Source organism: Oncorhynchus masou, chromosome 28 (genome assembly GCF_036934945.1).
Source record: "Oncorhynchus masou masou isolate Uvic2021 chromosome 28, UVic_Omas_1.1, whole genome shotgun sequence".
Classification (NCBI taxonomy): Eukaryota; Metazoa; Chordata; class Actinopteri; order Salmoniformes; family Salmonidae; genus Oncorhynchus; species Oncorhynchus masou.
The window spans coordinates 69,564,579-69,628,759 of NC_088239.1; the positions used below are offsets into that span (position 1 = coordinate 69,564,579).

A 64,181-nucleotide genomic window follows, 5' to 3' on the forward strand; every position below is an offset into this window, starting at 1 on the left:
GCACAACACCTCTCCCCTATTTGACCTAGATCATTTACGTGTCTGTATTGATATGAAGGTTATGTGTGCCTTTTGTAAAAAAATATATAAAAAAAGAAGTAATGTTTCATGTGGAACCCAGGAAGAGTAGCTGTTCCTTTTGCAACAGCGAATAGGGATCCTAATAAAATATACCAAATGCCCATGCCTAGCCTAATGCCCAGTAGTGACAGATAGCGAATGGTTTCTTCAGTCTGGTCTTCTCAAGGCTTCTCCTCCTGCTGTTACAACAGCCCCACAGCACCACTCTCTGGACACAGTGTGTAAATAATCTACAAACAGACTGACCGAAGTCCTGTGATACATCTGGTAATAGTGCCATACTTGTTTTGCTATTAACTTAATTTAAAGACTATACAAATTCCTTTGTTAAGTTGTGACAGAAACAACAATCGTCCTGCTAGCTGAGTTATCAAGGCGAAGTGGTTTGAACACTCTTCTTCAATTGTATGAAGACAAAACAAAAAAATACTGCCTCAATAAGTACTGCAAAGCCTGATGTCTTTGGAAGGGGACAAAAAGCTATTGCTCATCGTTCCTCTATTTAAGTCTCAGGTAATGACATGTTGATGTGGGGGTTAATGGATGGGGTAGGAAGGAGCAAGTACATCTTGTAATATACAGGATTTCTAGATTAGCTCTGTCAGAAGTCAGTGATGTCATCCTGAGTTGGAGTGCTGATAAGGAAATTGCCGGTTTGTGGCTGGCCACGTCATGTTGATCTGTGAACACGCACACACACACACATCAGTGAGCGTGGGTGGTGTTATGTTGCATGGGAGAGGAACGTACAGTTTATTTAACGTCCTGTCATTCAACAGGATGTTCTCAGCGGGGTCACTGTGTTCTAAAGAGATGGAACCTGTAGAAAGTGGGAAAGGTAACAATGACTAAACTTTTGCTTAGTCAATTAACTGAATAGTGACGTGTCTGTCTGTGTTTTCGTGTCTGCGGAGTATGAAGTAGACGGAGATACACTTACTTTTGAGGCTCTTTGGTCCACTTTAGAATACTAAAAAACAAATATAAGTTACAGTATTTATTTATATGTGTGTAGCTGTATGTTTGTTGTGTGAAAATATGTTGTATTTACGGTGCAAAATAAATGGACCCTTAACACCACCAGAGGATGTTATCACTCAGGTTGTTAAATTTGATTTGATTTAGAAAAGCCCCTGGACCTCTCTCTCTATCATTTAAAAGCCCTTCCTCTCATTCAGCTTATTATTAAAAGAGGACATCATTTTGCCTCTGATTGTGATTTCACAGCATCTCTTTTCCTCATTGGTCGTAATGAGAGACGCACACAAACACTGATTATTATGGGATGGAATGAAGCAGTCAGGGCTTCGGGTTCGGGTTCGGGGCTCAGCTCTACCTCCCTAAATCAGGTCTGCGAACTCATGGATACAATTTTTATGTGTCTGTGTCCAGTATGAAGGAAGTTAGAGGTAGTGTCGCAAGCCAATGCTAACTAGACTAGAGCAATGTGCTAGCAGATACACATAGACTTCCTGTCATCTGACCATGAGGAAGTAGATAAAGGGCATCATTGCCAAAATCCCTTTAAGCAGCGTAAGAGCTCCAGTGCTGTGTCTATAGAGGCTATTGACTTTTCAGGGAAAGAGAGAGAGACCGCCATACCACCCTGAGCCTGCCAAGTTTCCTTTCCTCAGCATCACTGTTATATCCTGTCCTCTAAACTAATAACTAATGACATCTCCATCCCGATCTGTAATGAAAACTGGGATTTTTTAAAACTGAAAACAGTGGCTGTTAGTGGTCGCCATAGTTGGTGGAAAGATGCTATAGGCTACCTCACCTGTCAACATATATAAAGTTCAATGAAGGTAATAATTGACGGGAAAGGAAATGGTTGTGTTTTGAGACATTCAAATGTCATGGCTTACATAAGTAGAGAACATAAAAGAGTCATAGATATCGTAGCTCTGAGGGTATAGCTGTGCTCTGTCTTTTTCCAGAGTCAGTGTCAGCTGAGGTTAGAGAACTAGAACAACCTCCCAGCCCAGTCAGCCCATCTCTGCCCATACCCCCGCCAGCCCAGTCAGCCCATCTCTGCCCATACCCCCGCCAGCCCAGTCAGTCCATCTCTGCCCATACCCCCGCCAGCCCAGTCAGCCCATCTCTGCCAGCCCAGTCAGTCCACCCCCGCCAGCCCAGTCAGTCCATCTCTGCCCATACCCCCAGCCCAGTCAGTCCAGCCCAGTCAGTCCATCTCTGCCCATACCCCCGCCAGCCCAGTCAGTCCATCTCTGCCCATAAGCCCAGTCAGCCCATCTCTGCCCATACCCCCGCCAGCCCAGTCAGTCCATCTCTGCCCATACCCCCGCCAGCCCAGTCAGCCCATCTCTGCCCATACCCCCGCCAGCCCAGTCAGTCCATCTCTGCCCATACCCCCGCCAGCCCAGTCAGCCCATCTCTGCCCATACCCCCGCCAGCCCAGTCAGTCCATCTCTGCCCATACCCCCGCTAGCCCAGTCAGCCCATCTCTGCACATTCAGCCCAGTCAGCCCATCTCTGACAGCCCATCTCTGCCCATACCCCCACCAGCCCAGTCAGTCCACCCTAAAATAGCTCTGTCTAATGGAAACATGTCTACAGCACAGAGCTGCAGACACAACACTGAGTTCAGCAGGAGGGAAGACAGTCAAAGAGGGGATGCCTTCAACACACGCGTGCATCCCACGCACACACACACTGAAGGGCATGCATAGCGCGGTGCATGTGACTAATGCCCTAATAAAACAGCTCTGACAGTGTTTGTCTGCCTATACACTCTTAAAAATAAAGCTTAAAGTTGGAACCAAATAAGGTTCTTCATAGTGAGGCCATAGGGGAACCATTTTAGGTTCTCTGAAGAACCTTAAATGGGATGGTTCTTTCTTCTTTGAAGAACAATACACACAACATATTATTAGCATATTTCCCAGGGTGCCTTTCAAGTGGATTTTAGAGTTACCAGTACCACCCATGACTGTGTTTGCTAGTGACAGAGACATTGACGTTCCATTCATACATTTTCAGTTGTGTGTCCTTTATCAATTGAGATCCTAAGTGAATGTGTTATCATTCTAAATAAATTATTCAAGACAAATCACTACATATTTCACAAGGCCTTATTTGGAGGGCCTAGTTTTACCCTATTACAGTGGCCTGAAACTCATGGTTTACAGGCCACATCAGGCCGGAAAGTCACAATATGCTGGCTTGCAAAGTGATCTGAAATTCCTATTGGAATCCAGCCAGAGCGAGGATATCCAACATTTTCTGTTTTTATTCACCTGGCAGACATTCAGAATGATGCCAGGGTAGGGAAGACTAAGATATGAGACTTCCTAAAGCATCTCAACTGGAACAACCATTTCAGTAACGGGTAAATTAAGTCCAAGTAACAGATTGGTTTAGTTTAAAAATCTTATTTTATTCTAGTAGCATAACATCAATTTATCAATCAATGTACATGAAAAAGAAACTGATATTGAAGCAAACATGAAAAAAAAACTACCTGGAATAGAGCATGCTGAAAGATATGAAATTGATGTGTGTAGTTTTGGTTCAACCCCGGTTTATATACACCAAACATAGGGTTATTTTATACCACTGACTGTTAATTGAACTATTTACTGTGTTTTAAATGCCCAGTGCAATCAAAAATAGATTTTCATTTGTTTAATTTTTATTTCCACACTATAAGGCACTTTCAGTGAAGGAGCTTTTTGAAAAGACCTGCCTGAAATTTCAGCCTGTTTTGATGGCCTGCTTGGTGACATTAGGTTTGGAACTCTTTCTTATTGGTCTATTAATTAATTTACCCCACCTGGTGATGAAAAGGTTCTCCAAGGAACCTTAAGAGCTGAGGAAGAACCATTTAAGAACTTTCCTTTTTTTGTGTAGGTCACAGTCTGCATAGCTTACCGTTTATTGTGAGGTAGGTCGGCACAAACCAGTGGTGGAAAGTACTTATGTAAAAATACTTTAAAGTACTTAAGTCGTTTTTGGGGAACAAATTACATTTATGTTTTTGACAACTTTTCCAATTCATGCACTTATCAAGAGAACATTCCTGGTCATCCCTACAGCCTCTGACCTGGCGGACTCACTAAACACAAATGCTTCCTTTGTAAATTATGTCTGTGTGTTGGAGTGAGCCCCTGGCTATCCGTAAAACAAGAAAATTGTGCTGTCTGGTTTGCTAAATATAAGGAATGTGAAATGATTTATACTTTTACTTTTGATACTTATGTATATTTAAGCAATTACATTTACTTTTGATACCTAAGTACTGTATATATAACTCAAGTATAATTTTACTGGGTGACTTTCACTTTTACTTCAGTCATTTTCTATTAATAAGGTATCTTTACTTTAACTCAAGTATGACAATTCTGTACTTTTCCCACAACTGGCATAAACTAATGTACTGTATAATTCTTTGGCCCTGTAAAGAGATGACCACTAACTACAACTTTCTTTGATCATTTGTTTTTGTCTTTAGAGACCTTGGGTTGACAAGCCATGTTTTCCTTCTAACCACACGCACTCAGTCTCTATCCTCATATGAACTATACAGATAGAGACAAGTAGCTAGCCTCCCCATCCTTAACCTCCCCCCTCCGCTCCATCGCTTGGAAGACACATCCGTTTTGTCAGCTCCATGGGGGCGCAGGCGGGCACTCTTTGCTGTGCTGCTGTGACCCACATCGTGCGCAGGGAGATGCCAGTATCAGGAAGATGGGCGTCCCATGTACCATTCATGCCCAGTCCCTCAGCCCACACTGCCTGCTTTAGTGCTTTCATCTTAGAGCTAGTTTTATCTCTATCCTAAAGTCTGATTCAGGACTGATTCACGTTGGGTGCTCTCCTACAGTGCTGCAGTGCTTTAAGTACAGTGGCAAGAAAAGTATGTGAACCCTTTGGAAATACCTGGATTTCTGCATAAATTGGTCATAAAATTTGGTCAGATCTTCATCTAGGTCACAACAATAGACAAACACAGTCTGCGTAATAAACTAATAACACACAAACAATTATACATTTTCATGTATTTATTGAACACACTTTGTAAACATTCACAGTGCAGGGTGGAAAAAGTATGTGAACCTTTGGATTTAATAACTGGTTGACCCTCCTTTGGCAGCAATAACCTCAACCAAACATATTCTGTAGTTGCGGATCAGACCTGCACAACTGTCAGAAGGAATTTTGGACCATTCCTCTTTACAAAACTGTTCAGTTCAGCAATATTCTTGGGATGTCTGGTGTGAACCACTCTCTTGAGGTCATGCCACAGCATCTCAATTGGGTTGAGGTCATGACACTGACTGGGCCAGTTCAGAAGGCGTATTGTCTTCTGTTGAAGCCATTCTGTTGTTGATTTACTTCTGTGTTTTGGGTCGTTGTCCTGTTGCATCACCCAACTTCTGTTGAGCTTCAATTGGCGGACAGATAGCCTAACATTCTCCTACAAAATATCTTGATTAACTTGGGAATTCTTTTTTCCGTCAGTGCCTGGACAGTACCTGGACAGCAAACTGTCCAGGTCCTGAGGCAGCAAAGCAGCCCCAAACCATGATGCTCCCTCCACCATACTTTATATTTTATGAAGGGTTTATGATGTTGGTGTGCTGTGCCTTTTTTTCTCCACACATAGTGTTGTGTTCCTTCCAAACAACTCAACTGTAGTTTCATCTGTCCACAGAATATTTGCCACTATGCCACTAGCGCTGTGGAACATCCAGGTGCACTTTTGCAAAATTTGGACGTGCAGCAATGTTTTTTTTTGGACTGCAGTCGCTACTTCTGTGGTGTCCTCCCATGAACACCATTCTTGTTTAGTGTTTTACATATCGTAGAATCGTCAACAGAGATGTTAGCATGTTCCAGAGATTTTTGTAAGTATTTATCTGACACTCTAGGATTCTTCTTAACCTCAATGAGCATTTTGCACTGTGCTCTTGCAGTCATCTTTGCAGGAAGGCCACTTCTAGGGAAAGTAGCAACAACAATAAACAAAATCACTTTCTCTAAGCAATTGTATTAACAATTGTAACTGTGTTGTTGTATGTGTCAAACTGCTTTGCTTTATTCTTGGCCAGGTTGCAGTTGTAAACGAGAACATGTTCTCAACTAGCCAACCTGGTTAAATAAAGGTGGAAAAAAATATATAGTATAAAATTGTATACTTTTGTGGAACATACAATATAATTATTTATTTTATACAGTATTTTTTGCTCATCTTTATCAAGGGTGTGAATCATTTCAGACCCCACTGCATATCTACTCCTCTACACTGCACAGTCCTTGTGCTATGTGAGCTACAGTGGCAAGAAAAAGTATGTGAACTCTGGAATTACCTGGATATCTGCATAAATTGGTCATCAAATTTGATCTGATCTTCATGTAAGTCACAACAGTAGACAAACATAGTATACTTAAACTAATAACACACAAATTATTGTATTTTTCTTATCTATATTGAATACATCATTTAAACAGTCACAGAGTAGGTTGGAAAAAGTATGTGAACCCCTAGGCTAATGGCTTCTCCAAAAGCTAACTGGAGTCAGGAGTCAGCTAACCTGGAGTCCAATCAATGAGACGAGATTGAAGATGTTGGTTAGAGCTGTCTTGCTCTATAAACAACACTCTCAAAATGTGAGTTTGCTATTCACAAGAAGCATTGCCTGATGTGAACCATGCCTCGAACAAAAGAGATCTCAGAAGACCAAAGATTAAGAATTGTTGACTTGCATAAACGCTTCGAACACACCGACTACATCATTGCATCACTGCTGCATAATATTTTGCACAGCTGGGCAACTATACTGATGCAGATATCTTTTGCAGATGGTCACATGCGGCTGGACACATGGAGAAGAGAATAATTTTGCAGTATCCTCAAAACCGTGTCCTTTTGACACAACTGCTGACAACTACAGGGATATAAACACAAAAAATGCTGCTTGGAGACAAGTGTCCACGATAGTAGTGTTGTCAGTTCAATTTAGTAGTGAGCTTGTGCTAGATGTGGCTAGTTAGCTAACCTAGCCAATGAGGTGTGTGTGTGTGTGTGTGTGTGTGTGTGTGTGTGTGTGTGTGTGTGTGTGTGTGTGTGTGTGTGTGTGTGTGTGTGTGTGTGTGTGTGTGTGTGTGTGTGTGTGTGTGTGTGTGTGTGTGTGTGTGTTTTATTTATTTATTTCACCTTTATTTAACAAGGTAGGCAAGTTGAGAACAAGTTCTCATTTACAATTGCGACCTGGCCAAGATAAAGCAAAGCAGTTCGACACATACAACGACACAGAGTTACACATGGAGCAAAACAAACATACAGTATAAACAAGTCTATATACGATGTGAGCAAATGAGGTGAGATAAGGGAGGTAAAGGCAAAAAAAGGCCATGGTGGCAAAGTAAATACAATATAGCAAGTAAAACACTGGAATGGTAGATTTGCAATGGAAGAATGTGCAAAGTAGAAATAAAAACAATGGGGTGCAAAGGAGCAAAATAAATAAATTAAATACAGTAGGGAAAGAGGTAGTTGTTTGGGCTAAAATATAGGTGGGCTATGTACAGGTGCAGTAATCTGTGAGCTGCTCTGACAGTTGGTGCTTAAAGCTAGTGAGGGAGATAAGTGTTTCCAGTTTCAGTGCTTTTTGTAGTTCGTTCCAGTCATTGGCAGCAGAGAACTGGAAGGAGAGGCGGCCAAAGAAAGAATTGGTTTTGGGGGTGACTAGAGAGATATACCTGCTGGAGCGTGTGCTACAGGTGGGAGATGCTATGGTGACCAGCGAGCTGAGATAAGGGGGGACTTTACCTAGCAGGGTCTTGTAGATGACATGGAGCCAGTGGGTTTGGCGACGAGTATGAAGCGAGGGCCAGCCAACGAGAGCGTACAGGTCGCAATGGTGGGTAGTATATGGGGCTTTGGTGACAAAACGGATTGCACTGTGATAGACTGCATCCAATTTGTTGAGTAGGGTATTGGAGGCTATTTTGTAAATGACATCGCCAAAGTCGAGGATTGGTAGGATGGTCAGTTTTACAAGGGTATGTTTGGCAGCATGAGTGAAGGATGCTTTGTTGCGAAATAGGAAGCCAATTCTAGATTTAACTTTGGATTGGAGATATTTGATATGGGTCTGGAAGGAGAGTTTACAGTCTAACCAGACACCTAAGTATTTGTAGTTGTCCACGTATTCTAAGTCAGAGCCGTCCAGAGTAGTGATGTTGGACAGGCAGGCAGGTGCGGGTAGCGATCTGTTGAAGAGCATGCATTTAGTTTTACTTGTATTTAAGAGCAATTGGAGGCCACGGAAGGAGAGTTGTATGGCATTGAAGCTTGCCTGGAGGGTTGTTAACACAGTGTCCAAAGAAGGGCCAGAAGTATACAGAATGGTGTCGTCTGCGTAGAGGTGGATCAGAGACTCACCAGCAGCAAGAGCGATCTCATTGATGTATACAGAGAAGAGAGTCGGTCCAAGAATTGAACCCTGTGGCACCACCAATAGAGACTGCCAGAGATCCGGACAGCAGACCCTCCGATTTGACACACTGAACTCTATCAGAGAAGTAGTTGGTGAACCAGGCGAGGCAATCATTTGAGAAACCAAGGATGTCGAGTCTGCCGATGAGGATGTGGTGATTGACAGAGTCGAAAGATCAATGAACACGGCTGCACAGTAATGTTTCTTATCGATGGCGGTTAAGATATCGTTTAGGACCTTGAGTGTGGCTGAGGTGCACCCATGACCAGCTCTGAAACCAGATTGCATAGCAGAGAAGGTATGGTGAGATTCGAAATGGTCGGTAATCTGTTTGTTGACTTGGCTTTCGAAGACCTTAGAAAGGCATGGTAGGATAGATATAGGTCGGAAGCAGTTTGGGCCAAGAGTGTCCCCCCCTTTGAAGAGGGGGATGACCGCAGCTGCTTTCCAATCTTTGGGGATCTCAGACGACACGAAAGAGAGGTTGAACAGGCTAGTAATAGGGGTGGCAACAATTTCGGCAGATATTTTAGAAAGAAAGGGTCCAGATTGTCTAGCCCGGCTGATTTGTAGGGGTCCAGATTTTGCAGCTCTTTCAGAACATCAGCTGAACGGATTTGGGAGAAGGAGAAATGGGAAAGGCTTGGGCGAGTTGCTGTGGGGGGTGCAGTGCTGTTGACCGGGGTAGGAGTAGCCAGGTGGAAAGCATGGCCAGCCGTAGAAAAATGCTTATTGAAATTCTCAATTATGGTGGATTTATCAGTGGTGACAGTGTTTCCTATCTTCAGTGCAGTGGGCAGCTGGGAGGAGGTGTTCTTATTCTCCATTGACTTTACTGTGTCCCAGAACTTTTTTGAGTTAGTGTTGCAGGAAGCAAATTTCTGCTTGAAAAAGCTAGCCTTGGCTTTTCTAACTGCCTGTGTATAATGGTTTCTAGCTTCCCTGAACAGCTGCATATCACGGGGGCTGTTCGATGCCAATGCAGAACGCCATAGGATGTTTTTGTGTTGGTTAAGGGCAGTCAGGTCTGGGGAGAACCAAGGGCTATATCTGTTCCTGGTTCTAAATTTCTTGAATGGGGCATGTTTATTTAAGATGGTTAGGAAGGCATTTAAAAAAATATCCAGGCATCCTCTACTGACGGGATGAGATCAATATCCTTCCAGGATACCCCGGCCAGGTCGATTAGAAAGGCCTGCTCGCTGAAGTGTTTCAGGGAGCGTTTTACAGTGATGAGTGGGGGCCGCTGACCCATTACGGATGCAGGCAATGAGGCAGTGATCGCTGAGATCTTGGTTGAAGACAGCAGAGGTGTATTTAGAGGGCAAGTTGGTTAGGATGATATCTATGAGGGTGCCCGTGTTTAAGGCTTTGGGGAGGTACCTGGTAGGTTCATTGATAATTTGTGTGAGATTGAGGGCATCAAGTTTAGATTGTAGGATGGCTGGGGTGTTAAGCATGTTCCAGTTTAGGTCGCCTAGCAGCACGAGCTCTGAAGATAGATGGGGGGCAATCAGTTCACATATGGTGTCCAGAGCACAACTGGGGGCAGAGGGTGGTCTATAGCAGACTGCAACGGTGAGAGACTTGTTTTTAGAGAGGTGGATTTTTAAAAGTAGAAGTTCAAATTGTTTGGGTACAGACCTGGATAGTAGGACAGAACTCTGCAGGCTATCTTTGCAGTAGATTGCAACACCGCCCCTTTGGCAGTTCTATCTTGTCTGAAAAGGTTGTAGTTTGGAATTAAAATTTCAGAATTTTTGGTAGTCTTCCTAAGCCAGGATTCAGACACAGCTAGAACATCCGGGTTGGCAGAGTGTGCTAAAGCAGTGAATAGAACAAACTTAGGGAGGAGGCTTCTAATGTTAACATGCATGAAACCAAGGTTATTACGGTTACAGAAGTCGTCAAAAGAGAGCGCCTGGGGAATAGGAGTGGAGCAAGGCACTGTAGGGCCTGGATTCACCTCTACATCGCCAGAGGAACAGAGGAGGAGTAGAATAAGGCTGCGGCTGAAAGCAATAAGAATTGGTCGTCTAGAACGTCTGGAACAGAGAGTAAAAGAAGGTTTCTGGGGGCGATAAAATAGCATCAAGGTATAATGTACAGACAAAGGTATGGTAGGATGTGAATACAGTGGAGGTAAACCTAGGTATTGAGTGATGAAGAGAGAGATATTGTCTCTAGAAACATCACTGAAACCAGGAGATGTCATTGCATGTGTGGGTGGTGGAACTAATAGGTTGGATAAGGTATGGTGAGCAGGACTAGAGGCTCTACAGTGAAATAAGCCAATAAACACTAACCAGAACAGCAATGGACAAGGCATATTGACATTAAGGAGAGGCATGCTTAGTCGAGTGATCAAAAGGGTCCAGAGTGGAGAGGTTGGTTGGGGGTCACGGCGATCCAGACAGCCAGCCAGGCCATCGGTAGCAAGCTAGCATAGGATGGACGTCTGTTATTAGCCACCTCTTGCGCTCCGTCAGTAGATTAGTGGGGTTCCGTGTGGTAGAGGGGACCAATCCAAATCACACAACAACAACAAAAATAAAAACAATAGATATAGCTAGAGGCCCAGAAGAAGAAAAAAATAACAATAACAATAAAAATAAATAAATAAATTGTCCGATTATCTATTCAGATAGCAGCCGATAAGACAGCTAATGGCTAGCAGGCTGCAGATGGGCGCCCAGGCAACGTCGCGACGGAGGAACCAGACGGATAACTCCCTCGGGTAGACAACGTCGACAGTTCAGCCGTGAAGGCCCGGCGGGGCTCCGCGCAGGCAGCAAAACGGGTCCGTACAGGTGACCGCAGCCCAGGAGCGATTGATGGAACTCCTCAGCTGGCTAGCTCCGGAACAACCGATGCTCGCTACGGAATCGACGAAAACTCCAACTAGCTTCCGATTAGCTTCTGGATTAGCTTCTGGCTAGCTCCTGGCTAGTTTCTGGTCAGTTTCCGGCCAGCTCCTGACCCAGCTCCTGGCTAGCTTCTGGCTAGCTCCTGGCTAGCTTCTGGCTAGTTTCTGGCTAGCTTCTTGGATGATTTCAGACTTGAGGTAAATAATACTTTTTTATACTTTTTTTATAAATATAAATTGGTGAGGCGGGTTGTAGGAGAGTGTTTTGAGGATGAGTTCATGGAAAATTAAAATAAAAAAATGTATGAAAAAAGTAAATATATATATATACGGGACACGACAACACGAGGACAAATTACGTCTGAACTGCTATGCCATCTTGGTAAGAAAAGTGTGTGTGTGTGTGTGTGTGTGTGTGTGTGTGTGTGTGTGTGTGTGTGTGTGTGTGTGTGTGTGTGTGTGTGTGTGTGTGTGTGTGTGTGTGTGTGTGTGAGAAATAGTCATACAGTGGGGCAAAAAAGTATTTAGTCAGCCACCAATTGTGCAAGTTCTCCCACTTAAAAAGACGAGAGAGGCCTGTAATTTTCATCATAGGTACACTTCAACTATAACAGAAAAAAATCCAGATAATCACATTGTAGGATTTTTAATGAATTTATTTGTAAATTATAGTGGAAAATAAGTATTTGGTCAATAACAAACAAGCAAGATTTCTGGCTCTCACAGACCTGTAACTTCTTCTTTAAGAGGCTCCTCTGTCCTCCACTCGTTACCTGTATTAATGGCACCTGTTTGAACTTGTTATCAGTATAAAAGACACCTGTCCACAACCTCAAACAGTCACACTCCAAACTCCACTATGGCCAAGACCAAAGAGCTGACAAAGGACACCAGAAACAAAATTGTAGACCTGCACCAGGCTGGGAAGACTGAATCTGCAATAGGTAAGCGGCTTGGTTTGAAGAAATCAACTGTGGGAGCAATTATTAGGAAATGGAAGACATACAAGACCACTGATAATCTCCCTTGATCTGGGGCTCCACGCAAGATCTCACCACGTGGGGTCAAAATGACCACAAGAACGGTGAGCAAAAATCCCAGAACCACACGGGGGGACCTAGTAATTTACCTGCAGAGAGCTGGGACCAAAGTAACAAAGCCTACCATCAGTAACACACTACGCCGCCAGGGACTCAAATCCTGCAGTGCCAGACGTGTCCCCCTGCTTAAGCCAGTACATGTCCAGGCCCATCTGAAGTTTGCTAGAGAGCATTTGGATGATCCAGAAGATGATTGGGAGAATGTCATATGGTCAGATGAAACCAAAATAGAACTTTTTGGTAAAAACTCAACTCGTCGTGTTTGGAGGATAAAGAATGCTGCGTTGCATCCAAAGAACACCATACCTACTGTGAAGCATGGTGGTGGAAACATCATGCTTTGGGGCTGTTTTTCTGCAAAGGGACCAGGACGACTGATCCGTGTAAAGGAAAGAATGAATGGGGCCATGTATCGTAAGATTTTGAGTGAAAACCTCCTTCCATCAGCAAGGGCATTGAAGATGAAACGTGGCAGGGTCTTTCAGCATGACAATGATCCCAAACACACTGCCCGGGCAACAAAGGAGTGGCTTCGTAAGAAGCATTTCAAGGCCCTGGAGTGGCCTAGCCAGTCTCCAGATCTCAATCCCATAGAAAATCTTTGGAGGGAGTTGAAAGTCTGTGTTGCCCAGCATCAGCCCCAAAACATCACTGCTCTAGAGGAGATCTGCATGGAGGAATGGGCCAAAATACCATCAACAGTGTGTGAAAACCTTGTGAAGACTTACAGAAAATGTTTGACCTCTGGCATTGCCAACAAAGGGTATATAACAAAGTATTGAGATAAACTTTTGTTATTGACCAAATACTTATTTTCCACCATAATTTGCAAATAAATTCATAAAAAATCCTACAATGTGATTTTCTGGATTTTTTTTCTCTCATTTTGTCTGTCATAGTTGATGTGTACCTATTATGAAAATTACAGGGCTCTCTCATCTTTTTAAGTGGGAGAAGTTGCACAATTGGTGGCTGACTAAATACTTTTTTTGCCCCACTGTATAAGTGATGTTAGTTAATACCTCTGAAAACGTTCCCAAATAATCATGTTTGAAAGAGCTTGAGTGTGTATGTCAGGTAAATAGTAATAGAAATGGTAGATACTACTGTACCCCTTGATAATTTGGTCAGATAACCGTGTGTGTGTGTGTGTGTGTCTATGTGTACAGTAGGTGACATGTCCATGATAGCTATCTAATAACTATAGTTATGCTAGGTAATGGTTTGGCTTATCATGTTCATGTCTATGTAGAAGAAGACTGTAGGAGGAAGTGGAGAGAACTCAGGGACAGGTATCAGAGAGAGAGAAGGGCAGAGAAAGAGAATAAGAAGTCCAGGTCAGCAGCTTCAGGCCAGCAGCCTTGGAGCTTCTGCCACATTCTTCCTTTTCTGGATCCATTTATTGTGCCTAGGACAACGACTGGCAATTTTACAGCCAGACCCTCTACTACTTCATCCACAAGTGTTGTCGCCACTGGTGCATCAAGACCCTTAACTTCATCTACAAGTGCGACCATCACCTCCACCGGTGCATCGAGACCCTCTACAACGTCTACATCATCCACAAGTATGACCACCACCGGTGCAGCCATGGAAGATGATGAAATGGAGGAAGCACCTCTGAATCTAGGACCACCTGAGATAATTATGAACCTCACGGAAGTGACCACTGAGGACTTCGTTGAACAGGATGTGGCCGTGGAGACAAACGAGGAGAGAAACAGAGAGAGAAACGAAGAGGAACAACGTCACACCAGGCGTCATCGGAGGTACCAGCCCCCAGATCCACTCAATTAATTTCAACAGAGGCTCCTCCAAGCCGTCGAGAGGGATGCAGCCCAACCTGATGCTCACGGTAAGGAGGATGAGACCCTCTTTGCCATGAGCCTGGTGCCAACACTGAAGAGGCTGCCTCAGCAAAGAAAAGCAGCAGTCAAGGTCAGCGTATCAGCTGCTTTTCAAAGCCGAGTTCAATGGTACGTTTTTTTCTCTCTCCGTATCACAGGTAGTGTCATAAGTTTTGCGACAGTGAAGTAACGTGGGTCATTTTTACAGTATACTCATGTAGGCTAATTGGTATTTCAGATCAAAGAATTAATATGAGGCAAATGTATAGCTGTTTTTTCTGGGTTAGAAAATATCCTAAAACAACAGTTTGCTGTCTAAATATTTGACTGTCATATTCATCTTTTGATCTGAAATTCCATGAGTAAACAGCAAGTATTGCCAACTTTACCACACTGTTCCAATATTTATGCCACTAACTACACTATACAAGCAGTATTTAGTTAACATAAATCTCACCTTTTATGGTGTTATAATATGTAATTCTTGTATGTGTTGTTTTTCTCTTCCCTTCCAGAGATGGAGTCCATTTAGCCAACCAGCTCACAGGAAGGACAGGAAGAGGAGGAGTTGTCTGGTTGTTGTTTTGACCTCCCTCATTGTACCTTTCTTTTCACACACGTCAGATCCCTTTAAATTCAGTCAATTCATAAAGTCATTTGTTTATAAAGTCTTAGGATAGCATTCATTATTAGTGTTACATAGATTTCTGAATTGACATAATTGAAACTCATACACCAGAGAATTTACAGATGCTCTTGTTGGTCTCTTACAAGACTAATGGTGAATATATTTCATTCATTTAAAACCACTTGAAAACCAGGGTGTTGAAACTGTTTGTGAAGTTATGTTCCATCGACTGGTCCATGACGTCCAGGGGCCATTTGTTTGTTTAGCTGTGTTTTGTCTACACATGATCTTCTGTTTTCAGAGACAGAGTCACACAGACACACCTCTTATCCACTCCTCTCTGTCCCTCAGATCTCCAGTGCCCTGCCCTCTCTCTCTTTATGGCCATGTCTGAAGTTCCCCTACTATGTCTAGGCTTTATGAGGTGTCCCTGTATCTGTCTGCAGTTGTGCCAAAAATACATGCTCTTGTTGTTCTCTTACAGATTACAGGCTACACATTCATTTATTTTTATTTTTACACACACACACACACACACACACACACACACACACACACACACACACACACACACACACACACACACACACACACACACACACACACCTCTTTCAATAGTTGTATTTTTTAAACATTTTTACAACACACATATCTTTCATGTTATTTCCTGTACTTGAATACTTATTAAATTATACTGTTTCATAGTCAGTTGTTACATTTGTTTATTAATATCTAATTTAGACATAATCTGTTTATTTCTTCCATACACCTTTGCAGACTAAGACAAGATGAAAGTAAAAACACATTCTCTTCCTAATTAGTTATTTCTACCTTGTATTTTGTCAGGCCAGTGAACATGGTGGTAAACTGTACTATTTGTATGGACCCTGGGTTACCTAGGTTACCCTTTCCCTTTGTTATCATACTAACTGTATGTCGTATAACCTTAATTAGTGCTCCCGCTCACCTGATGCACCATGCCAGGTGTGTATAATACTGACGTTAATGGGAGAGGGAAGGGGTTAAGGTGTGGTCTTTACTCCCACATTTCACTTAAATATAACTTCCAAATGAAGAGAGACAATGATACATAGAGTAATATGGGGAAAAAATGCAATTTTATTGACAAGGTGGATGGTTCTTAAAATAACCTTTGTTTTTAGGGGTCTCTTAAAAGAGCTGTTTCACTCCACGGCATGTGGCCATGGGACTTCACCTGCTGGCATTGAGAAGTAGGGGGTCAGCTTCTCCCTCACCTGGAGTGCCTGTCTGGGGGCGTGGTTGGCACCTGCCCTGGTGACATCAGGTAGGTGACCATTTGGCGTGCCCATCTCCATCCGGAGCGGCTCCTGGAATGACCTCCGCAGGTAGTTGTAGAGAACACACGTGGCCTTCACGCAGGCATCGACATTTGAGGGGCTGAGACCAAGCACTCTCCGATACATTCTCCACCGGCCTGCCAGAATCCCAAAGGCGCATTCAACTACTAACTTTTTCCTGGACAGTTGTTTGTTAAAGATCCTTACAGGCTTTGGCAATGGCAGCTGGCGTCCCGCGTAGGGCCTCATGAGGTTGGGTCTTAAAGGGAAGGCCTTGTTACCGACGAAGACGTGAGGAACAGGTCCCAGATCTTCAGCTCCAGGGAGCGATGCAGGTGGTGGAATCTCCAGGGTGACATCCTGAAGTGCCTGGCCGAAGGCAGAGTCCCGGAGGGTCCCGCCATCACTTCCCTTGCCGTAAGCACCAACATCGACAACACGGAAACAGTAGATGGCATCTACTACAGCCAAGAGTACAACTGAATATGTACCCTTGTAGTTGTAGAACTGCGAACCTGAGCACAGTGGAGCCTGGATTACTACATGTTTCCTGTCAATGGAGCCAAGACAGTTGGGGAAATTCCTCTCCAGGAACTCGGCAGCGATGGCCCTCCAGTCTTCCTCCTTGGGGACAGGCATGTATTCCCCAACCAGACAGTCCCAAATGGCTTGTGCCACAGAGGGGACAATGCCTGCCACCGTGGACCATCCAACTCGGAAGCTGAATCCGATGGTCCTGTAGGAGTCCCCTGTCGCCAAGAATCTGAAATATAAATCAAAATAATTATCAATATTGTGTGTAACTTGAATTCCACCCACATATTATATGTACTCATATATCTACCTCATTACTGTTTATTATGCTCTACTAATTATATTGTAATAATCATCAACCATCATTAACAATGCCTTGAAACAGTACAATTCAGTCTATGACTATATCAATAAACTGTAGCCCAGGCCAACTCTACTCTTAGAAAGAATGGTACTATCTACTTAAAAGGGTTCTCTGGCTGTCCCCATAGTAGAACCTTTTGAAGAACCATTTTTGGTTCCAGGTTTACCCTTTTTAGTTCCAGGTAGAACACTATTGGGTTCCATGTATAACCTTTTCAACAAAGGGTTATACCTGGAACCAAAAATGGTTTTCCTATGGGGAAAGCAGAATGATGGAACCTTTTTCACGGAGTGTATGTGAGTCCAATAAGAATGTAATGAATGACTGTAACTATATTGAACAACAATGGGTCCTGGAGAAGACTAGCCTACCTTCATCAGGGCAGAAGGCACCTCAATATTTTTTTCATTTGGTAACATTGCATAATTAAAAAATGATTATAAACCAACTTTAGTTTATTAACCAACTTTAACATTCTGTAAAAGTACATCTGATGTCAAATAGGGACTATTATCTAGAGAGCCCTTTAGCTAGCTAGGTTGCACATAAAAACAATGTATAAAATATCAATCAATTATGGTATCAAAGGCTTTAACAATTAACTAGAATGTAGCTTACCGGAGACAAATCGCCAGGTGTTCAACTGGACTGATGGACTCCCAGTAGTTGGTATCCATCCGGGTGATTCTGGCTCCAACCATCTGTTGCAGGTGATCCAACTGGCTTAGGTCCAGACGAAAGTCACTTCGGAATTCCTCTCCACACAGTCGAAGCTCTTGAATTAGATGGTGGAACTCCCCTGCCTGCTTTCGGGACTTTAACCATCTCTGGACCCACACAGACCTGCGCTCTCGGCGGGGCTGGTCCGGGTCCAACAGCACGATCAAGACCACCTTCCTCAACGTTGGTCTCATTGTTGAAAGAGCCTACTCTGCTATCTTGACTATTTATTATTGCATTTCGGCTCTGCATTTTTTAGGGAAATTATATTATAGGCTCTTACAATTAATTTGTGGATGTCATCGAATAAATAATATACTTGGCAAATAAATGAATAAAAATGTAAAGAAATTCTCCAGTCAAACAGTTTCTATTATGTTGTCCCACATTTTTTTACTGGATATGTGTGTAACGACTTTCTTCTGATGAAGGAGGAGCGGACCAAAATGCAGCGTGGTGGTTACTCATGTTGAATGATGGAAAATGACTTGACATGAAAATACCAAAATGTACAAAAAGAACAGACGGAAACGTGAAAAAACTATACAGCCTATCTAGTGAAACTAAACACAGAGACAGGAACAATCACCCACGAAACACTCAAAGAATATGGCTGCCTAAATATGGTTCCCAATCAGAGACAACGATAATCACCTGACTCTGATTGAGAACCGCCTCAGGCAGCCATAGACTACGTTAGACACCCCACAAAACCCCAAGACAAAAACACACCACAATAACCCATGTCACACCCTGGCCTGACTGAATAAATGAAGAATAAACATAATATATTTCGACCAGGGCGTGACAATGTGTGCAGCAAAAATTCAACATTAGCATTTATCTCCTTTCTGTCAAGTTTACGCATGCAATTTGATGCATACATTCCATAAATCCAAGGTATGCACCACACAGAACACACTGCAACTGCCCCTGCAACGCAATGCTGCAAGGCAAACACAGCGTTCCATTGGAAATGAATGTACTTCTGGTGTATCAAAACGCAATGACGGAGTCGGTGTGTTCAAAGCATTAGTCCGTTCCTCCATACAGAATCCTTCCAGATCCTTGATATCATTACTCTGCACTTATTGACTGCCCTCTTCAATTCAAACCACAGGTTTAGGTGAAAGTCCGGAGACTGAGATGGTCATTGCATAATGTTGTTTTTGCTGCCAATTAACCAAATTATTTGTGGATTTTGATGTGTGCTTGGGGTTATTGTCTTTCTGGAAGATCCACTTGCGGATTTTAGTATAAAATTATTTAATTTCCCAATTTTTTGGTGCATACAATACAGCTCAAACAAGTACACAAATAATAATAGAAAATCTAGAAATGTCAGAACCGATCCAATTAACAACCCAAATAACACTGTATCAGTAATCCAAATGCAATCTATGTGAATATTGAATATACTGTATAATAGACTATCTTACATGAGTATACTTACTGGCCTACTGTGTCTTGCCTGAACCTTATGTAACAGACTCATATCCTACTCAACATTAATCACAGCGGGATACTGTTCAGTTCTTCTCTCTTTTCCATCACTGAACACCAGCACTTTAGAGATAGCTCCGAGAGCACTACTACCCACAAACCCTCCTCTCTCTCTCTAATGGTCCTGCAGTGTGAGATGAAGTCTTAATCTCTGACCCCATGCTGACGCAGGGCAGATGGCCGCCATCCCGCCAACAAACCATGGAAACGACCACTCTAATGTCAGATATGTCATTCAAAGTACAGTAGACACTGAAGAAATGTACAGCACACAGGAAGGTAAGGTACTGGAAGATGCATGCATGCTGCTCTGCATAGATCCTTCTTCTGCAGTGCACAGCACTCTCCCTGTGTAACTGAGGCAATAAGGGGGTGCAGCCAGACAAGGAATTCCCCAAAGATCTGCCCTTTGATTCACTGATAAAGGTATGCTTACCTATAGTATATGATGGACGCTTCCCAACTCATCATGTGATTTTTTTCTCATGGGCAGCCAGCTATCTTTCTGAATTACAGCAGAACAATTGACTTGCTCCCTCCCAGGCCCTTGTCTTAAGACTACCGTTTACTTATTAAAGTCCTGGCCTGCCACCCACCCACCACCCACCACCCACCTCTCATCTCAACACTCTCTCTCTCTCACACACACACACACACACACACACACACACACACACACACACACACACACACACACACACACACACACACACACACACACACACACACACACACACACACACACACACACACACACACACACACACACACACACACACACACACACACACACACACGCATACTGCCAATCTCCATCCCTTCTCCTCCTGTCTGTCTCTGGGAGACCAGGAGACTATGGGGGAAGGAGACTGACAGTGACAGACTACTGCATATTTAATGTGTTCATACTTGCCCAGCTGTGGGCGATGAATGTTTGATGTGCTCTATCATCCCAGTGGCCTTAAGACAATGTTTCCCAAACTCTGTCCTTGGGACCCCAAGGTGTGCACGTTTTGGTTTTTGCCGTAGCACTACACAGCTGATTCAAATAATCAACTAATCACCAAGCTTTGATCATTTGAATAAGCTGTGTAGTGTTCGGGCAAAAACCAAAACATGCAATACTTGGGGTTCCGAGGACCGAGTTTGGGAAATGTTGTCTCAAGACAACATGACCATGCCCAGCCCATGGCCTGTATTCACAAGTATTAGAGTGCGTGTTAGAAATGAATGAAGTAGCGTTACTAGCACACGAAACCGTTCTCCCTCAAGTGTCTTAGACGATTGTCTCACCTCAAAAGCTAGCTAATGAAGCAACGCAACAGGATACATAAAGCTGAGGAGTACATTTCATACATCTCCATGTGCTGCATTCACCCCTCACCCCAGCGCAACTGTAGATCCGGGGAACGGCAACCACTGGAAAGAACGTCACGCTGCATGTTTAGTGAGTACCACTTCCCCCTGATTCGGCTCAAACTGAGGCTCAAACTCAGGACCTCTGCTTTGCTAGCACGTGACCACCCTCCTGAAGCGTCTTAACAGTCAGCGCCTTGCAAAAGGCTAGCTAGTCGCTGGAGCAAGTGGGGACACTTCAGGGTGAGGAGTATGTTTTACACATCCCTATGTGCAACACATGCATTAGCCAAACATCAATGGTTTGATATTTGAGAGTCATTATTTCAAAGATGAATAGAGCCTACACTTTCTAGTGCTGTTTTGAGCTTCTAACACGGTAGGGATAACAAAGAACGTAGTGGTTTGTGACTCACAGGAGCAGCAGCTCACGATAGGCAATTCATACACACCCAACACCGCCAAAACACAACCAACGCTGGTTAAAGCTCAATCTGATTGAATCTAGGCCCTAGTCTCTTTTCATTCCCAAAAGCTGTCTGGCTTTCATGTCCTTGCCGTTTCAATATTATTTTAATGTCAAAAGCTTTTTGTTTTCCGTGACAAAATCAACAAACTGTCAAAGACAGTTTCTGTCCTAATAAAGAAGAACAGATCTGTTTATGGTGATGTATGAGGGAAGCTGGATAATTACATTAAGGGAACACTAGTGCAGCCATGTTATTATCTGTGTGTATATATATACAGTACCAGTCAAAAGTTTGGACACACCTACTGTACTCATTCAAGGGTTTTTCTTTATTTGTACTATTTTCTACATTGTAGAATAATAGTGAAGACATCAAAGCGATGAAATAACACATGTAGTAACCAAAAAGTGTTAAACAAATCAAAATATATTTTATATTTATATTTGAGAGTAGCCACCCTTTGTCTTGATGACAGCGTTGTACACTCTTGGCCTTCTCTCAACCAGCTTCATGATGTAGTCAATTGGAATGCATTTCAATTAACAGTGTGCCTTGTTAAAAGTTCATTTGTAGAAATTCTTTCCTTCTTAATGCATTTAAGACAATCAGTTGTGTTGTGATATGGTAGGGGTGGTATATACAGAAGACAGCCCTATTTGGTAAATTATGGCAAGAACAGCTCAAATAAGCAATGACAAATGACAGTGCATCGTTACTTTAAGACATGAAGGTCAGTCATGGAAAATGTCAAGAACTTGGAAAGTTTCTTCAAGTAACGCTGCAAAAACCATCAAGCGCTATGATGAACATATTTTATGTACACTCTGCTATTTCCTAGTTTTGCCTTCTTGCCAGGTCGCCCTTGCAAATAGGTTTTTAACCTCAATGGCTATTACCTGGTTAAATTAACATTCAATAAATGAAAATTAAACTGGCTCTCATGAGGACCACCACAGGAAAGGAAGACCCAGAGTTACCTCTGCTGCAGAGGATAAGTTCATTAGAGTTAACTGCACCTACGATTGCAGCCCAAATAACTGCTTTACAGAGTTCAAGTAACACACATCTCAACATCAACTGTTCAGAGGAGACTGCGTGAATCAGGCCTTCATGGTTGAATTGCTGCAAAGAAACCACTACTAAAGGACACAAATAATAATAAGAGACTTGTATGTGCCAAGAAACAAAACCAATGGACATTAGACCAGTGGAACTCTGTCCTTTGGTCTAATTAGTCAAAATTTGAGATTTTTGGTACCAACCGCCGTGTCTTTGTAGGTGAACGGATGATCTCCGCATGTGTGGTTCCCACCGTGAAGCATGGAGGTGTGATGGTGCTTTGCTGGTGACACTGTCAGTGATTTATTTCGAATTCAAGGCACACTTAACCAGTATAGCTACCACAGCATTCTGCAGCAATACGCCATCCCATCTGGGTTGGGCTTCGTGGGACTAACATTTGTTTTTCAACAGGACAATGACCCATAACACACCTCCAGACTGTGTAAGGATTATTTGACCAAGAAGGAGAGTGATGGTGCTGCATCAGATGGCCTGGCCTCCACAATCACTGAACCTCAACCCAATTAAGATGGTTTGGGACGAGTTGATGTGCAGAGTGAAGAAAAAGGAGACAACAAGTGCTAAGCATATGGTGGGAAGCTGGTTGAGAGAATGCCAAGAGCGTGAAAAGCTGTCATCAAGGCAAAGGGTGGCTACTTTCAAGAACCTAAAATCTGAAATATATTTTGAGTTGGTAAACATTTTTTTGGTACTACATGATTCCATATGTGTTATTTCATAGTTTTGATGTCTTCACTATTATTCTACAATGTAGAAAATATAAAAAATAAAGAAACCCCTTGAATGAGTAGGTGTGTCCAAACATTTGACGGGTACTGTATATGACATATCACTTATCAATTCCGTAGTAAACTTGCACAGAAATGAAAGTAAAGGGCAGAAGGTGCTGATAGAGGAGAGCTTAGTTGTGAGGGGAACGGCACCGCAGTACCTCCAGGCTCTGATCAGGCCCTACACCCAATCAAGGGCACTGCGTTCATCCACCTCTGGCCTGCTCGCCTCCCTACCACTGAGGAAGTACAGTTCCCGCTCAGCCCAGTCAAAACTGTTCGCTGCTCTGGCCCCCCAATGGTGGAACAAACTCCCTCACGACGCCAGGACAGCGGAGTCAATCACCACCTTCCGGAGACACCTGAAACCCCACCTCTTTAAGGAATACCTAGGATAGGATAAAGTAATCCTTCTCACCCCCCCCTTAAATGATTTAGATGCACTATTGTAAAGTGGCTGTTCCACTGGATGTCATAAGGTGAATTCACCAATTTGTAAGTCGCTCTGGATAAGAGCATCTGCCAAATGACTTAAATGTAAATGTAGTTTACCGACTCATCATCCTGGTATTTGTGGGAATGACAGGTTCTGTGACAGCAGCCAGTATCAGGGCAGTGACAGCGCAGACAGAGACAAGCACAGTACTTGAGGCAGAACCAATGGACCATACCTGAGATGATAAGAGCTTCTACATACGACTGCCATGACACACACACACACATACACAGAGCCAGAGAAAGAGAGGGAGATGGAGAGAGACAAAGAAAAAGAGAGAGAAAATAGTACAATTAAGATATTACACTTATATCCTTTCTAAAACATTGGTAGGCCAATATCAATAGGCCAACACCTGCATTAACAAATCTTCAAACATATACAATAGTCATGGCACTTACCAAGATGAGAGGGGTACAAAATTTGATTATAGAAAATTAGGCCTACACCAAAACATTTAGGGGATTCATCAATCTCCCGCTAATCAGCTTCCGGGGAGTTTGATTCGCTGCGGATGACGTCAGCTGTTAGCCCTCTCCTCCCCTGGTTACTGATCATGGCACAATGTCTGTGAGTATAAAACGCAGGACCACTCCTTTCACGGCGTCTGGTGACTTCCTCTCATTTCCGTAGCTGGACAGGGGTGTGTGTTGCCCTGTGTAAGCAAGGATGGCGACGCTTGTGGAATCTGCAGACATTGAGACTTTAAGCAGTTCGAGCAACGTTATGGCATCCCCAATGTCCGCGAGTCTCTCGCACCGTTTTGACGACAACAAATTTTACCTGCTTGTGGTTATTGGAGAAATAGTCACGGAGGATCACTTGAAGTGTGCCATTGCGGATATAGAAAAAGGTAAGAAGACAGAGGGAGGCTACAGCCTTGCCCGGTGTTGAGGAGGTGGTGTAGGCTATCCACAGCCTAGGTGGTAGCAGCACAAGCATCACTTTATGTGTCGAATGTTTTGTCATACAACTATAGCCGACTTTCTATTCTTATTTGGAATATTGTGAAAATAACCACATCATGCGCCAAGTCTGGATGTCATGTTTTGTAACCTTGAACTTACTTTATGTATAACACAATCTAATTTTGGATACATCGACCTCCATAGGCATTAGGCTATAAAGCAATATGCCACCTGAATGGAAAACTTAATGATTTTGTTGTTGTTGAAGTGATGTGATATTGCTGGTTGCGCGCACAGCCCCTCCCAGGTGGTATCTGCAAATCTGTGGGAAGCGCAAATCAAACAGATGGCATCCGTCGACACCCCAACAACCTTTCCCCGCACCTCTTCTCCCTGTCTCCATACACATTCTATATAAGGACTGCAGGCTATACCTTTCCAAAACACAAACTATTCTGCAGTGTTACTTTAAATCAGCCACACGTGGTAAAGATGCCGAGAATGATTCAGCATTCTTATTGTGCGTCAATAAGACATTATTTTTCTTGGGATGTGATGCGCACCAGTGAGAGGGTATCGACCACCTAGCTTCTGCTTGTTGTTGTGTGGTGCATCCGTTATTTCGTTGTCAGAAATGTATACATAGGCCTATTGTTATAAAGGGGTCCAACCCTATTGTCCCTTCTACCCATGCGTAAATCATAAAAAAACAAACATATTTTCGGTGTTAAACAGCCTCGTCTACACAGTGCATTCTCAATTACTGAGACAGCTATTCTTCCACTGTGTCCATTTACAGAACAACAAAGAAAGGTGGAGGCTACTTATTGGCAGGTGTGGGCACTCCAATAGTACCGTATTTTGAACACGGTGTTGCTTTGTCTACGTGCGTGAAAACCCCCCTCTTGGTGCTGCATCTTAAATCACCCACCGTGCCCGCCCCAGCGGGACCCATCCCATCCCCATCCCTGCTTTCTTGTTTCCGCATCCAGCTCTCTCTCATCCGACACCGGCATGTAGGCGTGGCCCACTCCGCAATGCGGTCCCTACGGAAAGTCGTAGGGAGCGCTATTCAAACACCAAGGGCGTTTCTGATTGACAGGCTACTGGGGAAAGAGGTTGGTATGACAAGAAGAAACTATGGCGGAAGAACGATATTCGTGGGCGGAAGAACAAAATGTGTGGGCGGATTACGGCACCATGTTTCATAAAATGTTGGAACAAAGGATTAAAAACCTGCTGAGGCCTAATTCAAAGGAATGATGTCTTTGAAAATTCATGCTATGGTTTTCCTACTGTACTTTTTGTTTACAGTATAAACACACTATTTATAAAACTTTCATAATTTAGTCCATGTGAAACATTCAATTACCCGCTATGTTTATTAGATCGGACAAAGTAGGTTTTCAGGCATATAGGCTAATTGTTATTATGGCAAATATGATCATATACGTACTACGCAAAGAATGAATGATTTTTTAAAGGAAAAACTCAACTTTTGTTTTGAAACATTATTATTGTTATAATAATTATTGTGTTTGGTAGCTTATTATTACTATTAAATATCTGTGATTTGAATGGGTTGATGCTACTAGTGCCATGACCTCATGTCAAATATCAATCAGGAATTGTACACAACTGCAACAGTTCCAGTAATCCTTCGTCATCTTCCAGGAAGGCATTGTTTCTCCTGTTGAATCATGTTCCACCTTATTATTTTCCTAAATACTATTTTTTAACTGCACTGTTGGATCACTGTTCTTAATGTCTTGTATTATATTGACTCTTTTTATATATATAGGCACTTCAGAAACTATTTTGTATTGCCCATCTACACACAATACCCCATTATGACAAAGTAAAAACATGTTTTTAGAAATGTTAAAATTGATTGAAAATGAAATATAACAATATCTAATGTACATAAGTATTCACAGCCCTGAGTCAATACTTTGTAGAATTATCTTTGGCAGCGATTACAGCTGTGAGTCTTTCTGAGTAAGTCTCTAAGAGCTTTCCACACATTGATTGTGCAACATTTGCCTGTTATTTTTTTCCAAAAATCTTCAAAAAAATACACTGTCTTCTTGGTAAGCAACTCCAGTGTAGATTTGGCCTTGCGTTTTAGGTTATTGTCCTGCTGAAAGGTGAATTAATCTCCCAGTGTCTGGTGGAAAGCAGACTGAACCAGGTTCTCCTCTAGGATTTTGCCTGTGCTTAGCTCCATTATGTTAATATTTTATATATATCCTGAAAAACTCCCCAGTCCTTAATCATACAAGGATATCATAACATAATGCAGCCATCACTATGCTTGAAAATATGGAGAGTGGTACTCTCCATATTGGTGTATTGGATTTTCCCCAAACATAACACTTTGTATTCAGGACAAAAAGTTAATTGCTTTGCCATTTTTTTCCAGTCTTACTTTAGTGCCTTGTTGCAAACAGGATGCATGTTTTGGAATCTTTTTATTCTGTTTTAAAGTCACCATTGGCCTCATGGTGAAATCCCTGAGCGGTTTCCTTCCTCTCTGGCAACTGAGTTAGGAACGACACATGTATCCTTGTTGTGACTGGATGTATTGATACACCATCCTAGTGTAATTAGCAACTTCACCATGCTCAAATGGATATTCAATGTCTGTTGTCCCCCCTCCCTCCACAATTTAGATTTTTTTTGTTGTAAAACATAATTCCACTTTGATATTGTGTGTAGACCAGTGACAAAAAAATCTAAATGTCGTCCATTTGAATTCAGGCTGTAACACATGTGAATACATTCTAAAGGCACTGTATATATATGATATGTTGATTTTATCTGCAATATGTTATGAATTGAATTGGGTCAAGTTATTAGCCTTGCATTGGTGTGGCTTTGCAATTGTAATTTCGCAACACAGGAAATGTTCCTATTTTCCAATAAAGTTCATCAGAGTTTAAACACACCCAGTTTCATTACAGTAAGTAACAGTGTCATGTACAGAGGATAGATGAGGATAGATGTACAGAGGATAGATGACAACAGAACCCAGGTTAGGACTCAGCCTTGGCGAGCAGCACCACCCGCAGCCCCTGGCAAACTAAAGCTAAAGCACTTTATAGATATTTCCTATTATAGATTTCCTCTCTCATGCCAAATGGTACATGTTCATTACAGACCCAATGAAATGGAAGAGTGAGACCAACTTTGAATAGATGCCGGTGACATTGAGACTCATGAATTGAAAAAATCTGGACCTTTTGCCAGCCACAAGCCAAAGCCAAGGCCCTTGATGCAAAATCTATGGGGAATATTGATTGTGTGCCAGCCTCTGCCAGGTTAGCCTAGTGATGGATGAAGTGGGTTCTGCACTCATGTCATTCTTTCCATTGACTGTTTTGTTTTCTGTGCAGGGATTCGCTCATGGGACACCAACCTCATTGACTGTAACCTGGATCAGGAACTAAAGCTCTTTGTCTCCAGACATTCAGCCCGTTTCTCTGCAGATGTACGAGGTAAGGTCAAGCACAAAAATGTGAAGAAGTGACAATGCAATCTTGCATGTTTACCAAAGGATATTCACCTGTACATCACTTCTTTACAATTTCAAAGAACATCTCTCTCTCCTCCCCCTCTCTCTCTCACACTACCTCTCTCTCTCTCTCTCACTCCCTCTCTTTCACTCCTCCCTCATTCACATCCCCTCTCTCTCTCTCTCACTCTCTCTCTTTCACTCCTCTCTCATTCACACCCTCTCTCTTTCTCTCTCTCTCTCTCTCTCTCTCTCTCTCTCTCTCTCAATTCAATTCAATTTCAATTCAAGGGGCTTTATTGGCATGGGAAACATGTGTTAACATTGCCAAAGCAAGTAAGGTATATAATATATAAAGTGAAATAAACAATAAAAATTAACAGTAGACATCACACATACAGAAGTTTCAAAACAATAAAGACATTACAAATGTCATATTATATATATATATATATATATACAGTGTTTTTACAATGTGCAAATGGTAAAGGACACAAGATAAAATAAATAAGCATAGATATGTGTTGTATTTACAATGGTGCGTGTTCTTCACTGGTTGCCCTTTTCTCGTGGCAACAGGTCACAAATCTTGCTGCTCTGATGGCACACTGTGGAATTTCACCCAGTAGATATGGGAGTTTTTCAAAATTGGATTTGTTTTCAAATTCTTTGTGGATCTGTGTAATCTGAGGGAAATATGTCTCTCTAATATGGTCATACATTGGGCAGGAGGTTAGGAAGTGCAGCTCAGTTTCCACCTCATTTTGTGGGCAGTGAGCACATAGCCTGTCTTCTCTTGAGAGCCATGTCTGCCTACGTCGACCTTTCTCAATAGCAAGGCTATGCTCGCTGAGTCTGTACATAGTCAAAGCTTTCCTTAATTTTGGGTCAGTCACAGTGGTCAGGTATTCTGCCGCTGTGTACTCTCTGTATAGGGCCAAATAGCATTCTAGTTTGCTCTGTTTTTTTGTTAATTCTTTCCAGTGTGTCAAGTAATTATCTTTTTGTTTTCTCATGATTTGGTTGGGTCTAATTGTGCTGCTGTCATGGGGCTCTGTAGGGTGTGTTTGTGAACAGAGCCCCAGGACCAGCTTGCTTAGGGACTCTTCTCCAGGTTCATCTCTCTGTAGGTGATGGCTTTGTTGTGGAAGGTTTGGGAATCGCTTCCTTTTAGGTGGTTATAGAATTTAACTGCTCTTTTCTGGATTTTGATAATTAGTGGGTATCGGCCTAATTCTGCTCTGCATGCATTATTTGGTGTTCTACGTTGTACACTGAGGATATTTTTGCAGAATTCTGCGTGCAGAGTCTCAATTTGGTGTTTGTCCCATTTTGTGAAGTCTTGGTTGGTGAGCGGACCCCAGACCTCACAACCATAAAGGGCAATGGGCTCTATGACTGATTCAAGTATTTTTAGCCAAATCCTAATTGGTATGTTGAAATTTATGTTCCTTTTGATGGCATAGAATGCCCTTCTTGCCTTGTCTCTCAGATCGTTCACAGCTTTGTGGAAGTTACCTGTGGCGCTGATGTTTAGGCCAAGGTATGTATAGTTTTTTGTGTGCTCTAGGGCAACAGTGTCTAGATGGAATTTGTATTTGTGGTCCTGGTGACTGGACCTTTTTGGAACACCATTATTTTGGTCTTACTGAGATTTACTGTCAGGGCCCAGGTCTGACAGAATCTGTGCATAAGATCTAGGTGCTGCTGTAGGCCCTCCTTGGTTGGTGACAGAAGCACCAGATCATCAGCAAACAGCAGACATTTGACTTCAGATTCTAGTAGGGTGAGGCCGGGTGCTGCAGACTTTTCTAGTGCCCGCGCCAGTTCGTTGATATATATGTTGAAGAGGGTGGGGCTTAAGCTGCATCCCTGTCTAACCCCACGACCCTGTGTGAAGAAATGTGTGTGTTTTTTGCCAATTTTAACCGCACACTTGTTGTTTGTGTACATGGATTTTATGATGTCGTATGTTTTACCCCCAACACCACTTTCCATCAGTTTGTATAGCAGACCCTCAAGCCAAATTGAGTCGAAGGCTTTTTTGAAATCAACAAAGCATGAGAAGACTTTGCCTTTGTTTTGGTTTGTTTGGTTGTCAATTAGGGTGTGCAGGGTGAATACATGGTCTGTTGTACGGTAATTTGGTAAAAAGCCAATTTGACATTTGCTCAGTACATTGTTTTCATTGAGGAAGTGTACGAGTCTGCTGTTAATGATAATGCAGAGGATTTTCCCAAGGTTACTGTTGACGCATATTCCACGGTAGTTATTGGGGTCAAATTTGTCTCCATTTTTGTCTCCATTTTCTTCTCCAGGTTCATCTCTCTGTGGGTGATGGCTTTGTTATGGAAGGTTTGGGAATCGCTTCCTTTTAGGTGGTTGTAGAATTTAATTTCATTTAAATTTCTGGATTTTGATCATTAGCGGGTATTGGCCTAATTCTGCTCTGCATGCATTATTTGGTGTTCTACGTTGTACACGGAGGATATTTTTGCAGGATTCTGCATGCAGTCTCAATTTGGTGTTTGTCCCATTTTCTCTCCTCTCTGTCTCGCTCTCGCTCCCTCTGTCTCACTCTCTTTCTCACTCCCTCTAGCTCTCTCTCTCTCTCTGTACTGTGGTTAGTTACGAGGTGCAGTAACCCCCAGCAGTGTACAGTGTGTGATCTCTGAGCTGCCTGAGATTGTATTATGAATCCCTGGATCTGCAGTGTCAGTGGTGAGCTTTGCCATGTCCCTATAGTGTGGGCAGTGAAGGAGTAGTCCTAATGGACTAATGAGTCTATAGCTAGCAGGACATCTGGTGGGCAGGGTGCCCTTGACTGGGAACAGACAAGAGGTCCCATTTTTTTAACCTTATGCCATACTAATAACCTACATGTTATTTCATTGTAATTACACTGTGAACATTGCTTTTATTAGTATGTAATATTGTCTCTATTGCACAGTACGACCCACAGTACGCCTCTCTCCTAAGAGAGATCTCACTGAGAGAGGTGTTGAGCTCTGTGTAGGAGGAGAGAGGCGTTGATCTCAGTGTAGGAGAGAGATAGGAGAGAGGTGTTGATCTCTGTGTAGGAGAGAGGTAGGAGAGAGGTGTTGATCTCTGTGTAGGAGAGAGGTGTTGATCTCTGTGTAGGAGAGAGGTGTTGATCTTAGTGTAGAAGAGAGGTAGGAGAGGTGTTGATCTCTGTGTAGGAGAGAGGTGTTGATCTTAGTGTAGAAGAGAGGTAGGAGAGGTGTTGATCTCTGTGTAGGAGAGAGGTAGGAGAGAGGTGTTGATCTCAGTGTAGAAGAGAGGTAGGAGAGAGGTGTTGATCTCTGTGTAGGAGAGAGGTGTTGATCTCTGTGTAGGAGAGAGGTGTTGATCTCTGTGTAGGAGAGAGGTAGGAGAGGTGTTGATCTCTGTGTAGGAGAGAGGTAGGAGAGAGGTGTTGATCTCAGTGTAGGAGAGGGGTGTTGATCTCAATGTAGGGCTGTCTGTCTTTTGGCTGAGGAGGTGAGGGCACACTCCCGCTGAGTCCTTTGAAGACGTTAGTGCCAATGGGCTGCGTGTGTGTGTGTGTGTGTGTGTGTGTGTGTGTGTGTGTGTGTGTGTGTGTGTGTGTGTGTGTGTGTGTGTGTGTGTGTGTGTGTGTGTGCCTGTACGAGCTCACCTCTCTGACCATGGGCTGTGTCATTGTCAACCGACAGCTGGTGAATCAGCAGTTTGTATATTTACATACCTAGAGGTTTGCATATTTGATTTGATTTGATCACCCATGTCAAGCAAATGGTGTTGTGATGTCAGTTACGTGGGAGTGTCCTAAGTAGATGCAGTGGATTGCATTGAATATTCTCCACATCTATGGGATATTTTTCATTTCATAATAAGAAACTGTAGATTATAAATAAACCTCACATATGATACATACAGATGTAAACCCTAAACCAGTGGGCTGTCTTTTTACAGGGTCTAGCCAAAATGCATGATATCGACTGCTAAGCAGTGACACAGCAGGAGTCTATAACCATTTCACTTTCACTGCACTGAGCATGAAAAGCTTTTGGCTTTTATTGTTCTTCTGAGGTACACTCTGCCCTCCACCTTGTCCCCCATTTTTATTTTCTCTCCTCCATCCTTCCCAGTTCTCTCTTTCCTCCAAGCAGCCTCTCCCTCTCTCGCTCTCTTTGTGTGTGTTGTTGCCATGCAACGTGGCTCAGATGCAGATGCAGAGGAGACTCCTGGGTAATTAGCTGAATGAACCCCCCAGTGGCCTGGGTCTGGGCTTCAGAATAAAGGAGGGAGGGAGAGAGGGATATATAGGAGGGATGAACGGATGGAGGTAGGAAGGTAAAGATAGAGAGATTAACTCCCCTGTGGCCTGGGTTTCACAATAAAAGAAGGAGCGAAGATAGAGGGAACGAGGGAGGGATGGAGTGGTGGAGAGAGGGAGGAAGGAAAGAGAGGGATGGATGGATGAAGTGTAGAAGAGAGGGATGAATTCAGTGGAATATGGTGAAAACAGAGACTTAAAGAGTCAGCGATACATAAGCAGCAATACTGGCTATGTCTGTCAGGGAGGGATGGTTTCCTCTTTCACTTTCGATGCATAGGCACATCTCTATCTCTCTCCCTCTCCATCGCCCTCTCTCTCACTCCTCTCTCATTCACTCTCTCTCTCTCTCTCTCTCTCTCTCTCTCTCTCTCTCTCTCTCTCTCTCTCTCTCTCTCTCTCTCTCTCTCTCTCTGCCTGAGGAGTTGCTCAGTCAGGCAGCCAGTGTAATCTAATCTGCTCTTTAATATCGACTGAATTTAATGCCTATCAAAGGACTTAAAAAATGAGCTCATATGGGTTCATTTTATTTTGTCCCATTTCATTATTTTTGTTGTTGAAATTCCTCAAATAAACTCAGAAAAAAAGAAACATCCCTTTTTCAGGACCCTGTCTTTCAAAAATTATTCGTAAAAATCCAAATAACTTTAGGGTATAAACACTATTTCCCATGCTTGTTCAATGAATCATAAATGAATGAACATGCACCTGTGGAACGGTCGTTAAGACACTAAGAAACTACTGTGATTATTATTATTTGACCCTGCTGGTCATCTATGAACATTTGAACATCTTGGCCATGTTCTGTTATAATCTTCACCCGGCACAGCCAGAAGAGGACTGGCCACCCTCACAGCCTGGTTCCTCACTAGGTTTCTTCCTAGGTTCTGGCCTTTCTAGGGAGTTTTTTTCTAGCCACCGTGCTTCCACATCTGCATTGCTTGCGGTTTGGGCTTTTAGGCTCGGTTTCTGTACAGCACTTTGAGATATCAGCTGATGTAAGAAGGGCTTTATAAATACATTTGATTTGATTTAAGAGCTTACAGACGGTTGGCAATTAAGGTTACAGTTATGAAAACATAGGACACTAAAGAGGCCTTTCTACTGACTTTGAAAAACACCAAAAGAAAGATGCCCAGGGTCCCTGCTCATCTGCATGAACATGCCTTCGGCATGCTGCAAGGAGGCATGAGGACTGCAGATGTGGCCAGGGCAATAAATTGCAATGTCCGTACTGTCAGACGCCTAAGACAGCGCTACAGGGAGACAGGACGGACAACTGATCATCCTCGCATTGGCAGATCATGTGTAACAACACCTGCACAGGATCAGTACATCAGAACATCATACCTGCGGGACAGGTACAGAATGGCAACAACAACTGCCCGAGTTACACCAGGAATGCACTATCCCTCCATCAGTGCTCAGACTGTCCGCAATAGGCTGAGAGAGGCTGGACTGAGGGCTTGTATGCCTGTTGTAAGGCAGGTCCTCACCAGACATCACCGGCAACAATGTTGCATATGGGCACAAACCCACCATCGCTTGACCAGACAGGACTTGGAAAAGGTGCTATTCGCTGACGAGTCGTGGATTTGTCTAACCAGGGGTGATGGTCAGATTTGCGTTTAGGAGGAATGAGCATTACACTGAGGCCTGTACTCTGGAGCGGGATCGATTTGTAGTTGGAAGGTCCGTCATAGTCTGGGGCGGTGTGTCATAGTCTGGGGCGGTGTGTCACAGCATCATCGGACTGAGCTTGTTGTCATTGCAGGCCATCTCAACGCTGTACGTTAAAGGGAAGACATCCTCCTCCCTCATGTGGTACCCTTCCTGCAGGCTCATCCTGACACGACCCTTCAGCATGACAATGCCACCAGAAATACTGCTCGATCTGTGCGTGATTCCCTGCAAGACAGGAATCTCAGTATTTTGCCATTGCCAGCGAAGAGCCCGGATCTCAATGCCATTGAGCATATCTGGGACCTGTTGGATCGGCACGTAAGGACTAGGGTCATTCCCCCTAGAAATGTTCGGGAACTTGCAGGTGCCTTTGTGGAAGAGTGGTGTAACATCTTACAGCAAGAACTGAAACATCTGGTGCAGTCAATGAGGAAGAGATGTACTGCAGTACTTAATGCAGCTGGTGGCCACACCAGATACTGACTGTTACTTTTGATTTTGACCCCCCCCCCCCCTTTGTTCAGGGACACATTATTCCATTTCTGTTAGTCACATGTCTGTGGAACTTGTTCAGTTTATGTCTCAGTTGGTGAATCATGTTATGTTCATCCAAATATTTATTAATGTTAAGTTTGCTGAAAAGAAACACAGTTGACAGTGAGTTTCCTTTTTTTGCTGAGTTTACATTATTTGGAGCCACTTAGTTTTTTTTGTTTATAGCTTTTAGTCAAATTAGGCCTTTTATCATTAGATGAATAACACTCCTCTTTAGGCTAATCTGCATGTCATTGTGTCCTTGATAGAGAATATAATCTGCAGGCAACAACTCAATTAAGTCGTAATCACTCCATTGCCTGTGATTGTCTGTGATTGTCTGTCATTTGGTTCAGTGGCAGGGTGGGTAGAGGTCAGTGGAGGCCTCTCGGATGCAGAAAAAAAAGTGAAACATTTCAAAAAGTATTATTTTGAGATAAAACTACACTAAATATATTCACGTCACCAAATAACTGATTAAAACACAATGTTTTGCAATGAGGGTCTACAGTAGCCTCAACAGCACTCTGTAGGGTAGCACCATGGTGTAGCTGGAGGACAGATATTTTCTGTCCTCCTCTGGGTACAATACCAATACCAAACCTAGGAGGTTCAAGGTTCTTAGCCCCTTCAGTAAACTTACACAGTAATTATGACTTCTGGAGGACGTCCTCCAACCCATCAGAGCTCTTGCAGCATGAAATGACATGTTGTCCACCCAATAAAAGGGTCAGAGAATGAATCTAGTACTGAAAGCATAAGCTACAGCAAGCTAGCACTGCAGTGCATAAAATGTGGTGAGTAGTTGACAGAGAGAAACACAATAGTTGGGCAGTTTTAAATAAATACATTTCTTCAAAAATTAAGGGGAAACAGCAGAAAGAGAGAGATAGCTATATTTCATTGTTAGGAGTTAAGAAAACGGCCCTTGCCTTAATTGTCAAAAAAAGTGAGGAGAGAGGAAACCCCAACATAATTGGGTCTATAATCAATAGCCTAACTGTTAAATGTGCCTGGCTTTAGAAATCATCCACATATATATATATATATATATATATATATATATATATATATATATATATATATATATATATATATATATATATATATATATATATATAAATAACACAGATCCTGCTACTGTTGCCTGTTTGAGTGTTTGTTGAATAACCTACTGATTCCATGAGCGGATAAACAATTTCACAAATTCAACTGTTTTTAACCTTTGCTATGCTGTAACAAAGGCTTTACACATTTATTTAGTGTTGTTTACACTGTTCCAATTTGTCAGAAAAATGATATTTATAATAATAACAACCCTCCCTTTTCCTGATATCCTTATTGTTATTATGCTTATTTAGTATTATTTACATTGTTCCAAACGGTTAGAAAATGTTATTGTAATCTAACAGCACCTGTTTAACACACATATATATGCAGTGTTTGCTCCTTACCTTCTTTTTCTTGATATCAAGTATTTTCCACAACTAGTCACATTTATTCCATACATCAGAGTTCCCCTTTACCTCCTGAGCAACCAGTAAATATTCCCCCATTTTGAGTTATTTTGTCACGTCCTCTGCATCCATTTTGCTGTCATATTTGTTACGGTTTTCGGAGTTTGTTATAACCAATTTATTGATGTGATTATGATATGCTATAGGTAAGGCCCTAATGGTCACGTGCATGTGATGCATACATGTGCCACGTAAAGAGAACAAGGGTTGAGGGAGTAGGTTTGAGGGATTTTGGTATCAGAACTTTTCAGTCAGAAATGGCTGTAATTATGTTGCAGCTTCAGCATGATAAACACTGTTGATGTTCTGTGGTGTTGCTGCAGCAGGGAGGAGAGAGACACAACGGGTGCTAGTCAGTCACTTACTGTCATTTTTTTATTTACACAGTGCAGCAAGTCTGAGCTCAGTCCGGCACAATCAAATCAATTGCGGTCCGACTCTTCTAGTCATTTGTATATCTTTATTATTTCATCAGTGTGCTTAAATCATCCGACAAGCTCTCTGAATATAGTTGATTTGATTCAAACACATAGGTTTCTCTATATATGGAAAAATACACGTTTTAAAATTTTGACCAATCGATTGGTCGAAAGAACAGACGACTCTCGGTCAACCAAGATTTTTTTTAGTCAGACAGCGCTACTAATGAATGTGTCACTGTCTGTCACCTTAATTACTCCAATTTGTCTCTCGACCTACGTTATAAACTTTAATTCATAGTCGAGGTCGTAGCAACCTCATGATGAGTATAGTGAAAAATGTTGTATCATGTAGTCGTCTTTACCTATTGATGTTACATTGAGCTGGGTGAATGGAATAGGAATGACAGTCATGCAATATGCTGTAATAGAATTAAGGCCATGTTCATCAAAAAATACAAATCCCCCTCCCTAATCTTAAACGGCACCGACTGCCACTGATAGAGAATTCTGTCTGTCTGATGCCTGCAAGGCTGTCAATCCTAGACAGAGGATGGGTGCACTCTCTCTTTCTCTCTCTCTCTCTCTCTCTATGATTCTCATTCTCTACTTCCCCTCCTTCCATTCTTGTCTATTCCTGTCTCTGTCTGTCTCTCCCTCCATCGCCTTTTTACATGTTTGTGTCTCCCTCATTCATCTGCTTTTCTCCTATGCCTGACTTGGCACCCTCTAACCTTCTCCACCACTGTCTTTCTCAATTCAATTCAATTCAATTCAAGGGGCTTTATTGGCATGGGTAACATGTGTTAACATTGCCAAAGCAAGTAAGGTAGATAATATATAAAGTGAAATAAACAATACAAATTAACAGTAGACATCACACATACAAAAGTTTCAAAACAATAAAGACATTACAAATGTCATATTATGTATATATATACAGTGTTTTTACAATGTCTCTGTTTTTCTCTCTCACTGGCGTAGACAGTACAAAATGAATAGAAATTAGATGTCAATTTTCTCTGTGTTTCAGTATACGTTTTGGCAGTCTAATAATATAGTGACAAGCATTTAGGATATGTGTATGTAATTAAAGATAATTGAGATAATAAGCTCCCAACAGAAAAATGACGAGGAATGTCTATTAGCATTTTGCATACTGTATAAATTATAATGTTTTTCATGTATAAAATGTGGTATGCTGGTATGCTTTTAAACTGCCTTCATTGGTCTGGTTTTAACCCTGCTTCCCCAATATATCAAATTAACACACAATTTAAGCAAATGCACCTGTGCTAATGTTAAGCTTTGAAAACATAAAACGCCTACATACTAATAGTGCTATTACACACAGTTAATGGAAACAATTTCATCCTGCATAAACAGACATCTGGAGAACATGGATGTCACTAGTTGTTTTTTCTCACATGAAGCATGATCGGTCCTCAACAGAGGAGGGAGAGAGGGAGAATGCAATTACCTGTCTGCTTGATAGATGATCTGCTGTCCATCAAATTGTGTCAGCTAGCACAGACCCGTTAGAGGAAGGAGCGACAGGGAATTAGAGAAAGAAGGATGGAGAGAAAGGAGAAGGATGGAGGGAGGGAAAGCAGAGGGATGGAGGGAGGAGAGCCCCACTGCCACACAGGGAGTTAGCTATGCAAACAGCAGATGGCTCTATGATACTGTAAGTTTCCATTCCTGTTTTCGGTCTTTGCCGCAGACAGCAGAGCTGACTAAAGAACAACTGGAGAATTAAGAAGTCACCTCTCGCTCAACACCCAATCTATTAACCCTTCTTCCCTTCTGGGATGTGATAGAGAAAGACAACATGGCAGATTCCAATCAATATTAATGAAAAAGTCAGATCAGTTTGTCATGCTTTAATTTCCTTCAGATCAGATTGTCATGGATGTACTGTAATGTATATGAGAACATGAGGCATGAGCCACATGAGCCAATTTGTGGAGAACTTTAAAGATGATCTATATATCTAGATAATGCAATAATCAACAACATTCTTTGTTTTATTACTAATTTATTTATCACACTCCAAGTCGCTTGACATGTAGCTTTATAACTAATGAGGTGTGGTGGTCTTACTGGCGCTTTCACACTCGCCGAAGCATCACCCAGGTGGGAGCTTCATTTCAGTTGTTGACGATCCAACCTATCTACGGAGGAGGAGGAGCTATAACTATAGAAGACCATGAGGTGCCAGATGAAGAGCTCTGTGGCCTGTCTGTCAGATGTCTCTACCTCACTGTCTGTCAGATGTCTCTACCTCTCTGTCTGTCATATGTCTCTACCTCTCTGTCTGTCAGATGTCTCTACCTCTCTGTCTGTCAGATGTCTCTACCTCTCTGTCTGTCAGATGTCTCTACCTCTCTGTTTGTCAGATGTCTCTACCTGTCTGTCTGTCAGATGTCTCTACCTGTCTGTCTGTCAGATGTCTCTACCTGTCAGATGTCTCTACCTCTCTGTCTGTCAGATGTCTCTACCTCTCTGTCTGTCAGATGTCTCTACCTCTGTCTGTCAGATGTCTCTACCTCTCTGTCTGGCTGTACCATCTGTGCTCCCTCCTCTCAAGATACTATGTCTCTGAACTGTCTATCATCTACATCTGTGGAAGACCATCACCCAAGAATGGCCAGATCCCTAAATTTGTTTTGTTGAATAGATTTTTGTTTATTTTGTTATTAAAGTGACTTTGAGATTCTACTTGTAATGAAAAGTGCTATATAAAATACATCTATTGTCATTATTAATGCATGCAATAGATTAGATCACCAACTATCTTCAGCCGTCCTAGCTGTAAACTGAGTTGTTGCAGTTGCCATGGCTATTAATAATCTGCAATTGTGTCCTCCTCTCAAATATGAGAATGGATTGAATAGACTGGTTGTTTTGTGGCATCACTTTGTACTTCTATTTTGAGTTGGACAGTGTCGTTATTGTGGACCAACAGCCGTACCAGGCACTGTTACATTTGCTAAATCAGTCTACTGTAGTCATTTTTTCTTCTGTGTGCCTTTTCAGCAAAATAGCCGAAACAGTGTCTGGTTTAGAGAGGAGAGATGAGGTCGAGAGACATTGGAAATGGTGCCCAGGGACTGTGAAATGTCAAGGGACCTCTGGATTCAGTTGAAAGAAAGATGAGGTGACAGATCGACAGGGGATGGATGGATACGAAGACAGACAGTAAAGATCTAAAGAGAAATAGGACCTCAGCTGAAGAGCAGATTGATCGTACTTTCGTTCCAAGATTTTTCTTACACAATGGAGAATATTTTCTCTTATTTCATCTGTTTTAAAGGAACTCCCTTGCCTAGTGGCTTAGTGATTGGACAACTAGCTAGTACGTAGCTAGCTGGACAATTTTTCTGCTCAGTCATAAGGATAATGTGCAGTGATGCGTGTCACATTACCTCCCCTCCCACTGAGAGGGCAGTGGAGGGGTTGGAGGGATGGAGGGGTGGAGGAGGGGAGCAGAGAGGGGCCTTTTATCGACAGAGCCACTGTAAAGGTTAGGGGTCAATCCAGCTTCAGTGGCCCTTCCTTTTTCATTTTCTCTTTCTTTTGACATCATTTTCCAAGAGGGGAATGGCCATGTTAGTTGTGTTTATAGAAAAATACTTGCTACGACTGTGGCCTAATACTCCTTGTAGCTTAGTTTAAGGATGTTGTTTTGGGGTAGTTCCCCATGTTCTCTGTAGAAATGTAAAGTAGGGCAATAACCAAAACACTTGATCTACATAGAGAACCAGAAAAAGGGGACAAAACACCTACTTTTCCATTCCATTAGCTTCAGCCTGCTAATACAACAGGGGCAGGTAGAGAAATAGCCTGTTTGTGTAGTTTGTGTATGGAGATAATTACAGACAAGCTAAAGGTTGTTTCCCTCAGTCACTTAGTATTCTCATACATAAATCCTGAGGCTCTAGTTATAGGGTGCCGGTTCTGGTTTGGTTTGAAACATTCTCCCTGGGGGTTTGAAGTAATATATCTGATGCTGTTACGCCAGCCTTAGAAAACAAATGAATACACAACAAGTGAATACAGTATTAGCTCCAGCTTTGAAATGCACTAAGAGGTACAGTACAGCGTTAAAGACACACCAGTTTATTTTGAACTTGAACTGAACTTGTTCCACAATATTAAAATCACAAATCTCTCCCTGGAATAATAATGATTAGCACTGTGGATTTCCAACAGCAGTCTGAGTGTCAGTAGCTAAAGCTGTAGACCCTATAGGGAGCTATCCAATACGAGAACCACCCATACATGACATAACATTTCCACCATAAATGATTAGACTAGGGGCTCTATAAGTATTAGACTAGGGGCTCTATAAGTATTAGACTAGGGGCTCTATAAGTATTAGACTAGGGGCTCTATAGGTATTAGACTAGGGGCTCTATAGGTATTAGACTAGGGGCTCTATAAGTATTAGACTAGGGGCTCTATAAGTATTAGACTAGGGGCTCTATAGGTATTAGACTAGGGGCTCTATAGGTATTAGACTAGGGGCTCTATAGGTATTAGACTAGGGGCTCTATAGGTATTAGACTAGGGAGCTTTAGGTCCATTATTGGGGGGGCTCTATAAGTATTAGACTGGGCTCTATAGGTATTAGACTAGGGGCTCTATAGGTATTAGACTAGGGGCTCTATAGGTATTAGACGCAGTGCCCTATAAGTATTAGACTAGGGCTCTATAGGTATTAGACTAGGGGCTCTATAGGTATTAGACTAGGGGCTCTATAGGTATTAGACTAGGGGGTCTATAGGTATTAGACTAGGGGCTCTATAAGTATTAGACTAGGGGCTCTATAGGTATTAGACTAGGGGGTCTATAGGTATTAGACTAGGGGCTCTAAGTATTAGACTAGGGGCCAGTATTAGACTGGGGCTCTGGATGAGTATTAGACTAGGGGCTCTATAGGTATTAGACTAGGGGCTCCCAGGTATTAGACTAGGGGCTCTATAGGTATTAGACTAGGGGCCTATAGGTATTAGACTAGGGGCTCTATAGGTATTAGACTAGGGGCTCTATAGGTATTAGACTAGGGGGTCTATAGGTATTAGACGGGCTCTATAAGTATTAGACTAGGGGTTATAGGTATTAGACTAGGGGCTCTATAGGTATTAGACTAGGGGCTCTATAAGTATTAGACTGGGAGGGGCTCTATAAGTATTAGACTAGGGGCTCTATAAGTATTAGACTAGGGGCAGTAGACTAGGGGCTCTATAAGTATTAGACTAGGGGCTCTATAAGTATTAGACTAGGGGCTCTATAAGTATTAGACTATTCAGTCTGCATCACTGAAGTTCAGCTTTACAGCGCAATTTAAAGGCAATGTTACCGCTTTAGCGGAGACTGCAGTTACGGAACGCATAGAAAAGGAAATGACCTTTACATTTCTATTTGGAAATCTGCATAGCAATGATCCAGATTGAATAGACCCTAGGAGGTTCTGCGCAACATAGCCAAGTGACTTGGTGTATAGCGAGAATAGTGCCTAGAACAGAGCCCTGAAGGGGACACCAACTGGTGAGAAGCATTACCATCTAGCTGAATCTATTCCTCTGATATGTTAGGCCAATCATGATGTTGGAGCCAGTCTAGTGTTAGCAGCAGTGAATAGAGCACGTCCTCCACTGTGGGGGACACTCCTCAGGGAGAAGCAATGGAGCAGGAGGGTTAATGGTTCACAGCTGTGTGATGAGGAGGTGGATCTATATAGAATATGAAATATGTACGGATGAATCGGCCCTGCAGCCAGAACCAACTGCAGTACGGAACCCAGAGATCAGACACTCTCTCTGAGATAACACATGAAACTCTGGAATTTTTCAATATACCAACAGAGCAGCAGATTACGGGAGAGCCCTCAACCTCCAACTGAGCATGCATTGTATTTCCATTATTTCTGTTCTGTTGGAATCTGGTTGTTAGTTGTTGACAAACCTTGGGCTGGTTTTTTCATAGCGATAGAACTTAAGCTTTTACATGTTAACATTTCCATCTGTGATAAATGATTAGACTCAGGGTTTCTATAATTATGAGAACTAGGGGCTCTATCAGTTAGAACTCATATAGGTATTAGCCACAATGAGTCTAAAGGAGAGAGGATAGGAAACCGAGAGAAAGATGGATTGGGATGCCACTCAGGTGATTAAAGGAAGGAATCTCAACTACTGTAGGTGAGTGATGAGTCTGTGGTTGCACTCTCAAGTGTGTTGATGCCACCTGGACCAGAGTAGCACAGACAAAGGGCAGAAACATACAATCAAATGAAATATAGACAAATATAGGCAGTTTTGTATTGATGTTATATTCCCATGCTGCTCTTGTTATATTAGACTTCTTGCTCTTGATTAGGTATTATCAGGAAGTACAGGTCCTGTTTTATCAGGACTATTATCAGATCTGGCTAAAGAACTCTGAATTACTGCATTCACATGTTGAAGGGTTAGACCAGTTGGTTCTTAACCTCTTGAAACTCCCCATCCCGGATCCGGGATCGTGACTAAAGCCTCAGGCTATTAGCATAACGCGGAAGTTCAGATTTCTGAAAAGCGCAAATAAAATTAAAGGCAATGTTGCGCAAATTTAGTGGAGACTGCTTTTCACAAACTGTCATCTCAGATTTTCAAAATATGCTTTTGAACCATAGAAATGACTAATTTGTGTAAAGTATGCAAAGCTAGCATAGCATTTTGTCCAGCATGAATAGACGCCCTAACATTTTCACAAAAGCCAGATAACCAAATAAATAAAATCATTAACTTTGAAGAGCTTGGATGTTGAAGACAGGATAGTTACATAGCAAATGTGCAGTTTTTCAAAACATTATTATCTAGGACAAATCTATTCCGTTTTCTGATATGTTTGGCTATGAAAAATCATGATGTTGGAGTTATAGCCTGAAGCTCATTAGAATAAGCACGTCCTCCACGATTGGGGGAAATCGCAAATAAAATGAAAATAATGCATCTGGTTAATGGGTACAGCTGTCTTGACAACACTGTCATCTCAGATTTTCAAAATATGCTTTTGAACCAGAAATTGACTAATTTACGGAACCCGAGAGCTAGCAATGCATTCTGAGATAATCACATGACTCTGGTATTCTTTCAATATACCAACAGAGCAGCAGATTACCCTTTGACCCAGCCCTCAACCTCCAACTGAGGAGACATTGTTATTTCCAAATTTCTGTTCTGTTGGAATCTGTGTGTAGGAGAAATCGTTCCGTTTCAAACATTGGGCGGTTTTGGCTACGATAGAACTTAAAATGCAGTCACGAGTGTTATCCGGATTAACTACATAATATAGAATCAAACATGGCAAAGTTTTTGGAATCAGTCCTCACAAAGTTTTTTCACATATCTCTTCATTAACATCATGTAGCTTGCTTTACTCACAATGTATTGTTTGGAAAAAAGGAGGTGATAACCAAACCGCAGGACAAGATGGATTGGTAAATGTGGTCTCTTCATGGTCAATCTTCCAATGATCTGAATCTCAACTACTGTAGGTGAGTGATGAGTTGTGGTTGAAACTCTCAAGGGTGTTCATTCCTCCAGCACAGCCATATAAGGAGCACAGACAAACAGAGCCAATCAAAAAATCCTTGACATTTATGGATGCCATTTCATCTTGATGTTATATTCCCATGCTGCTCTTGTTATATCTTTGTATTTCTGGACACTTGAGTGTTTTCAGGAACAGTCCTGCAATTATATGCATAGTCAGCATCTTTTTGTGACAAAATATCTTGTTTAAAACTGTTTTTCATCCAAAAATGAAAGGGTTACTAGAGTTCCAAGAAGTTAAGATATAATAATGGTGAAGGAAAGGATTAAGATAAACCAAGCTCCTGAAAGATTACCATTGGGCACATGTACTGAACAAAAATATAACCGCAACATGTAAAGTGTTGGTCCCATGTTTCATGAGCTGAAACAAAAGATCCCAGAAATTGTCCATACGCACAAAAAGCTTACTTTGCTTACATTGTGTGCACACATTTGTTTACATCCCTGTTAGTGAGCAACAACATGATCATTACACAGATGCACCTTGTGCTGGGGAAAATAAAAGGCCACTTTAAAATGTGCAGTTTTGTCACACAACAAAATGCCACAGATGTCTCAAGTTTTGAGGGAGCGTGTCCACCAGAGCTGTTGCCAGGGATCTTTACACAATTCCCTGGAAGCTGAAAATGTCCCAGTTCTTCCATGGCCTGCATTTCTGGGGGAACGAGAGAGACTGGAGTTGTTAGATAAAACTGAAACTAAGAGAGTACAAAGAGACGGTTCTTTCTCACTGATTCGCTGGATGACTTGGTGTGGCTGGGGTGGGTGGTTGGTGACAGGGTAAGGGGGTAATTGTCTGTGTGCATCCTTGACAAGTGAGTAATACTTATGTGCTGCAACGGTAGCCTCTGCTTAATAGGGCCATATTAAGTTTGGGATTTTGGCAGTGAGGCCCTTTATCGACTTCCCCAGAGTCAGATAAACTTGTGGATACCATTTTGATGTATCTGCATCCAGTATGAAGTAAGTTAGAGGTAGTTTTGTGAGCCAATGCTAACTAGCTTAGTGCAATGACTGGAAGTCTACAGGAACAGCATGCTAGCTGTTCCCATAGACTTCCAGTTGTTGCGCTAACGCCAGTTAGCAATTTCGCTAACACTAGTTAGCAACTTCCTTCAAACTGCACGTACATATGGGAGCTGACAAGTTGAAAAATCTGTCAATGCCTTGAGCAAGGCACTTAACCCTAATTTGCTCCATGGGCACCGCACTACTATGGCTGCACTACTACCCTAAAATTTCACTGCACCAATCCAGTAAATGTGATAATACAACTTTTTTTAAATTTACACTACCGGTCAAAAGTTTTAGAACATCTACTCATTCAAGGGTTTTTCTTTATTTTCACTATTTTCTACTTTGTAGAATAATAGTGAAGACATCAAAACTATGAAATAACACATGGAATCATGTAGTAACCACAAAAGTGTTAAACAAATCCAAATATATTTTATATTTGAGATTCTTCAAATAGCCACCTTTTGCCTTGATGCCAGCTTTGCACACTCTAGGCATTCTCTCAACCAGCTTCACCTGGAATGTTTTTCCAACAGTCTTGAAGGAATTCCCACGTATGCTGAGCACTTGTTGTCTGCTTTTCCTTCACTCTGCGGTCCGACTCACCCCAAACCATCTCAATTGGGTTGAGGTTGGGGTATTGTGGAGGCCAGGTCATCTGATGCAGCACTCCATCACTCTCCTTCTTGGTAAAATAGCCCTTACACAGCATGGAGGAGTGTTATGGGTCATTGTCCTGTTGAAAAACAAATTATATTCCCACTAAGCCCAAACCAGATGGGATGGCATATCGCTGCAGAATAGCCATGCTGGTTGTGTGCCTTGAATTCTAAATAAATCACAGACAGTGTCACCAGAAAAGCACCCCCACACCATAACACATCCTCCTCCATGCTTCACAGTGGGAACGACACATGCAGAGATCATCCGTTCACCCACACTGCATCTCATAAAGACACGGAAGTTGGAATCAAAAATCTCAGATTTGGACTCATCAGACCAAAAGACAGATTTATGTCCATTGCTCGTGTTTCTTGACCCAATCAAGTCTCTTCTTATTGGTGTCCATTAGTAGTGGTTTGTTTGCAGCAATTGACCACGACCACTTTGAATAATCTCAAGTATTGGTTATTACATGATTCCAAATGTGTTATTTAATAGGTTTGACGTCTTCACTATTATTCTACATTGTAGAAAAAAGTCAAAAATAAAGAAACACTTGAATGAGTAGGTGTCCTAAAACCTTTGACATGTAGTGTATATATGTTGGTATCCACTACTTCATCTGACTCTGGGGAAGTAGATAAAGGGCCTCATAGCCAAAATCCTGAACTATCCCTTTAAAACATGCTTTTACAAGCACCCACTATCAGAAAAATCAAACAAGCAGAAATAATTCAAGCATTTCATTTTAGATTGATCTAGACATTGTGTTGATCGTTTTTCCCCCATAACACACATTGATTTAGTTGTTCCGTATCGCTGTGTTGTTTTCAGGGCAGAGAATTCTCCACCACAAAAGCAGCGTTCTCGAGACAGTAGTGCTTATCAACCCCTCAGATGAAGCTGTCAGCACTGAGGTAAGTACATTCCATTCAAACACACCTGGGTTACGTTCAGTAGGGCACATTTTAGCAAAAGGCTTTGCAAAAGAACCAAATAAAATATGTTCTTATTGAACGAGCTCAGGTTAGCACCTCACTGTTTCAAAACGTTTCAAAGCTCTTCAAAACATTTTCCCTTTACTGAACACAACCTTGGATAGATGGAATGGTACTGTATGGTCTCATTGATATTTTCTATACTCCTTTATGGAGACATTTCTACTCTTGATCTGTTTGTTCCTCTCAACTTACCTCCTTCTCTCACACTGCAAGAATGCGTACACAAACATACTCTTGACTCCCATACATAGAAGACATCTTCATAGACATAAACACATTTCAAAGCGACTGCAACTTGAAATGGATGACTGCTTGGCACGCTTAATTGGCCAATTATCCTCCCCGGTCCTTTGTTTTCTGCTACTCTGCTATGTGGACTAGAATAGAACCATCACAATAAGAAGCTCTGGGGATGAAGAACACTGCCTTGGTTTACTCAACCAACAGATAGTTTCTCAGATTCTGGCCTGGAATCTAATCTAAATACTGACCGAATAGTGAAACATGAGCGAAAGATTAATTCTATTCAATTTGGATTCAAGGTTATTGTTTTGTCCCTATATATATTTACTTAGTAGTGCAGCATTTTACTAAGTGAATTCACTAGAAATTACTAGAAGGTTCAAAATTGAAAAAAGAAACAGAAGGCTGTTACACAAGGGTAGATCTGTCAATCCTTTCTTTCACTCTTCCAGCTTCCCTTCCTGCCTGGCGGTGTCTGCAATCTGTGCATTAATAATATCTCACAGTACTGCAGGTTTGACTCTGTCTAGCATTCCGGAACAGTCCTTGCCTGTGAAGAGGATAAAAGGCTGGGCACTAGAGAGAGAGAGCGAAAGAAAGAGAGCGAGCGAGTACACTAATTATCTAATGGATTTGATTGAAGTGAAATGGGTGATATTTCTAATCAAGATAGTTGGCAGTAAAAGCGTAAGTGGACATTGACATGACAAATTCACTTTGAAATGGACTATAAGGATTACAGACATAAAGTACAACATTTACCGTTGCATCGGACTTTCCTATTTTTACAGCTAACAGCATTTTCCAAGCTCACAAAGCTTGTCTCTGAGCATAAACTTTTAATTAAATGTTTCATATTAGCTATTATTGTTTTTGTTGTCATTTAGCAGACACTCTTATCCAGAGTGACTCACAGTAGAGTGCACACATGATACTGGTACCCCGTGGGAATCGAACCCACAACCCTGGCGTTGAAAGCTCCATGCGCTACCAACTGAGCATTACGGACTGTGATTGCAAAAAAAATTCATGCCACAATTGCACGGAAACTCCAATGATACAGATGTGGCTTTCATTCTGACATGTTTGCCCTTTTTTCTGCATAGGTTTGTCAGATGATCTCAGACACAGCCAGAAACAAGCTGCTGGTGCTTTCAGGACAAAGCTTTGAAAACACAGGAGCACTGATTTTGCAGTCTGGCTCCTTCTCTTTCTTCAACTTCATAGATATATTCACAGACCAAGAGGTGAGTCAAATTGAGAAAATAGTTCGCTAAGCAATTACTGTTTCATTATAATGTTACAGTTTGCAGTACTATTCATGATCTGCTGAAGTTTACTGACCTCCCAATGAGCAAACCTCATGATTACATCTGATTGAATACAATTCCTCTAATATCTGTCATAATTGTGAAAATGTTCTGTTTTATCATAGTCTCATGATTTTAATCCCATGTTTCCAAATCTCTCTCTCTCTCTCTTATCCCCAGATTGGTGAATTACTTAGCACTATTCGCCCAGCAAACAAGGCAAGCCTAACCCTCTATTGCCCTGAGCAAGGTGACTGGAAAAACTCAAACTTGGACAAACACAACCTACAAGACTTCATCAACATGAAGCTCAATTCACCACTGATACTCCCAGAGATGGAAGGTCTCTCAGAGTTCACAGAATACCTGTCGGAGTCAGTAGAAATCCCATCGCCATTTGACATGCTGGAGCCTCCGACCTCTGGTGGTTTCCTGAAGCTCTCAAAACCATGCTGCTACATTTTCCCCGGCGGCCACGGCGATTCTGCCCTCTTTGCGGTGAATGGGTTCAACATGCTCATCAACGGGGGCTCCGACCGCAAGTCCTGTTTCTGGAAGCTGGTGAGACACCTAGACCGGGTAGACTCCATCCTCCTGACCCACATCGGGGACGACAACTTGCCAGGCATCAACAGTATGCTTCAGAGGAAAATGGCTGAGCTGGAGGAAGAGCAGTCACAGGGTTCCCAAGCTACTGGCGACTGGTTGAAGAACCTCATATCCCCAGACATTGGGGTTGTGTTCTTGAACACCCCTGATAATCTGGGGAACCCTGCTGAACCCAACTTCAGGGTGAGGAGGAACATTGAAGAGGCAGCACACACACTCCATTACCTGAGCAAGTTGAATCTGAGGCCCGAGCCTTTGCAGAGGCCGGTCGGGAACACTATCGAACCCATCATTCTGTTTCAGAAGATGGGCGTGGGGAAGCTTGAGATGTATGTGCTGAACCCGTCAAAGAACAGCAAGGAGCTGCAACATTTTATGAAGCAGTGGACAGGCAGCGAGAAAGACAAAGCCACTGTTATTCTGCCCAATGGAAACGAATCTGAGCTCCCAATTTCTTATATGACCTCAATCTCTTCCTTGATTGTGTGGCACCCATCAAACCCTTCAGAGAAGATAGTACGTGTCCTGTTTCCAGGCAATGCCTCTCAGTATCACATTCTTGAAGGTTTGGAAAAACTAAAACACTTGGACTTCTTGAAGCAGCCAGTTGTCACCCAGAAGGAGCTATCTTCTAACTTGGCACCAGCTCTAAAGCAAGCAAAGCTGAAACATAAAACTGACAGCAAGGAGAGTTTGAAGTCAGTCTCTAGGCCATCACCAAGCAAAAGTTTCAAAAAGGAGTCGAAGGAGGAGGCTCCAGAGAAGGCAAAGACAGATGCAGAATCGGCTCAAGAAAAGACTAACAAATTTGAGAAAAAAGACAAACCTTTAGTGAAAAAAGAAAAAGCGAAGGCACCGGAAAAAGAAGTGAAGGTGAAAGCAGAGCCAACTACCGAAACTCCAGAAAAGAAGAAGGCTGAAATGAAACCAAAAGCTCTTAAGGAGAAGATTATCAAAAAAGAACCCAGGAAGTCTGTAGAAAAGAAAAATGATGAAAAGGAGGTAAAGAAAGAAGTTGTGAAGAAAGATGATAAGCTAACATCTAAAAAGGAAGAAACACCCAAAACAGAACAGAAGCAAGAAACACCCAAAAAGGAACAGAAGGTGAAGAAAGACATTTTAAAGAAAGACAGAGATTTCAGGAGGGATTCCCCCATGAAGGTGAGGAAGGAAGAGAATAAGGAGCAAAAGAAAGACATAAAGAAGCCATCCAAGGATTTAAAAAATACTCCTTCTGCTTTAGGCGAAGGGAAAAAACTTGCAGCAAAACCAAAACCTCTGAAAAAAGATGACACTACAAAGAAAGACTTTGGAAGCCCTTCCAAGTCCAAGGCAAAACCGAAAGTCACCAAGAAGGACCTCAAGGCCACAGATGCTAAATCTGCTGTTGCAGGAGCTGCAGCTGTCACAGCAGGAGTGGTAGCCACTGCCACTTGTGCTGCAGAGGTCCTTGAGACAGATAGAGCCATGATGTCTTCTCCAGAGGACCTCACTAAGGACTTTGAAGAGCTCAAAGAAGAGGAGATTTTTCAGGAAGAAGAGCCAGTGGTGATCCACAGAGAGGATCTCATGCACTCTAAGGAGTCCCCTGAAGCAGCAGAGTCTCTGGATGAGGGGATCACAACCACTGAGCATGAAGGAGAAAGCGGGGAGACTCCAGAGGAACAAGAGCATAAAGGGAAGTTGAGCGGCAGCGGCAGTGAGAGGTTTGAAGATGAAGGAACTGGGCTCGATTATGAAGAGAAGGGAGAGACAGAAGAGGTTCATGAGCCAATGAGAAGGGAAATGGACAACCATAAACATGCTGATGACAGTGAAGATGAGGACTCTGAGGACGAGGATGCAGAGCCAGACCAATGTGGAAAAGATCTTAACAGAAATGAAGGAGAAGTACAGAAGTGGGGCCTGTCGGTGACACCCCCTCCCAAAACTTCTGAGCCTCTCTCTCCGTCTGCATCTATTCATGATGAGACCCTTCCAGCTGGCTCTGATGACGAAGCAGCCTCAGATGATGAGAACCGTGACGAGGCATACACTGCTACATCTGGCCACACCCAGTCAACTATTGAGATCTCCAGTGTGCCAACTCCAATGGACGAAATGTCTACTCCAAGGGACATTATGAGTGACGAGACTACAAACGATGAGACAGAGGATTCTCCCTCTCAGGACTTTGCCAGGTTTGGAGGAACAATGTTAGGAGACCTTGAGAGGAAGCGGCTGTCTCCACTACACGATGGCCCAGAGTCAGACCATTCAAAGAGCGATGCCACCGAAGGCAGGGGCTACAACGCTTCTGCATCCACAATATCTCCACCATCGTCACTGGAAGAGGACAAAGAGGAAGGGTTCAAGTCTGACAAATTTGGTCTTGATTCAGCAAGCTCTATACTCACCACTACTTCACCTCTCATCCGCTCCCCTTCAGCTCCTAAAGGAACCTTTGACTCATATTTATCTGGATTCGCGGCACCAATTGAACTGTGCACAACACTTTCAGGATCATCAAAGGTAGCAGCTGGGTCTTCTACTAGCCCAGATGACAAGACATTGGAAGGTACCACCTCACCTCATTCCTCTGGTCACACCCCTTACTTTCAGTCTCCCGTGGATGAGAAGGCTGGCTCTGTAGCACCTGCAAATGACCATGGGCCTGTAATTGTAGAAGTTACAAGTGATAAAGAAGATTCCAACAGGGTCAGCCCCATGGACGACCCAATTCCTGACCACACCTCGACTGTAGAGAAGGTGCTGTCCCCAATCAAGAGCCCGCCGCCTGTAGTAGAAGGAAAGTTACACTTTGATTTAGATCATATGTCAACAATGCACTTGAGTCAAGATGAGAAGAAAAACGGGGCTAGTGACAGTACCTCATTCTCATCCACAAACCCATTCGCAGGTTTCAAAGAGGAGAGTAAAATGTCGATCTCGGAGGCAACCACGTCTGATAAATCGGGTAGCCCTGTAGATGAGGCTGTAGCAGAGGACACTTTTTCACACATCGCCTCGGCTTCCACTGCCTCACTGGCCACCAGCTCATTCCCAGAGCCTATGACAGATGACGTTTCCCCTGCTCTCCATGGTGAAGCCGGTTCCCCTCAATCAACAGAGGTGGAGGACTCCTTATCTGTCTCTGTGGTTCAGACTCCAACCCCTTTTCAGGAGGCAGAGGTCTCACCTAAAGGGGAGAGCCCCAGGCCCATGTCAATATCTCCAGACATTTCACCAAAGACAGCCAAATTAAGGACACCAGTGCAGGAGCCTAAATCCCCAGAGCATTCCACCATGTCATTTGGCCAGGAGTCCCCTGATCACTCATTAGCCCTCGATTTCAGCAAACAGTCTCCAGAGCACCCTTCTGCGGGCAGCCTACGCGCCACAGAGAACGGACCAACAGAGGTGGACTACAGCCCCTCAGAGGGGAATGATCTGAGATCCTCCGAGCAGTACAGACCCACTGTAGACAAGCCTATGCTTTTCAAAGACAATGACTCAGGTCGCGCCACTTCTGCGTCCCCATCAGATGCATCTCAGTCCACCCCCTCGACAACTACGCCTTGTCAGATGAGGGAAATGTCACCGGGCTTAGCCCAGCAGATGGACAAATCCCCTGCCACCCCGAAAGGGTCTTCCCCCTCTTCCCCCTCCTATTCTTGCTTCACCCAGAAAACAGATATGCCCCTAGGAGCAGAGACTAATCCCTTCAAATGTGGTGGAGATTCCAAATCCCCTGTCAGCCCCAAGGTTCCCTCCCCATCCTACATACCACTCTCTTTCAACCACTCCGACTATAAGAAGTGTGCAGTTGGTTCCAAGGACCCAGACTCCTCCCAGAAGAGCCCCTCTCCTGGGTCTAGGACAGATGTTGACCTTTGCCTTGTGACCTCTTGTGAGTACCGCCACCCTAAGACAGAGCTGTCCCCATCCTTCATCAACCCCAGTCCTTTGGAGTACTTCATGAATGAGGAGAACCCTCTGGAGGAGGAAAAGCCTCTGGCTAAGTCAGGCGGAGGACCTCCACCCCCTGGTAGTAAACTCCACGCTAAGCAATGTGAAGAGACCCCACCAACCTCCATCAGTGAATCCGCCCCATCCCAGACGGATTCGGATGTTCCCCCTGGGACAGAGGAGTGTCCTTCTATTACTGCGGACGCAAACATAGACTCTGAGGATGATTCTGAGACACTACCTACAGACAGGACCCTGACTTACAGACATGCTGATCCTCCTCCCGTGGCTCCCAGGGACTCTGCTCCGTCTCCAGCCCACCCAGATGTCACCATGGTGGATCCGGAGGCCGACAAGCCCCCCGCTGACGACAACAACCAGACTAAGGACAAGGACTCAAAGGCAGAGGGAGCTGAGAAAGCTAAGAAGAAGAAACTCACCAAGACCAAGTCCTCCTCACCAGTCAGAAAGACTGGCCTTTCAAAAGTAAAGGATTCAAAAGCAATGGCCTCTCCTAAGAAAAGTGTAGGAGAAGGGAAAGATGCCAAAAATGCAACCAATAGCTCTGCATCCAGGGGTGTGAAAAGTGCCACATCAGGTAAGACTCATATATTTTCTTACTTGGTCATGAGTCTGGAAGCGTTGGTTAGTTTCTGATTGTTTTTCATCCATTATGTACATATATTTTCTAACAAAGCTGCATCTCTGTCTCAGGTTCAGGTAGTGGAAAGGCAGCAACTGCAATACCCATACCCAACTGCCCTCCCATGTACATGGATTTGGTTTACATCCCAAACCACTGCAGCGCCAAGAATGTGGATGCAGAGTTCTTCAAACGGGTTAGGTCATCCTACTATGTAGCAAGTGGCAATGACCAGACAGCCCAGGAGCCCAGCAAAGCTGTCCTGAACTCACTGCTGGAGGGCAAAGCCACGTGGGGAAACAACATGCAGGTACAGGGAGACAGTCAATTTAACAGAATAACCATGTTAAAATCCCATAGTATCAGAGAGAGAGGTGCCATAGAGAAGATAGACAAGACTTAAATAGTATACATTGAGAAAATACTGTCAGAACCTTTTTTAGCTCAGAGTTTTGTGAAAAACATTTGTATGCAAACCCTAACCCTTCTTTGTTGGCAGGTGACCCTGATCCCAACTCATGACTCAGAGGTGATGAGGGAGTGGTACCAGGAGACTCATGAGAAGCAGCAGGACCTGAACATCATGGTGCTGGCCTCCAGCTCCACCGTGGTCATGCAGGATGAGTCCTTCCCCGCCTGCAAGATAGAGCTGTGAACCTGATCCTGGGCCTCGTTCCATTCCAAATTATGCTTCTCTTCTTCCCTTAACTTCTCCCTTCACTGGAGTGTGCACTCTATTGACGTTCCAAGACGTTTCTGTTAGGGAGCACCTTCTGATGGAGGGAAGGGGTCGTAGTAATTTGGATTGGAACAACCCTCTGGACTCTCCTGATCAAATGATCTAGTAACCGAGAGATCTAGTGATCAAATGGATCATGTTGTTAGTGGTATCTTTGAGTTGGGGTGAGGGATGACGTAGACATAGAGTAAATGTAAACGCATGTAATTTAAACAAAGGCTGTGTGCCAACATTAATGAAATATACATAGCCTTCATTAAAATGATGTTCTGGTTTGAAAAAACAATGGCAAACATAATTGTTTTAATGAAGTCCACAATACCCAAAAGAAGTATCTGACACAAGTATCAGCTTTCTGGAGCACTTTGAGTAAGGAAATGTCATAGCAATATCCTGTACGGAATGAAAAATTGTATCTGACCACTATAGAGAACATAAAATGAGAACATAGAATGCTCCAACTGTATAAATTGGTGCTCTTGACGTAGATTGATTTCTTCAAAAAACAAAATTTCCCATGAGCACCAATTATCAATTAATTATCAAGTCAAAACAATATAGAAACATTCATGAGAATATACTTGTTCATACCGGGGACAAAAAAAGGTCTGTCAATAATACAAAATTATTGAGATATTATGATGAAATCTATTTGTCCTCAAGGTTGGGACAACACGTCAAAATATGTACAATTCTGGTACATGCCGTTACTTTCTTAATGTAATCCATTACAGTTACTAGTTACCTGTCTAAATTTGTAATCAGTAACATACAATTTGGATTACCCAAACTCAGTAATGTAATCTGATTACTTTTGGGTGATTTTCCCCTTTAGACACATTAGAAGAAGACACAAAGGATCCATCAAAATGCATTTGGTGTGGCATCATATTGATCTCTGACTTGTGGCCACACTCACTGGTGGAACAACCTTAAACTTGCGCCTTTGTTTAATGCTGAATTGAATGTCATTGAGAGAACAGAAAGGTGTCAATGTATTTTTCGCAAACATCCTTTCTGAATTGAAAAAGTAATCCAACTAGTAGCCATCTAGTTTTTCAAAAGTAGTAATCAGTTACTCCCCCGAGTGTGATTGTAGGTCATCAAACAATGCCTCAAACCACTGATTATATCTCTGTCTATAAATATAACTCATCTATCAAATTGATTTAACCCAGCTGCATACACCAAAGGATCGAGGAAAACACATTTAAGTTATTGCCTTAGGAAGTGAATTGAATGTAAAAGATTGATGCACTGAGGACAAATAGCCTATGTAAGAATTATTAGAAAACGTAAAACACAATTTAACAAGAGTCCGTCCCCAACTGTCAGATAATCTCTGTGTAGAGTTAGTTTAGTTTGATACTGATGGAGTAAATACATAGAGCAAGATGAAGTTTCAACTGCACTGAGGGGCCTATGAAACATTACACATGTTTGTCTTAATTCATTGTAATTATTTAGAGAACAAGACAATTCTAGTCCAGATTTGCCCATGACTCTGACACTATCTTGATTTAGAATTACGCTGCAGGCTTTGTGATCCTGTTCGTGCAAACGATTGTTGATTTGTCTTTGTTAACATCAGTTAATGCAAACCTTTTCTTCGGGGGCCATGAATTTTGTTATTTCATCTCAGTGTTTTAATTGTTGTTATTTATTTAATTTATTATGGGCTAACTTTTAAAATGTAATCTAGTCTCTTAAAGATATACAATATGAAAGGTATGTGTATAATCGGCTAAACTTAATTTCAAAAGCGCGTTGTTTTAAAATAATGTCTTATGTTCAGATTTGATCTTTATAGCTTATTGGTTTCTATTGATTTAAATAGAACTCTATGTAGTGTACTGTAAACTTCTGCTCAGTCCGTCCTCCCTAGCCAAGTAAAACTCAACTCCACGATGTACTTCACATCAATGGAGTTGAGCGGAGATGAGAGTGGATGGACAGGAGCTCCGACGTCACAAAGGTTTTTAACAAAAACGACGGATTTCAGCACCCACAAAATAGCCCGGGGAGGGGTCTGTGGATCTCTCAGTCCGTTCATTCATAAGTTAGTCACGTTATATCTCAGACAGCTGCATCATTCGTGGGGGCTACATGTTTACTGTTGCCTTGTTTTATGTGATTTTGGAGCTCCTGTTCGCCCACACTAGTCGCTGTTGAACTCTGTTGATGTGAGGTACACAGGGGAGTTGAGTTTTACTTAGCTAGTCTTCCCCAGCATTTCGTGTAGAACCACAAATGGAGCCCTAGCGACTGCTTGAATGTGCTAGAATATCTTCAGGCTTGTGAAGTGAGACACTTTCCTAACCTTACATTTTTTTCTGTTTTTAAAACACTGTACTTTAATTATAAAAAGCTTTGTAGCAGGGTGAATGGTTGGAAGAAATATGCATGAGTAATAAGCTTTTTTTCTCTTTTTAAGGATTGGGGAAATCTGTTCTTATCTGCCAAAACAACAACTCAAGGCTGTGCTAATAGAAATGAAGACATGCATTAAGAGTTGGTTGTTCCTTGAGGTGTTGCCAGCTACGCCATAATGGCATGGAGTGAAAAGTTAAACTAAAGGCCCTATCTCCTGACTATGTTGGCAATTTTAAGATCTTTAAATCTGCTTCATCATAGTCCATGGCCCGAGCTACTCAAGGAGGATATGTAATACCTCGGCCTACCACAGGTCTATAAAAAGCAGTGGTCAGTCGCCCTTTGTGGTTGCAAGATGGCAGCACCTCTGCCAAATCTCTACGAGTTAGGTAAAGCTCTGTGTAGATACGCCTTGAGAAGAGTAAAACACGGGAGAGAGTGACTGTTTTGGGTATGAGTTGGGGTGTGAAAGACAAAAAAACGAGACACTTTTAAAGCCAGGACAAATGATGATAATTGTAAATGCGAAGCCATGAACAGAACAATAGAAAACAGATGTTCAAACACCAACCGTCTACATCAACCAAACGATTTAATGACCACGCCTATAGGGAGGCCACCAACATACTACAACCGTCCACCACTCAGAACAAACGGTCACTGGTTAAGTAAAAACTCACATAGGCAAAATATTACAGTCAACCAACCAGGGCCTGGGACTTAGTTACTGCCTCCACAACAGGTCTCCATGGCAACACATTTATCCAGTTGTCCTGTACAGCTCTGCAACCGGATACTTTAATCATAAGCATGACCATCCTGCTGTTCAACCACAAACTATAGTGACCGACCGACCACACACCACTCTTTCTTGATCTTTCCTCACTCAACTACTGTACTGTAATCTTGCTCTATCTTCCTCTATTTGGGGTGATTGTTAATACTGTCTGTCTGCAACTGTGTGGTATAAAATTGTCTTGTGATCTCTGCATCCTCTCCTTTTCCAAACTCATATCTAATGTAGCGGTTAGTTTCAAGTGAAAGTATTATTTAGTGCTTTTCTGATATTTGTGTGCAATGTCTCCTCTCCCTCCTATGGGACATTTGATGTAAAGCCTACTATTAAAACCTACAAAAAAAGAGCCACAAACTCTTGTGGAAAATCATGAATCTGTCTCTTTTTTCTTGAATGAAGGTATTCTCGGAAGTAATGGCTTCATGATAGTGATGATTACAATGATGACATCAACAAGAAGAATGGACTCACTATACAAGCTTACCATATGTTGGTGACCTTAGGCTCATAAAACAAAACAGGGCTAAATGGCTCAACTCATGACCCAATGAAAAGCTGTGCTTTTCTCGAAAATACATAACAGAGAGACATGAGAGCAATCCTTAATTGTGTGCGTGCTTCACCCTAATGGAGAGACATTAGCTCTTTACCGGCAGGTAGGGAGGGGTCAGACTCAAAATCAATACATCACATCAAAACAAACAGCAGTAACACAAACCCTCTACCCCATAGGAGCGAGGAAGACCATTGGAGCAAAGCAACCCCCCCCCCCCCCCTACCGACCAAACAACCGTGGACAGAAACAAAGGGTTGTTGTAGCTATAATAACTGCTCTCGTGGACTGCAGAGACAGGCTCCATGGCCTTCAGGATGACAGGTGTCCCTGACAGGCAGACAGACAGGCCCAGCAAGGGGATTTATGATCCCGAGAGATGGGAGAGAGATTGGAGGAAGAGGTGTAGAGGATGGAGAGAGAGATGGAGTTTGGGGTGAGAGATTGGAGGGAGACAATGGAGGAGAGATTCGAGGCTCAGACAGTCACCCTGTTTGTCATGTTGTCCCCACAGTGCTTGGTAGGGGTATCAGCCTGCCTTGAGACACTTTTTCCCATAAAAGACATGTTGGACAGATTTTTAGGCAATGAGGGTATGAGAAGCATGACAATATAATCATTTTACTCTTGCTGAAAATGAAACCGAAAAGATAGAACAAGCAACAAGCAATCAACATTGAAACTGATAGAATAAAGAATCAACCAACCAATAAGATATATGGAACCTGGAAGCATTGCACCTGCAGGTGGTCTATAGCCTTCTCAAGGTGACCTTTCTCATGGCAACATTAACAGCACAGCAGCATTGTTAGCAGGTGTCTGTCAGTCTAGGTCACAAACATACGTTTAGGGGGAGGGTGTTGGAACAGAGTCCTAATGAGTTCATTAGACGGGGAGATAATCAATCAACACTTCCAGATTAACACACACACACACATGCACACACACATAAATTGTAACCCCTCCAGAGTACAGTAATTAACCGGTTGCTGATAGAGAAGTCCCCTGACTAATTGTCCAGCCCAGGAGCCATATGGGGTCATTCTAAGTGCAGAAATGTGCAGTTATTTGTCACTTGCAATCTACAGTGTGAAAAACATTAAGAACACCAACCTAATATTTTGCCCTTTGAACAGCCTCAATTTATCAGGGCATGGACTCTACATGGTGTCGAAAGCTGGCCCACGTTGACTCCAATACTTCCCACAGTTGTGTCAAGTTGGCTGGATACCCACAGGAAACCTTTGAGTGTGAAAAACCCAGCAGCGTTGCAGTTCTTGACACAAACCAGTGCACCTGGCACCTACTACCATACCTTGTTCAAAGGCACTTAAATCTTTTGTTTTGCCAATTCACCCTCTGAATGGCACACATACACAATCCATGTCTCCATAGTCTCAAGGCATAAAAATCCTTCTTTAACCCTCCCCTTCATCTACACTGATTGAAGTACATTTAACAAGTGACACCAATAAGGGATCATAGTGTTCAAGTAGATTCACCTGGTCATGTCATGGAAAGAGCAGGTATTCTTAATGTGTTGTACTCTTAGTGTATTTTATTTTATTTATTACACTGAGGGAAAACATAGCATTGCTAAATCCTCAACAGGACAGGGTGTTGTAATTTTCAGGAATTTAAGAATATTTCATTAATTGAAGACTTCTTATCCCCCAAAAAGCATATGTGTGTATATTCAACTTTGGGGAGGGTGGAAATACTGTAATATACTGTCTTTAAAGGCCCGGTGCAGTTAAAATTCAGTTTTCCTGTGTTTTATATCATATTGTACACAACAGATGAAACTAACACTGTAAAAGTGTGTCTTTTTTATTGTCAGTGTTATTTCCTGATAGTTGCTGGTTGAATATAAATTCTACACAGAACCTTCTCATCAGCAGGTTTTCATTGGTGGGAGTTTCAGCTTTCCATGGTGACATCCCCATGCGGTAAATTGGTTAATAAATTGGTTCAAAACCTCTCTGCAAATAACAGCTAGTTTTCACTCCCAGACAGTCCTAGCCAAATCTTTGCTTGAGAATTTTTTTTGTTTGTTGCTAAAATGGTATTTTTACCCATTTTAATGGAAATCTATTACAGTAAGGTACTTAATTGTTACCCAGAAATGATTTGATATTGGTATAAAAAATGGCTGCATTGGGCATATGACACCTGTACATACAGAGGTTGAAGGGTTGTGCAGGTTGTATGATTTACTCAATTAGAATGCATACAAATTAGAATGCATATGCAGATGTAGAATCTCTGGAGTGTAGCAGCCTCACTAAAGTGAACCCACATTGATTTAAGGTGGACAAAAACAATTTTTTAAGAAAATACTATATATTATAAATGTAAGAGATGGATCTTACGATCACCCCTTCAAAATCATTCATTCATCTTCACAATTAAAGACAAACCACTAGTCACAATGGTCACTGAGTTGTTTCATTCACTTTAAAAGGACATAGGTGGTAAGCCGCCCACTACTAAGCACCATTGTAGGTGAGAGAGAAACTCAGGACATGTATTAATGATGATGGCACAGGCTCACCCCGGGCCCTTTCCAGCACCCAGACGAAGAGCACACAGGGATAAATCAAAGAACAGACATTCGCTGGTGGAATAATTTGGCAGAGAGTCAAAGGAAGAAGTCTGGGTCACAAACTGGACCCATTGTATAAGCTATGTGGCTAGGTCCACTAGCTGTCTGTCTGTACAAACCCTGCAGTATGTTTGAATGACTGTAATTGATGGTTCCATGTAAGAGAAAGGTCATTCTTTAAATTGAAGACAGAACATTAAATGAGATTAAGAAATGTATATGCAAATCAAATCAAATGTATTTATAAAGCCCTTCGTACATCAGCTGATATCTCAAAGTGCAGTACAGAAACCCAGCCTAAAACCCAAAACAGCAAGCAATGCAGGTGTTGAAGCACATTGGCTAGGAAAAACTTCCTAGAAAGGCCAAAACTTAGGAAGAAACCTAGAGAGGAACCAGGCTATGAGGGGTGGCCAGTCCTCTTCTGGCTGTGCCGGGTGGAGATTATAACAGAACAGTTGAAACTGGAGCAGCAGCACGGCCAGGTGGAATGGGGAAAGCAAGGAGTCATCATGCCAGGTAGTCCTGAGGCATGGTCCTAGGGCTCAGGTCCTCCGAGAGAGAGAGAGAGAGAGAGAAAGAGAGAAAGAGAGAATTAGAGAGAGAATTAGAGAGAGCATACTTAAATTCACACAGGACACCGGATAGGGTTAGAGGCAGAGAATCCCAGTGGAAAGAGTGGAACCGGCCAGGAAGAGACAGCAAGGGCGTTTCGTTGCTCCAGAGCCTTTCCGTTCACCTTCACACTCCTGGACCAGACTACACTCAATCATATGACCCCCTGTAAAGACTTAAAGGTTGAGACTGAGTTTGAGTCTCTCAAATGGGTAGGCAGACCATTCCATAAAAATGGAGCTCTATTGGAGAAAGCCCTGCTTCTAGCTGTTTGCTTAGACATTCTAGGGACAATTAGGAGGCCTGCATCTTGTGACGTATGCAAAAGTCTTTCTAACCATCAAGTGGAATAAGTTACATAAAAAACAGTGTTTTTTAAGGTCTATGAGGTCTTGCAAGAAGTACATACTGCATCAGAGACTCGGAGACTCCACAATGTCACAGATACTTCAGCAAGGGATGTACTGTTAACCAAACAGGACGTGGGAGGAGATGACCAGCAACACAGAAGAGGGGGTAGTGTCAGGAGAATGTGTCTAGTCAAGGACACACACCAAGGCCACAGCATCTGTCAATGTGCTGGGAGAGAGAGGAGAGAGAATTAGATAGAATGAGAGGGAGAGAGACAGGCAGAAAGAAAGGGAGAGATAGACAGAGAGAGACAGACAGACAGACAGACAGACAGACAGACAGACAGACAGACAGACAGACAGAGATCGATAGACAGAGAAGCGGGGAGAGAGAAAGGGAGAGACTGATTGACAGAGAAGCAGAGAGAGAGAGGGCACTGACACACATACTGTAGAGAGCAAGAGGATGAGCTTAACTCTTCACCACCAGTGTGTTCATGAAGTGCAGGCAGCATACCAATCAGCCAGTCTGGGGTATTCCAGGCTGTGTGAGCCTCTGAACCAGTCTGAGAAAATAGTTATCCCAAATGGGCATCCTGTGCTTTATTACTATTACTAGATATACTACTACTAGATATACTGCTACTAGATATACTCCTGTTACTACTACTACTAAATCTACTACATCTACTACTACTGTTACTAGTCCTAATACTACCTCTAAATCTACTACTACTACTACTAGATCTACTACTACTATTAGATCTACTACTACCACTAGATATACTACTAGTAGATCTACTGCTACTAGAGCTACTACTACTACTACTAGATCTACTACTACTACTACAAGATCTACCAATTTGTAAGTCGCTCTGGATAAGAGCGTCTGCTAAATGACTTAAATGTAAATGTAAATGTACTACTACATCTACAACTACTGCTAATAATGCTACTTCTAGATCTACTACTAGATCTACTGCTACTAGAGCTACTACTACTACTACAGGATCTACTACTACATCTTCAACTACTGCTAACGATGCTACTTCTAGATCTACTACTATTACTACAAGATATACTACTACATCTACAACTACTGCTAATAATGCTACTTCTAGATCTACTACTAGATCTACTACTACTACTAGATCTACTACTACTACTAGATATCAAATCAAATTCGATTAGACACATGCGTCGAATACAACAGGTGTAGACCTTACAGTGAAAGGCTTACTTACGAGCCCCTAACCAACAATGCAGTTTAAAAAAAATATGGATAAGAATAAGAGATAAAATTAACAAGTAATTAAAGAGCAGCAGTAAAATAACAATAACGAGACTACAGTGCCTTGTGAAAGTATTCGCCCCCCTTGAACTTTGCGACCTTTTGCCACATTTCAGGCTTCAAACATAAAGATATAAAACTGTATTTTTTTTGTGAAGAATCAACAACAAGTGGGACACAATCATGAAGTGGAACGACATTTATTGGATATTTCAAACTTTTTTAACAAATCAAAAACTGAAAAATTGGGCGTGCAAAATTATTCAGCCTCTTTACTTTCAGTGCAGTAAACTCTCTCCAGAAGTTCAGTGAGGATCTCTGAATGATCCAATGTTGACCTAAATGACTAATGATGATAAATACAATCCACCTGTGTGTAATCAAGTCTCCGTATAAATGCACCTGCACTGTGATAGTCTCAGAGGTCCGTTAAAAGCGCAGAGTGCATCATGAAGAACAAGGAACACACCAAGCAGGTCCGAGATACTGTTGTGAAGAAGTTTAAAGCCGGATTTGGATACAAAACGATTTCCCAAGCTTTAAACATCCCAAGGAGCACTGTGCAAGCGATAATATTGAAATGGAAGGAGTATCAGACCCCTGCAAATCTACCAAGATCTGGCCGTCCCTCTAAACTTTCAGCTCATACAAGGAGAAGACTGATCAGAGATGCAGCCAAGAGGCCCATGATCACTCTGGATGAACTGCAGAGATCTACAGCTGAGGTGGGAGACTCTGGACAACAATCAGTCGTATATTGCACAAATCTGGCCTTTATGAAAGAGTGGCAAGAGGAAAGCCATTTCTTAAAGATATCCATAACAAGTGTTGTTTAAAGTTTGCCACAAGCCACCTGGGAGACACACCAAACATGTGGAAGAAGGTGCTCTGGTCAGATGAAACCAAAATTTAACTTTTTGGCAACAATGCAAAACGTTATGTTTGGCGTAAAAGCAACACAGCTCATCACCCTGAACACACCATACCCACTGTCAAACATGGTGGTGGCAACTTCCGGCACCGACAGAGATGGCCGCCTTGCTTCGCGTTCCTAGGAAATTAGGCAGTTTTTTTATTTTTATGTTTCTTACATTAGTACCCCAGGTCATCTTAGGTTTCATTACATACAGTCGAGAAGAACTACTGAATATAAGATCAGCGTCAACTCACCATCAGTACGACCAAGAATATGACTTTCGCGAAGCGGATCCTGTGTTCTGCCTTTCAACCAGGACAACGGAATGGATCCCAGCCGGCTACCCAAAAAAACGACTTCGTAAAAGAGGGAAACGAGGCGGTCTTCTGGTCAGACTACGTAGACGGGCA

At 42.5% G+C, this 64,181-nt stretch overlaps 1 protein-coding gene across 1 annotated transcript; it reads left to right on the forward strand.

The window, feature by feature from the left end:
- Positions 1-24,199: 24,199 nt before the first annotated feature.
- LOC135518161 (microtubule-associated protein 1B-like) lies at positions 24,200-57,815 on the forward strand. Its single transcript, XM_064943086.1, has 7 exons — positions 24,200-24,455; positions 27,906-28,007; positions 46,614-46,696; positions 48,130-48,270; positions 48,514-53,488; positions 53,605-53,843; positions 54,033-57,815. Exons 1-7 carry the CDS (start codon positions 24,272-24,274, stop codon positions 54,186-54,188), a joined length of 5,880 nt encoding a protein of 1,959 aa, XP_064799158.1. The 5' UTR covers positions 24,200-24,271; the 3' UTR covers positions 54,189-57,815.
- Positions 57,816-64,181: the final 6,366 nt, after the last annotated feature.

What these genes read in the sequence shown, in the direction of transcription:
- LOC135518161 (XM_064943086.1), top strand. Translation starts at nt 24,272, where the DNA reads ATGGCGACGCTTGTGGAATCTGCAGACATTGAGACTTTAAGCAGTTCG. An exon ending in TTTCTCTGCAGATGTACGAG is followed by an intron (nt 28,008 to 46,613) that starts GTAAGGTCAAGC and finishes TGTTGTTTTCAG; the next exon opens with GGCAGAGAATTCTCCACCAC. An exon ending in CGTGGGGAAACAACATGCAG is followed by an intron (nt 53,844 to 54,032) that starts GTACAGGGAGAC and finishes CTTTGTTGGCAG; the next exon opens with GTGACCCTGATCCCAACTCA.